The following is a 57,929-nucleotide window of genomic DNA, read 5'->3' as shown; positions in this document are numbered from 1 at the left end:
TTAAAAGTTGATTGATGAGTGATTAAGCGTTTAATTTGAATATTAACACGCGATGCATGTGTGAAACTTGCCAATAATTTTATCAAGATAAAGTAAGCGAAAAAAACTATTCAACTTAATAGTGGCATAACAAAAAATAGTTGTATTTGAAACTTTGGGAGAAGAAATATAGGTTTTTGTATAACTAGAAAAACAAAATTATGTCATCTGAACTCGTAGTATATGAATACAAAAACAGAGCATAGTGCGATTTGAGAGAAATACGAATAGGAATGTGAAAATTTTGATTAGCTTTTGTTAGCAAAATGCCATTCATATTTTTTATATATTGATTGCGATAATGAACTCGAGATGGTCCGTATGTTATAGAGGGATTTTGAGTAACTTTTGAAATTTAGGAAAGGCTATGTAACAAAATAATTGGTAAAATGATTTGAGAGGAAATGGCCCTTCTAAAAGTAGATTTTGTTTGTTTCAATTTTGATTTTTTGTTAGGTTATGGTTGTCCTAAAACAGACATGCATTTAGTGCTGCCTATATGCAGCGCTAAATTTACTAAGGTCAAAATCGGGATGGAAAAGTTCCTCTACTCACAACGTGGAACCCTTTCTTGTTTCTGTTAATAGTACCGTAGATTGGACATAAGCAATTCCTTAAACTACTTCGCCTGAACTTTGGGACGTTAAATTCGAGGGTATTCCCCGAGATGAGGGGAAGAAAAATAATCTCTCAACTTATAGGCATCTAATAGGAGAAATTAAACCCTAATCGGTTTCAAACCGGCAACTGCTGGATAAGTAGGTATAGTAGCCTCTCAAGCCTTGAATCATAGACGGAAGCTTCAACATTTTTGTTGGGTTCACCTGTGCTTCACACAATGTCATTTAACCGACTTGTCGGCCTAGTACCCCGATTAAAATTGGGATAGAAAAGTTCCTCTACTTAAAACTTGGAACCCTTTTTTTGTTTCTGTTGATAGTACTATAGATTACAAATTCTACTGAGAGTAAACTTGAAAATCGCACCTACCATTCTGTAGATAGAGCCTTGCATTGTCTGATATACGTCAACAAAATGACTTGCATGTATCCACGTTTCAATGAAGTTGACTATTACATTGTACATCAGCATGCAAACTTTATTTTTATTACGGAAACTATCATATCCTCAAATATCTTATGAGAAGATTTGATCCTAGCTTGGAGTACTGAAGATTGTTTATACTCCTGAGCAATTCATACCAAGCATGGCATGTCATCCTCCTGGTGATTATCAGAAACAAGTTTTGTGATCATGGAGTGAATACAATGCGTTGCGATCCCAAATGGACCAAATCAGTAAAAAAAACTGCAACCTAACATATTTCCGAATATAAATCTTTAATAGATCTTATATATATATACACATAATGATTTAAAACAGTTTTCTCCCGAATATAAAATTTTCACTATTCGATCGTCCATAAAAAATATTTAGCAATAAAAATATTTTTATTAGTTAATTATTTTGAGCAATGCGAGCAATTATTTTTTAAATATGTTTTGTTTTTTTGTCGAAATAAAAGGATGTTTAAAATTTCAGAATTCTTCTCGTGGGAAATGGGTCTCCTCGTCTACAACGTGGAAATTTATGTGGGGACGATTCGTGCGAGATGAAGTTGATGGGACGTAGGTTTCGAGATGTTGTGTCGATTGACGTTTATGGCTCGAGAGGTTTTGGGCTAATCGCCGCGCCACTTCTGGCCCCCCCACTTCTCCCCCGATGGGAATAAGAACCAAGTTCTAGCAAATCCGCCCGAAGATAAGCAAATAAACAAAACGGTATTGCTGTTGCTAGTGCCGGCCCCACTCCCAGACACTGCTAAAAGAAAACGAAAGAACAAGTTTAGGAGATCACCTTTTTATATTCCTCTAGAAAATTTTGAATTATAATCTCAAGATCTTCGATAAACATTTGAGGATCTGAAGAGATACATGTGTGACTTTTTTATGGTCGGACCCTATTTTTCAAAAGAGAATTTGGAATGGACCTGAATTTAGTCTCAAATAAGGGATCAAGCTCGCCGATCGACTTGTGCATACAACTCGTATACTTATTTTAAAGGCTAGAGCAGGAGCAATATTGTCTGAATTTTTTGCTTTGACTTGATATGAGTAAGCGACGGATCAAAGCTAGTTCTCCGAGAAAGAGCTATGCGATTTAAACTCGAAAAACGAGTCATAGTCCACTAACGACAAAATAATCATTATAGCGATGTATGTGAAAATGCAGTTGAGTAAATAACTTGAAGGTAACAAATTTGTAATGTTCTAGTTGTCGGAACAAGCAAGCAATTTGCACGTGCGCACCGGCCTACCGGTGTGGACCCTTATCCGAAGTTAAGTCGATACTTCAAGTCTTTTTTTTTTTTTTTTTTTGAAAAAATAGCCCCTCTTCATAATTTGGTTTGAAAATTTCCCCTTTTTCAGCAATAGTAAAATTAATCGAAAGACTTCTCGTCAGTTGAGGCTCGTGCTACTAAATTACTAATCACGTGGGGGAAACGACATACCTAATTATGTTGAAATACAGTTTTCCTCCGTGGAGGACGGCAATCACATGAAAAATGAATTTTTTTAAGTATGATAAGTCGGCCATCACGATGACAAATTTGCTTAGGATATTAACTTAGTATAGCGATGCTTACTTGTTTTATACGAAGACTTGTTTGCCACGTGAAAAAAAGGGAAAATTGCCAAAAAAACCTTAAACCTTTCTCATTTTTGTCAATATAGTCTTAAACCTTTTTAAATTTGCTAATTCAGTTTTATTGATCGAAAATTGCTGACGTGGACGTCGGCTGTCCGACGTGGCACCGCCGACGCCGATGTGGATAATTTTAAATAATTATAAATAATTTTTTTTTATTTTTAATCTTTTTTCTTTCTCGGTTAGGAAGCCGGTGGCCCCCGGGCCCTTGGGTAAAGGCCAGTGGGGCCATCAGCCTCTGAATCCCGAAAGAAAAAAAAAGGAAAAAAATAAAAAACAATTCTAATTTTTTTTATATACATTTTTAACATATTATTAAAAATTGTCAACGTCAGCACTGGCAACATCACAAGACGACCAACGTTCATATAAGCGATTTTCAGCTAATAGAACCGAATTGGCAAAAGATAAAAATGCTTAGGATCGAATCAGCAAACTCAAAAAATTTAGAACTGAGTTGGCAAAAAATGCGAACGGTCTACGACTTTTTTGGGACATTTTCCTAGGAAAAATCATTTCTTGTTGTTACATGGATGTACCGTTTATATCAATCACAAGAGATAATAGGGAAAACTCTGTCCACCTCGACAGATCGTGAATTCGTTGAATAAAAAGTTCTTACATATTTCGTGCTTGGAGAGAAATAAAAGTGGAAATTTGGATATCACGGGGAATAAAATTCCTCAAAATACGTGGAATTGGATTACCTAGATATAATTCGTTCGCATCGATATTCAACCTCCATATGTTTATAAGAGGTTATTAGTGCATCATAAATCATAAAACTTACAGAAAAGTGAAATGGAGCTTAAAATCTTAAAAAAAAATCCAATCAAATCATAAAAGTTATCAAATTGATATAATCAAGTCATTCTATTAACTTATTTCAAATTGGCAAACAAAATAGTGATACGACTTTTTCTTATACTTTCTCGAGACACATTACCTTTTATGACGTGCTAATAGGAAATGTTGACGTGATTGGATTTTCGCTACTTATCCCTTTTATTGACACAAAAATCAAAACCCAAGTCCACCTCCGGTAGTCACCACTAGTCGCCCGCCGTCTCTGTCCCTGATTCACCGCTGGGAATCATTGAGAAGTTCTTTCCAATAAGGTTAAGGAATTTTGTCATCCAAACAACGGAAGGGAATCTTCTCCGAGTTACTTAAAATGGGCAGGATTCCTTGTTCGTGACATCAAACGAATGTTTCCCTTGGTAATGGACCATCCGTTTTAAGCTTTCCATCCAAATCCATTGATATCGAGAGAGAGAGAGAGAGAGTGAAGAGAATGGAAGCAACTTTATTTTCATCTTTTTTAGAGATCCTTTTTTATATACCCTAGTAAAGTGGATACGATTCGTGTGATCGTGCCTCGTACGAATTGTGATACAATGTCACAAAATCAATTATGGATCGCACCTCGTGAAATTTTATATTAGCATCAAGAAATTGACCACAGTAAACGGGCAATTTCGTTGATGCTACCTTGGGTTTCATTTTAGGAATTAGTGTAATTACTAAATTCAGATCATTCGCAGAGATTCGGCTTTACTTCGATCGCAATTAATTACGAGAAAATTGCTTGAATCACACTTTGCTTAATAGACAGCCAACCAATATACTCTCTCTCTCTCTCTCTCCAACCTAGCTGCCAAATCTGCAGAGAGACGCAGAGCCAGAGGGAGAGAGAGATAGCATCTCGACGAGTTCGCGACGAGTGGATCTTGGCAAAATGTATGGCAAATCCATCGGTCTCTCTCTCGGTCTGGGCTTCCTCCTCCTCCTGATCACGTACGCTATCATCATCGGCTCCGTCGACGTCCGATCCTATTTCTTCCCTCTGCTGCAATCTCCTCCGGGCGCGGCCTCGCTCCGGGCGAAGGCGGACTCGCCCCCCCTCCGGGTCTACATGTACGATCTCCCCCGGAGGTTCCACGTGGGCATGTTACACCGCCACAGCACCGACGAATCGCCGGTGACCGCGGGGAACTTCCCCCCGTGGCCGCGCAACACCGGATTGAAGAAGCAGCACAGCGTGGAGTACTGGATGATGGCCTCGCTCGTCTACGACGGCGGCGGCGGGAGCGGCGGGAGGGAGGCGGTTAGAGTCTTGGATCCGGAATCGGCTGACGTTTTCTTTGTGCCGTTCTTCTCTTCGTTGAGCTTCAACACGCACGGCCATAACATGACGGATCCGGAGACCGAGATTGATCGCAAGCTGCAGGTAATTGAGTAGGTTTTATATCTTTCCTGCAGAAATAAATCATATCTGCTTTCTTGTCGTTCGTTGATATTCTGCTCCCAAGAATTAATCTAAGAACCGACAATATGTTTTGGAGAGGGAGAGAGCGTCGGTCTACTATGGCTCGCGGTCATCTGTCTCTTGGATTAGCAGTATTTTTTAGGCACATTGTGTCGATGTTACTCTCTTTGAACTTATCAAGTGCTTATTTATCGCACTGTGTTGGCATCTACTACGGTGCTTATGTTGTATTGCATCCTCTTGCTCTCTGCCTGTTTCTTTTTTAGCACTTGTCAACACCTAAAACTAGTATTCGTGAAGTTGGGATATCCAATTGCTTTCACTTTCCACAAAAGAAAGAACTGGCCCTTATTCGACAAAAGAAAGAACTGGCCCTTATTTTGGAAATGTTTGCTGTGAGATAATTTCTCATGAAAGCATTTCAAGATGAGATATTAACCTGTTAAAAGTTGGATGCTTTGAGAAAGCTTTTGAGAAAGCTTTTGAAGTGTATATGTATGGCAGGCTCTGATCTAGTGAACCGGGGAACTTCTGTTTCTTTGCCCCCATTAACATTATCTCCTTGCACGTGACTTCTGGCTATCACCTATAGGATAGTCAGATTCGGGGATGAACTGTAAATATAGGGACCCTTCAGGTTCCAACGAGGAAATCTTTTGAATCCTGACAAGATGTTGAGGTCCATATGAATTTTCCTTTTTCAAGTGTTCACTTGTTTAGTTTAAACAATTCAATTTGTTGTCAAGTTACTTTTTGGTATTAGAACGGAGTGTTTAGTGGTGGTTTTATTTAGAGGCTGGAGTGATTTTGGAGTCAATCCTATTGTTTTGACACTCTCTTTGACATGGAGGATGAATTCCAGTCCGTTGGTTTCCTTTGATTATATTATGATTGGTTTCAAGACATCTTCATCGAGCCTTTACTACCATAGTGAGACAAATCAGTTATTTTTTTTCAAGCCTCTGTTAAACCGTCATGTGGGATCGTCCTTTATAGCTTATTAATTTACGTCACACTATAAGTCCTCTATAAATGGGACTTAATGATCCCTTCAAAAGGTAATTTCTGATGTGCTTTTTCTTTGTGAACAGCTGTATCCTTGTTACAGTTGAATATGGGTTCTTCTGATTTCAGATTGACCTTATGGAGTTCTTGCGGCAATCCAAATATTGGCAGAGATCTGGAGGCAGAGACCATGTAATTCCTATGACACACCCAAATGCTTTCAGATTTCTTCGGGAACAGGTGAACGCATCTATTCTTATTGTTGCAGATTTTGGTCGCTTCTCTAAAACCATGTCAAATTTGAACAAAGATGTGGTGGCTCCATATGTACATGTTGTGGAGTCATTTCTAGATGATGATACTGTTGACCCGTACGGGTTGCGCCCCCTGCTTCTATTCTTCCGTGGGAGGACAGTCAGGAAAGATGTAAGCCAGCCTGGCCCTGCTGTGTGATTTATCTTTGAAAATTGAAATCTGAGTAGTATTTGACACCATATTTTTCAATCACTATGCCTATTACCATGCAGGAGGGGATTGTTCGTGCTAAATTGGCAAAAATATTAGCCGGTTATGATGACGTTCATTACGAGCGCAGTATTGCAACTGTTGAAAGCATTAAAATGGTAGGTAGAGTTGCCATTTTCTCAATTATTCAGCCTATATTGTTAGTAAGATCTCATATATAGCATATGGAGTGATTTGGACGTTCATATACAGTTACAGCAAAACTTTTAACTGGTTGTGATGACGGTCATATGGATCACTTTATTTTCGTGGTTCTTTAGAGCCATTTTTAAGAATCTCGTGTCTGGGGTCAAGGATTATGCACATTTGCTAAATAAGTTTCAGGGAAAAATACTAGTAACAATCCAGTTTGCATTGCATTGAGTGTGCAACTTTTTACCTTTATTTCTTTGATAATAAAGTTCCAAGAGTATGCTCTTGCTTTTTTATGTTTAGTTGATTCCTTTTATACCCTTGCAAGCTCAATACCTGCCCAGGGATTTGATTGTTGTAAAAGTGAAGTAGAATTTCATATAAATCGTGTCCACCAATGCCTTCAAAGTTTATAGCAATAGAAGGCTTTTAAAATGCTACAAATGAATTTCTTTAGCCTTTTTTGTTGTAGAAATTCCTGGTACGTTTGCTTATGGTTGCTCAGTGTTAGATTCTGAAGTTGAGATTAGCAGGACTAAAAGTCCTGTTTGAACAATCTTTCGAAATGGAAGACCTGCGGAGAACTTATAAGTAAATGCAAGCGTGATTGAAGAATCTAATTTGTGATACTTGTTTTGGTCATTGAGTGGCGCTGCTTGGCAGCAGGGAAGAAAGAAAATTAATGTAAAGTAGCACGTTACCTGGTTAGTTGTTTTTAACTTTATCTAGAAGTATAGAAGTCTGAAAAGTCCTGTCAGAAGTATACCTTATTTCATATCAAACATAAGAATTTAGTATGAGATATGCTTACCAATTAGTGGATTACAGATGTCTCCTTGAGAATATAATTTCTAATTGTATTGTCATGTAAATTTTTAAAGCATAGAAAGCTAAGGTGATTCATGTTGTCTGATTCTGTTTTGAGTGTCATCTATGACCCAAAGGTGGGAGTATATGAATTATAACAATGTGCTAGTTTGCATTTGGCTGCAGCTCTGAATTGCCTGGTTGTAATATGTGCTAGCTTGCATTTGGCTGCAGCTCTGAATTGCCTGGTTGTAATTGATGCTTTGACTACAATTACAAAGTACTCAGACCAGCGGAAAGCTCTTTATTTGTACAGTGGAGATCCACTGACATCTGCTAGCAGCAATGATGCTCATAATGGACAATGCTTATTCTTTAACTTTTCTCTCGTTTTTATCCAGTCCACTCAAGGAATGCGTTCGTCGAAGTTCTGTCTGCATCCAGCTGGAGATACTCCATCATCATGCCGGCTTTTTGATGCCATTGTCAGCCACTGTGTTCCTGTCATCGTTAGTGATCAGATTGAGCTCCCATATGAGGATGAAATTGACTATTCCCAGTTCTCGATTTTCTTCTCAGTTGAGGAGGCACTTACACCGGGTTACATGGTTGCTCAACTGCGTCTGTTCCCAAAAGAGAGATGGATAGAAATGTGGAAGCAGCTTAGAACAATTTCCCATCACTATGAATTCCATTACCCCCCGCAGAAGGAAGATGCTGTGGACATGCTATGGAGAGAGATCAAGCACAAACTTCCCCGGGTCAAACTTGCTGTACATAGAAACCGGAGGTTAAAAATTCCAGACTGGTGGGGGCAAAGGAGATGACGGGGAGGAGCTTGCTGTTAAGATACTGTACATCTACGTTCTCTATCATTGTAGCAGCGCCCTTACAAGAATCTACAAGATGCAGAGATTTTGCCAACCACAATCAGCGGCCTTTTATACTGATCAGTGATCTGTTAATTGGATCTTGTTTTGTTCCCTTTACTTCCCAATCTCATAGTCTTTCACTGAGATTTTTGTAGCAACTTCTGCTTGTTGATGTCTAGCAAATACTGTGGAGTCTATGCATGTACAGTGTCTCTCGGGATTGGCCTTTTATGTTTTTAGCTCTATGCATCTTTAGCTGCAGAGGATGTGCAAGTGTAATTGGGATTTGTATCATTCTGCAGAAGAAACAATTGCCCATTCTTTTGTTCATTGCAAATACGTCAAGTTGTTGCACCTGTGTGTGATCAACTGAAGGACTCTGGTATTGTACCCGAGATTTCCCAGATTGAACTCGAGTGATCTGTAATCTCCAGCATCAGCCATGAGTCGTGTGGGTTATGTTTCTAGAGCCAATGTTTCCCTGTCTTGGTACCGCAATTTGCTAGGGCTCTGTACTTCATAACCTGAGACCCTATCGAATGCGGTGATCAGAGATCGTCTCAACTGCGAAAAATTTGCGTTGACTCATCATCAGCACACAATCCTTGGGCAGCACATTCACCCTTTGAACTCGGAGTAGATGTTTTACGGGAACAAAGAGAGGTGTGCCATATGCCCTGTTTTCTTTTTCGATTAGGAGTCTCACTCCTGAATCAGCGAAATAATTGGAACCCAAGGAGACCCATGAAGTTAACTCAAACCTGATAGGGCACACAAAACACAAGCCCAAACTCTAAAACCTCCGAACGATCTACCCCATAAATATACTATCCATGTCCAAATTTTGGGATGTGGGCCCGTATTCCACTGGATCCACATTGCCGCCAGGGTCAAGTCAAAGAGGAAGATGCGCCAATCAACGTACTCATCGTACTCGAAATTTTTTTGTTGTTGGGATTTTGTCGTACTTTTCATTAAAGCCCCTACAAGAATAGAATAGAATAGCCCTGTGGCCGGTCAAAGCACAGTGCTCACCGCTCTGTCCTTTTGTGTTTGGATGCAGCGTGAGATGGGTGAGAGTCACGATTCTTGCTGGCTTGTTTTGTCTCCACTTTTAATTTGTTTTGGAGCATGAGATATGATGTAATTCAGCCGCAGCATCGGTACCTTTCAGTCAGCCAGTTTCTGCAATTAAAAAGCCATGTGGCGGTCAAATCAAATCTAATGCTGAAAGGCGGAGGGTGGTCCGATGGGTAACGATAAACGACAGGACGGTGATGGGATTCAGCTTACAAAAGCTCTTGCTTTGTCTTGTCGCTGGAGATTTTTTATAGCAAAAATCCGAGGAACCACCGATTTCGCACCTCCGTCACGCTCTTTCTCGGGCCGCCTGAGGACCACCTTCTGTTCGTCGTTGCCGGGACCAGGCACATGGGAAAACGCTCTGCTTTTAGTCCCGATTTTGCAATTCGACGAGTTCAGTTGTTGCGTGTTTCGAGCGATGAACCGACGGTGGCAGGCGAATTGACGCAAGTGGAAACAGGTTTGCTTATTGACAGTTCCGCTTGGGTGGATGAGAATCGCGAAGCAAGATGTTCGAACAGATATTCAGATGAATTGGTGCTCGGGAGTCAGGATTCAGGAGAATAATGACGGAGAAAGTGGAGAATAATGCAGAAAATAGAAATGGAGAATTTCCGTATATTTCGATATATGTAGAAAAGATTTTACATTGAGAGTCTATTTATAGATTACATTAAATGACTATCTAAGGAATTAAATGAGATATGCATAATTGAAATAAGTATACAACTCTAATATCATTTATATCTCTAGAAGATATCTAAAATATCTTTATCATCCTCCTCCGATCCAACACGCTATCTAAAATATATTTAACATCTTCCCCCAATCCAACACGCCGCGTGGCATTAGGTTAGGTAAACCCGCTAGCTTGCGGAACGGTAACGGAGCGACACGACTTGTATTGTCAAAAGACCAGATGAATTTATTTTGCTTCAACGATGCACGGGTGCATGCCGAAAACCGATAAAACGGAAAAATGAAATTAGAAATTTTTGGATAGCCATCTATACCTAGTTGAAAATAATGCAGAAGAGAAAAATAGAAAGTTTTCGTATATTTCGATATACATAAAAGATTATATTGAGAGCCCGTAAATAAATAGGCCATATTAGATGACTATTTAAGGAATCAAATGAGATATGAATATTCAAAATAGATATAGAAAACATGCTATATATCTCTAGAGGATATCTAAAATATCTTTAGCAGAGAAGATGAGAGGTGAAGCTAAATCAATCAAAATGGGTTATAAATTTATTTCTTAGCCTATACATGATAAGCTAAGTTATTAAATGAGTTAGTTATATTTAAGAAACGAATTATAAATGGGTGTAAACATAATATTGGTGTTGAATGGGCCGTAAATGTGTTTACAACTTACTTGGATACAACTCATCTTTAAAACTTTCTCTTCATTCTCTCTAGCTCTTACTTGATCTAGCGCGCTCGCTCACTCACTCACTCCGCACTCTCACCTCAATTCGAATAGGGTACGAGTTGAGTTAGGCTCTAATTACTAAATTTGTGTTGTAATAAAATGGATAAAATGAGTATATACGGATCGGATAATTTTTTATCTGACCCTAATTCAAGTCGATCCGATTCAACGGGCGAAACTAGTTCTAAAGCGCTGTTGATGCAATTTGAACATAAAGGAATAGAGATTGGCTTGCACTGTGATTTCTGATGAGCTTGTCCATCAGATTCTGTCATTTCATTGGACGGCGGAGATCCCACGATCGCGTCACTTCGCCCCGCACAATTGCCGTCGCCATGCACGTCCAAGACACGTAATATTATTCAATTAGGACTAACCCAATAAGATTAAGGGGGTACTAGTCGTATCATCTCGCTGTCCCTGTCTGTTCGTCACTCTCAGTCACGCTAATCTCGCTCGTTTCTCCCTCTCTCTCTCTCTCTCCCTCTGAGCATCTTCGTCATCTACATGTAGACCGTCTCGACTCGACCGTGCAAGAAGGAAAAGGAACAACGTCCAGGCATCTGATCGGGAAAAGAAGTCGTATCTCAAGAAGCTTGGGTGCGTTTCTAGTTCTGGATCGATGAGCCTCGTCAACACTCAGCAAAATTACTCCGCTGTTCGCACCCTCTCGGTCTCAGCTCCTTCCTCCTCCTCCTCCTCCTCAATCTCCAGATGTTCTGAAGGTCTTGCTCCTTCAGGTTCTCTCTCTCTCTCTCCCTCTCTCCATGCACACAATGCGAATGCGATGCTTCTTTTTGATTCCGCGACAGATTTTCGACGGTTTTTTATTCTCTCGATGCAGACTCTCGCTTCTTTGCGCGCTGAGTGTTTTCGTTTTTCTTTTCTTTTTTCAAATGGCCATGTTCGCTGCTCTGTTTTCTGGAAAGAATGGCTATGAAGGTCGGTGACATCCGTTTATTTAAGCACGAGGCCTGGGGCCAAGTCATCGTTTTTATCACTGCCAATGAAGGTCGTGTCCGTTTCGGTGATTAATTGCTTTCAGTTTGAGTCTCGTTTTGATTAATCAATCGACCCCCTGCTCCTTCCTTTGCTGTTTCTGAATCCAAGCATCTGGGTATGTCAACAGGATAGTTTTTGAAAGGCACCCTGTTTCTTCTATATCCGATCAATATTTTAGTTTTTATTTTTATTTTTTTCAAAACGAGCTTGAAAGGTAGAAAGAAACACGTTTCATAGAGGATGGAAAGTATAATCACCCCACAAATCTCGCGTGTTAGGTGAACTTACCCGGGTTCCTTGAGGTCATAATCAGACATCTGCTAATTAGTGATTTGTAGTTGATTGATTCCGCAAAAGCACAAACAGAGAGAAGGAGAGAGGTGCCGGATTTGGTGGGAATTGGGTCGCTGACTTGCTCCGTGGGAAAGAAAAGGACTTGGTTCATTAATTAAAAATTCAATGCTTGATCATACTCGCAACTGTGGACGAACAGGTCTTACCAGAAACAATTTGCTTCTCTTAGGGTCCCATCTCATGCAAGGCCGGGTCCTCCATTTGGGGTGGTTCTTTCACTGCTCGCCAAATATGGGCACACAGACATATATTTCACTTCATATTACTTTTGTCGATACGTATGGGTTGGAGTTATCTCTATCAAGGAATTCCTTTGTGGGTCCTAAAAACTATCATTTAATGTCTTAGTTGTTTCTTGGCAGATTCAATTTCAGTTGGTTTCCTATGCAGTCTTGTCTGTTCAAGTAGGTTCGCATTTGAGAGACGATAGATGTGAGAATGCAGTGATGAATCCAATGGGGGGCTGGCGAGGGCCGATGGGTGCCCCTTGCCAGTGGCTGCTTGGTGCTAGATGTAATCTTTAGTAGTTATGTGCTGTGGTTTCACGAAATTTCATGTAGGATTGTTAATACTCCCTAACAAAAGTGGGAGATGTGTTCCTTAAAAGAATGATGGGCTACTGAAGTCAATAGCCTGTGCAATGTGATCTCAATGATCAACTGCTCACATGGAAACATCATGATTCCCAGGCGGCTATCTTGCTGTCCGACATTCCTAATTCATTTTGCACAATCCTCCGTTTTTGGTGCATTTATGTGGGTCTGGATCAAGATAGTACAATAGGGGTAAACTGCGAATCCAATGGCATCGAAATTGTGGCAAAGCTATGACATCACCAATAAAGCCAATTTCCATTGAAAAGAAAACATGGCTCTCAACATTGTAAGCATACATAGGCTAAGGAGTTTTAGATTAGCTCCCATGCAATTGATTTTCTGCTGTGAGCAGATTTCCCTTAATTTCCTTTTTCTCTTAGATTCATGGCAGATCTTTTAATGCATTAAACATGAGCAGAGTTGGCAGGAACAATCAGAACATCTTTCAAGGTCTGGGGGCCGCCTCCAATTTCTGGTGGTAACTTCAGTGAAAGAATTTCTTTGAGCTGTTGAGAGTGTCTGCTTACTAGTTGTTTTTCTTGTCATAATGAGTGCAATTAGTAGTTCCACAATGCTTTCATTGCATATTGAGCGGCCTATATAGGGATCAGAATGCTTAGATTGATTAGCTTTTTTGTAGATAATGCAACTTGTGGAGCACCTGCCTGGATTGGGAAAGGCCTCACATGTGTTTGCTTTAAGCGAAAGGGGACATACGAACGCATTTGTTTTCACTTGACACCCATACAGGCAAGTAGCTGCTGCTAAAGAGAGACCAGCCTGAAGGCGGTTTTCTTCTGTTAACTCCAATACTGATGCTTTACGCATATTTGCAATTTTCCCCCTCACTGGCAGGTTAGGGTAGTTGTAATTTCCTCCATTTCTTTGTCATTTGTCTCAAGACTACTATACTGTAGGCGGTTTTCTTCTGCAACTGCTTTCCCAAGATAAAATCTCGTTCTTTGATCTATGTTTGACCAGCCCTATTCTCAAAATCTAATGTTTGGGAAGAATATCATCCTTTGTTTATTTTTTAACCTATTTTCTGGAAGTTTTGAAGATAAATGTGCTTGTCACACAACATAAAAAGAAAAAAAAAAGTCATTTTGCTCCATGTATTAGATCAGTAGGCCTCCTTGCACCTTCATGGAAAAAGAGGGAACCTGCCTCTGTACTTGTTGGTCATGTATATGCTTTAACTTCACTGGCCCTTAATATTCTCTTGAAAGTGCTGTGGTTCTTTACATTTGTTCTTGTCCTTGGGAGTCCTCCCTCATTCTAACTCGTGTATGTATTATATGCTATCTTAAAGGAATTTGATGTAGAACCATTTAGACTTATTATCTCTTGTTGACTGGTAGGAGGAAAGGCTTAAAAGATTGAAGTGTCGTATGAAAGTATTCTTTGATGCTTCTAGGCGAGATCACCAGGTACATAATGTTGCCAGAATGAAATCTAAAGTCGCTGTTAAATGAAAGCGTACAAGTTTGATATATGCCAAGTTCATTAAGAGAATACCTCTCCCATTCTTTTTAAGTTATTAATTTAGTTACTTTCACAAGAAAAGGATGCTTTGAGAGCTCTCTGGTCTGCTACATATCCCAATGAGGAACTACAAGGCTTAATATCTGATCAATGGAAAAAAATGGGGTGGCAAGGGAAGGATCCATCCACCGATTTCAGGTTTCTAGTCCATGCTGTTCCATATCTTGTTATTGATGTTCTTCAACATCTTCTTTATCTTGTTTCCTACTAATCAATGCCATTTTTCTGATTATCAGGGGGGCTGGATTCATTTCTTTAGAGAACCTGCTCTTCTTTGCAAAGACATTTTCGGTGAGATTTCTTTCCTGTCTTCTTTGTGAAGTCATATTCAATCTGCACAAGGATATCTTATCTACCTGTAATGGCTGCATATCTTTTTCCTTAGTGGCGGAGACTAGTGTGAAATAATTATACCCTGGTTATGATGAATTAGTTTTTGAGGACTGAACTTTCCAACACTTGGACGTTACACTTAACCTGCCGGTTGTATATTACATTTAATGAAGCTTTACTATATTACATTTTGTACGTTGCAGATATCTTTCCAGCATCTGCTGGAAAAGCAAGGAGGAAAGCGAGCAGCATGGGAGTACCCATTTGCTGTTGCTGGTGTCAATATTACATTCATGATCATGCAAATGCTTGATCTCGATGCATGTAAGGGTCAAACCAGTGATTCTGTAGATTTCTTCATTCAATCTGAAGCAAGTTTTGGAGTGTGATTAACCATCAGCCCTCGAAGCAAGTAATGCATTGTTAAAAGATTTTTGGGACCAAATTCCAAGCTGACTGCTACAATGTTGCATTACTTGTGAACTTTTTGGCATCTGGGTTCACTGATAAGACATGGACCGCTCATTTATTTGCAGCAAAACCCAGGACATTTATTAGAGGAGTGTTTCTGCAGATGTTGTCAGGTAATAGAACAGTAATTCATCTTTTTTCCAAAAATATGCGGAATATGATTCTATGGTTGGCATGATCAACAAATACAAGTGCATTGCTGAAAATTTGTGGTTGCGGAGTCCGTATCTTCTACTGAGGACTTTAATGTGGGTAGCATTTCTTATTCGACAATGCACAGCTTAGACATATACGTCATGTCCTTCATTATCTGGCTGTATAAGGTTATCTAAGGAGTGCCTTTCCCTTGATCCTATGGGGGCCCTTTTTATTCTGTAGTCTAGACTGGCTGTTGGTAATTGAGCTCAACTGACATTTAGTTCCTTTTTAATCTGTTTACAGAGGATCAGTGGGCATTTGATTTGCTATATTGCGTGGCTTTCATGATTATGGACAAACAATGGCTGGAAAGAAACGCGACATACATGGAGTTCAATGTGAGCAACTGTTTTCTTACTTTCTCGAAATTGAAAGATAGTTTCGTTGAGCTATACTGATCAAAACAAGCAGGATGTTCTGAAGTCTACTCGAGCCCAGCTAGAGAGAGAACTTCTCATGGAAGAAGTCTTGCGAATTGAAGATATGCCTTCGTATGGCCTTCTATGCTAGCCAATTTCAAGGACAGGCAGTAGTTCAGGGCGAGTTGAATTCCACGAGCCAAGTATTTTCACCCAAGAGAAACTTCTTATTGTGTGCTTATACTATTGAAACCATCTCTTTTATGATTTTGAATTTACTCGTGGAAGAAGGCTGAAGCGCATCTCGTTTTGCTGCTGCTTTTGTTTTTGCTTCTGGCAACAGTTCTGCTTCTGTTTCACTTGACGGAAAATGTACATCTCCCATCAGAGGAATGGAGATAAATTCTCTATCATGCTGTTTTGCATTACCACGAAAATGTTCCCATGATCATCGCAGAACTGTCATGTTCAATTCCATCTCCTTCGACCTGTAAATGTTATCTTTTATGTGGTTCACAGTTTCGCCGTTGCTATGTCAACCATCATTTTCATGATTGTCCTCAATTCTCTCCTGTAAAGATTGCTATGCACCATTTCGCCAAAACATAAGAACGACAGTGCTTCCTGGATAATTTCTTTCATGTTAAGAGAGCTGGGTGTGACTGTCTTACTTGTAAAGGAACTGAAAATGGTACTGATTAATCAGGAGTAGATGTACTTCTAGCACCCACTTCGCAATACCAATACAAGAAGAGCTTGAACCTATTGCTTCTCATGTTTGACCATCAAAGTCTCCGAAACTTGGGAATTTAAATTGCACTAGCTTGCTCGTCAATAAAGCAAGATCAACCTTTTTCTCTCTCTTTAGTCAAAGCTCAAACGGTTTACAAAGCAACCATTATTTAAATTCATCTAGAAAAAAGTCAACCCCCTCTTCTTCCCCAGGAACAACCCCACTCAAGAATGGCTCTTCATATGTTGCTCTTATTGAACTTCCTCGTGGCCATCTCAAGCTCAACTGCATCAGGTAAAGCATCCTCAACACCCAAGCTCCAACATTTGGAAACTGAAGTAACTACACTCTTCTAACGCGTCTTTCTCCAAAGATCTACTTCAGAACTCGGACTTCGAGTCTCCCCCGACCGGCATCACTGCCTCCAACGCCACCACTCCGGTCCTCTTGATGGAGTCCAATAACATACCCAGCCGGTCCTTTGGCGGCATCGTTTTTCACGTGACGTCCGGCCTCGACGTCTCTTTGCCCGATAACAGCCATGGGATTTTGCTTGGTCGAGGCGGTAAGATCAACCAGATGTTCAGAGGCGATGGAGAGACCACGGACTATGTTCTTACCTTCACTCTTGCTCCCGGGAATGAAGCGTGTCCGCACAATTTCACGGCGGTACGCTTCAGCGTCTAATAGGTCGAAGGTGTTCGAGCTCGAAGGATGCTATGGAATGCAAATGTGGGAGAGCCATGCCTTCTACTTGGGGATCTGATTCGGTGCTGGCGAGGCCGTTAACCTCGAGATAAAGAGCCTTCTCGTGGAGAGTGCTAATTTGAGCATGGTTTGCAGAGCAGTCGTGGACAACTTCTTCATCAAGAAAATCGGCGAGCCGTGTTTGGGCAAGGGCTGAGGAATTGTACTGGGTTTTGCCTGGGTGTTGGATTGTAGAGTGAACATCAAATGATCCTGACCTTGTGGTTTTACAAAAGCTCAGAGACCTGCAGAGTGAGATGTGTGACTGATGAGTCAACTGATAGTACGATTTGATGATTTTGATGCTAAGGTCATACTACAGAGATGGAGGGTCCAACCAACTGCTGCTGAATCATGTTTTGAATCAGAAAGAACAGGAAGGATTAGATCTTTTTCGGAGAATGATTGCGATTAATTCCGCCCTATGTTGCATTATGAGCATAGTTCATTTTTCTGTGATCAACCTTTTATTGCATGCAGAAAACAATATCATGCTGTCAAACAACGGATTCGAAGTTGGTCCCGCATTCCTCGGCAACTCGAATCAGGGAATTCTGCTCCAAGAAGAACCAGATCAAGAACGGTTAGAGTCCCTCCTCCAGCAGTGGCTCACTGGCTCGGGATAGGAACTGTCAAGTACATAGACTACAGACACTACGCCATGCCCGTAAAGGCGAAGCTGCCATCGAGATTGTCTCCGCCGCTCCCTCCGGCGTCACAGCCACGCTAGCCCTCACCGAGGGATCCATCTATAACTTGGGGTTCGCGATGGGCGATACCAAGTAGTTGTGTCTCGGCAATCTAGTAATGTACGTGCAAGCAGGATCATCGATATGGAACTTCACCACGAGGAGCGACGGAACTGGCTCGTCCACGAACTATTCCATCTCGTTCAGGGCGGAGTCGAGCCTGACTCCGATTAGTTTCATGAGCTTCAACGAGTCCCGAACGCGCGACAACGTTTCCTGCGGCCATGGGATCGACAATGTCAAACTCCATTCAGTTGGACTGGGGGGAAAACTGCACGATGAGATTGTTTCCTCTTGTTTGGCTGTTCTTGTGGTACTTATCAACGTCACATGGTGAAGATGTAAAACATTTCCGTATGCTTCCGCAAAACTAATCCTTTCATCCGTTCAACACAGAGACCAATGAAAACAGAGACTGTAGCTAATAAAAAAACTTGGCCGTAGCTGTCTAATTTGATCGACAAGTTCATGTATAGTCCCACTCGACCTGTACTCTTTTAATCCCTGTTCGACCTGCATATCTTTGTCAAATCGGTTACTTTATAAACCGTCGAAGTTTATGACCGTCGGAACACAAACGCGAGGTTGGCAGATCTCGAGGTCATGGACCTCTCCCGTGCTGTAAGAACAACCCCTTCTTTTTGGGCCTTAGAAGTAAGAAACTTTTGATGTGAGAAACAACGCGTGATAACTGACGAGTCCAACAATTTAAGCCGAGCTGTATCCGGAACCAAGGAGAAGACCAAGGACCGATACTGCAACATGAGCCTCGTTCATAGCTGTCTAAGCAAACAATAACAGCCTGTAATGGGCTAAAGACCGACACCGGCACCGGAACGGGAATGTGCCCCTTTGTCGATGCAAGAAAAAACAAGGGAAATGCGACAATTGTATGGAAGCAAGAAAAAAAAAAACAACACAATCGCAAAAAAATTTGGACCATTTCTCGATTTGTGCGTGTCATCCTTGCGCAGGGGCCATGCTAATCTTCTCTGTATCGTTCCAATTTTATCGGATGTCTCCGAAGAGACATTCTTCATATGGAAGATAGGTTGTATATAAACTGTTGAGTCTTGCAGGAGCAGTCGGTGTGGGACTGTAGTCCAGGATCTCCTCCCGCGCGGACCTCTTTTCGCAGCCCAATAGTACCTTTGGACCTTTGGTGGGCTTGCAGATTGCCCTTGACATACGTGCAACCTGTTTTCTTCATGGGTTCTTTTTTTTTTGGAACCCTAAAAGGCTTTGCTTCAAGACCAAAACCCAACGTTGGTTTTTTTTTTGGTCGAAAACGTTGGTTGACATTGTTCACTCTGATTCTTGGCAATGGCATAATTTTCTCGAATCCCCCGTATGCTGAATATTGAAATTCTAATTTCAAGATATCTTCTCGTCATTGTTATCGCAAGTGAAAAAAAAAAACCTGCACATTCGACCCAACAAACGAAAGAAGAACAGCATTACATTTGCAAATCGCGAATGAAAAAGTTCGTCATAATTGTCCCAATGAGCCTGTTGTCGAGCAAATTCTCTATTTTGCATTAAAGAAAAGTTCTTTGATTTGCAAAAATTCTCCGATCCTGTATTTTAATTACATGGGCTTGGGACTTGATACATTCATTGATGGTTCGGTAAGCAACACGAGGAAATTCTGGTGCTGATGCTGACATCAATATAGATTCTTATGGCCAACGGCATAAAAAAGGTGCAATCATTTTCATTTGGCATTATTAAGTATCTTAAGCTATAACATGTTGGATGACACTTGAGATGTGTTAATATTTAAACGACAATGACAATGGTTAGAGTACACAGAGCAAATTCATATCGTTCCATGTATGAAAACACGGAATACTATTTCGTGTTGGTAATTTCTTAAAAGCGTCGGTAAATCTAAAAACCGTAGGCAACTAAATTTTTTTACCAGCAAGCATCTTAACGTATTACTCCCGCGACATGTTTTTAAGTTGCCAAGAGTTTTGTGGGAGTAGCTATAGTTATTTGATTGTTTTGAATAACCAGCTATTTGTCAATATTTACTTACATAGCTTGCCATTGTATTAAAGTAACTAACTCGTATGGGAAATACCATCTACCCATCAATTTTTTCTATTGTATTCAAATAACCAATCATTTAAAGAACTTATCAATAGTTATGTGTTACAGATTACAATCACCTCCGTACTAATTCTCATGGCAGTCTACCAATATTAATTTGAGTGATTTACTGACTCTTGAAAAATTAAGTTACCGTTTAGCTTTAGGCTTTTTAACTCTATTCGATTGAGTTACCGACTTTATGTAATTGATTCGAAATCACCACCTACTTTAATAATTTACCAACATCTTGCGGATGTTATCATCATGTTAAAGCTAGCGGGAACCATCCGTAAAAGATTACCAGCTCGTATTTGAGTCCCTTTAGTTACCACATCTATTTAGGAGCTTACAACCTGTTAAGTTTCTAACTCTTATGAAAAATTACGCACTCATTTCAAAACAGCCGACTATTCCAATAATTGATTCACATTTATTTGTGGAGTTTAAATTAGCAAATTTTATGTGAAATTACTAACTTCATTTGGGTTAATTACAAACATTTATTTAACTGACCTGTAATTACCAACTCTTCTGATAATTTACGAACATGCTGCTGGCTCTTATACAAAGTTACTATATCTTACTCGGTGAGTTTAATGTGTTGGCAACTAACTCGCATAAAGTATTTTTTTTTTTTCATTGCTTTGAAAATATCATCACAGGAAAACAAAAAATCCGGATTGTACACGTAGAAAACACGTTGTTGTTTTGTAAGCTTTGTTTCTTTCACATAAATTGAATGATTTTAAAATTATTTTCTTAAAAAGAATAGCTTATGTCTCTTAAAATGATTAGTCGATTAAAAATATTTCAATTATCGATAAAAATATATGTCTAAACATCTTAGTGGACGTTGACAATATATTTTTATTTATTTATTTTCATAAGCGATATAAACAACCATTTTTAGGAAAATATTTCCAAAATATTTAATTATTTTGTGCTTGCATAATGTCAATGTTGAAAAGCACAAATCATATGTTGATTAGTCCCTATCTACGCACGGGGAATCTAATCTGCATTATGGAAGTGTTTAGGTGGAAAAGGAGCATAAGGATCTCATTGACCCTTCTCTTTTTCCTAAATGAACTTTATTTTCCTTTTTCTCCTCATAACTGTCTCTCAATAGTATTCAATATGTTGACAAGGTGCGATGAGTTATCGAAGATGACACATAACATCGTTGCCTGACGATATGGGTCACGCTATGACTTCACAACAAAATCATACCTAAGGAGATAGACATAACGTAGTAAAGAAATGTCCCAAAGGGAACCCTTGCGTTAGGTGGCTCCTGACCCAGGTACTCAAATACATATGAATCCCAATGCATACCAACTCAAGAATCTACAAACCCACGAGTGAAAAATCATGATTTTTCAGTCCATGAATGATAATTCTTAACAAGCAATGGAAGTTTTCTAGATGCGTTATGATCCCATGAGAATAAACTCGGTTATTTCCTTATTCGATTATCCGAGTTCCAAATTTCTTCTTTCAATTTTTATCACATCGAATGGAGTGTATTGCAAGACAACCAAAGCAGGAATCAGATCAGCTATACTGATAATCGAGGCTGAATTGACCCATCAACTTAAAAAAAAAAAAGGTATATATCAACGTGTCTTTTTGGGCATTGATCATAAAAAAACGAGAGATGCGTCTCAAGTATGAGAAAGTGATGTTTGCGCTTGGACGTCCTGCATACAGATGACCAGTCTCTTTATACAACAGCTCACCCTTCCATTATATTGACGTGGTTACTGGGATTAGATTAGACTTTCGAGCATCGGTTGCTTATTTCCGCCTCATTCTAGCATCCATCTCTAAAGTGGTCCCTTACTTGGAAGCTTCAAGCTGCATGCTGTCCTGAAATTATCTGCTCGCTTCCAGAAAAAGAATGTTTATTCAGCATTCTAACCCGGATTTAGGAAGGAAAAAAAAAAAACAATGGCTCGATTCTTGGTTGTGTTTTTAAGTTAGATTCGAACAGGAACATCAAAAGCTAATAGCTTATCTAACAAAACAGTAACATCGGATGGATGAAATTAGCCTGCCCTAATTCTAATTGACCATAGACAATTAGTCCATCCATAAGAACTATTAAAGCGTGTGCTTGATGCTGAGCTAATTTCCAGGTTTAAAGATTGCTTGGTGATGGAGTCGAATTCCCTATTCAAATCCAACTGACCGCATTAGAATACGATATGATGCTCTATCTTAAAACCCATGACTGAGAAGTTCCAACTTACGAATAAAAATGAGACGGGGACTCGCGTCCTACCCTTTGCAAAGTAGGCATTACAGGAGAGGCAAGAATAAAAGCCAAGAACCCCAAAAGAAAAGAGATCGGTCGCAGAACCAGTTGATTCTTGAACCCAAAGCCTCAACATCACCCACTTCTTCCAACCTTGTCTTTTAAGCAAAACTCACACCCAATAGATCCTAGCAATCATTCTGTCTTTGAGTATTTCACATGTGGATCACCAGCACAAAGTTCCCTCCACATTCTCTAAGTACCACTACCACCATTGTCATTGCTCACTACCTTCTAGTAGCCCAAGGTAAGTAAACTCAAAGTTGGGAGAAAACTATCCATATCCAAAGGAAAAGGTCGAATGGGCTCAATTCAAACACCTCTTGGTACACGAAGCTCCGCATTGCTTGAAACTTCATGCGGATATCTACTCCAAGAACTTCAGGTCTGAGATTATGCACATAAATTATGGGTGATGAGTTTAACTTCTTTACCACTTCTGTTGTAATAAAGTGCATGTACAATTGAGCAGATAATATGGGATGAAGTTGGAGAAGATCAGTTCACAAGGGAGAAGGTTCTGCTAGACTTGGAGCAGGAATGCCTCGAGGTTTACAGAAGAAAAGTCGACAGTGCAAATATTTCAAGGACTCGCTTGCATCAGCAATTGGCAGAAGCTGAAGCAGAAGTCACCCATCTCCTTTTATCCCTCGGAGAACGTTCTCTGCCTGGACGGGTACTTCTAACTAAAAAACTTCAACCATAGCAATAGAAATACTAAAGTGCAGCAGATTTTTTCTTAAGATGAACCATTACTAATCATTCACGAAATGTCGTATCTGAACCAAACTCTTTGTTTTCTATAATGATGAACTTTCAGGATTGGGCATCTAATGCCATGTTGGTTATTGGAAATGAGGACAAAAAATTTTCAATACACTCGGAAATGAATCGCAAAAAGAAGTTTACTGAATCTAAAAATAATCACAGCAAGAATATAGTATTTGCTAAGTTAAGAATTCTCCACCATGTTGTGCTGACGTATACTAGGCAAGATGTCTAATTGGAGAAGAGGTAACTTTCACGCGCTTTACTTGCTACAATGCTGTTTCTTTTTCCCCCTTTCCAAACAGCCAGAAAAGATGGCGGGCACACTAAAGGTGCAGCTAGATTCAATTACCCCAGCTTTGAGAGACATGCAGTTGAGGAAAGAAGCGCGTCTGAAACAGTTCAGAGCTGTGCAAGGTCAGATCCAGAAAATTTCTGCAGAAATAGCAGGTCAATCTGAGTATGAAGACTCGTCATCGAATGTAATCATCAATGAGAGTGACCTCTCACTGAAGAAACTCGAAGAGTATCAGAATGAACTTCAGAGGCTTCACAGTGAGAAGGTACCAGACAATCCATAATTAAACGACCTCTAGGCAAAATCGGAGCTAAAATCTATTTTTCCTTGCAGAACGACAGGCTACTGAGAGTGGACAATTATATAGACACCATCCGCAAACTCTCTGCAACTCTGGGAATGGATTTCTCCATGATCATCACAAAGGTTCATCCAACCTTGAACGAATTGTGTGGGATATCAAAGAACATAAGTGACACCATCTTAGAAAAACTTGACAGCACTGTGAAGTCTCTGGAGGAAGAAAAGCAACAGCGGTTTGAGAAGGTGTAGAGTGCTTGTGTTATCATGCTAGAATATTTCAAGTGAAATTTTCTGCTTGACTGCCCTCATATGGCAGATATATATAGTTGCAGTGAACAACTCTTGAGATAAATTTAACTTGTTCTCGCAGCTAAACCATCTTGCTAAAGCATTAACAAACTTGTGGAATCTTATGGACACACCTTATGAAGATCGTCAACTGTCTTCCCATGTTACGTATATGATATCAGTCACGCCAGCAGAAGTGTCAAGTCCTGGAAGCCTCACCCTAAACATAATCCAACAGGTTGTAATGTAATGTTAATCACTCGAGAACCCATGATCCATAATGTACTAACGGTTGATACTATTTGTAGGCTGAAGCTGAAGTCAAGAGGCTGGATCAGTTGAAAGCTAGCAAGATGAGAGAGTTGTTTCTGAAAAAGCAGAATGAGCTGGAAGGAATATGCAAGAGATCACACATGGAGGTTCCTTCGAGATCTGAGATAGATAATATACTAAACCTTATCAACTGTGGTAAGAGAAAGTTTATGACGATCTGATCACATCATCTTTGTTCATACTGTTTAAATACACAACTGCACCACAAACTGACTTTGAATGCCAAAAAGGAAACATTGATCATGCCGATCTCCTCATGAGCATGGACGAACAGATAGCAAGAGCAGGAGAAGAAGCTTCAAGTAGAAATATTATAATGGAGAAGGTGGAAAAATGGATTTCAGCTAGGGATGAAGAGCGATGGTTGGAAGAATACAATAGGGTCGGTTTCCGACAGAGAGTTGACTTTATATATTAAGGCAAACTATTTGTTACTTAATCTTTTCTGGATACCGTTCTTTTATCTTTCAGGATGAGAATCGATATTCAGTCAGTAGAGGAGCTTACAAGAACCTAAAGCGCGCTGAACGTGCCCGAGTTACAGTTAACAAGATTCCAGGTAATAGCATATTTTGATAGTTCTACTTAAAAAATAAGCCGTTAAACATAGAATAATGACTAAACACATAGAAACTCCTCTTACGTTTCTTTGACATGGTAAATAACTAATTTTAACGTCAGCAACGGTGTGAGGTTGAGATAGTGTAATTAAAACAAGCGTCGAACAAACACAAATAATTCAGAGTGGTGATACTTGTACCATACTTTCAGCTCATGAATACTGTAATAGCAATCTATAAGTCAGGAGCGACACACACATATTAAGTAATAAAAGAAAAGATCACACCAGAATAGAGTAGCCAGATATTTAGAATGAGCTTCTCAAGATCATTGTGAAAGGATGTGTGTAAAAATAGTCCACTTCAGTTATTTACCCAGTGATTTCATGCAGCTCTGCTGGACATGCTGATTACTACAACTCAAAGTTGGGAAGAAGAAAGGAAGAAAGTTTTCTTGTATGATGAGGTAACATATAATTCTGCACTTCTGTGACATTATTGAGTTATAGACCTTTTCCACTCTCTCAAAGCATAATCACATTCACAGTCTCAAGCAATATTGCATTACAACTGCACAAGATAGGATTTCTTAAAAGCCAGTATGGTGCAGATGGCATTTGACCAAAACCATCAGTAAAAGAGATTCTCATGTAACTGTAAGTCATACAGAGGCAAGCTTCATAATCTAAAAGACTAAGAATTATATGCATTGTTAGAGCACAATTATGAAACCACCATTCCATAGTCTATCAAATTGATAATAATCAGCAAAAAGAGTCTTCACAGAAATGAAAACTCCTGATTGTCTAGGTACCCCTTCTGGCAATGTTGGAAGAGTATAACACATTAAGACGGGAAAAGGAAGTCGAGAAGCAAAAGCAAAAGGTTTGTATCAATTTACTCTGCCATTATGTGCTAGTTTTCTATAAATTCATAGATAGTTGAACTTTTAATTACTTTCAGAAAGGCTCCTTAGATCTGCTAATGAGATGCTATATACTTATACATCACGATCCTTCATTCATCAGTAGCCTTCAAACTAATACTGACCCTGTATACGTACAGTTTCTCTTGCTGGAAAAGAAAAAGGTACAGCGTTTACAGACCAAGGTGATAGTTGAACAAGAAAATTCAATTGGATCCAGGCCAAGCACTAGCAGTAGGCGAGTGTCAAATATAAGCTTGATTGGGAGTTTTGGCCATGCCAGCCCAGTGCACAGAAGGTTCTCATCAAGTATCCAAAAACTAGAACCAAACAGTATCAGTTCATTGAATCAAGGAATATCCTTCATAAAAGAACGGAAAGAAAGACCAGGTCAAAAGATGCTATCACATCCTCGCCTTTCTTCACATTTTAGAGATGAAACAGCTTCAGTAGTGTCTACTTGTTCAGGTCCTTTATCCCCATGAATGTTCACAGTCGGGGATTTTCAGGTTGAGTTCAGATAAAACATGTTTAGAACGGGTCGAATGTCCATGTGCGCATGACTTTAGTAGGAAGTGCAAAAGATGTTGAGTTGATGTTGAGTTTGTTTGATTTTCTTTTGTCCATAGTGTCTGTTTAAGATATTTGTGTATTTAATTGGACGCACTCCTTGTATGGCTTCACCCAAAGCCTCGACAGATGACATCCTTTTCGCTTCCTTTTCCCATTTTAACATGCACAAAAATTACACAAACTAATTCTACAAGAATGACAGACACAAGGTTCAGGGTGCACTTAACTCTAGTCCATCTTTGCCTACAAAAGGGCCTAAGAAACTAAACGGCATAGACAATATACATCACTGAGAGACCAGCGGCTAAAAGAATTGCATGCATCATCTCTGACCCTGTGATGCCTACTGCAACAAACACCCAACAAAGAGGCAATGGAATATAACTTCAGAAATGAGAAGCATCCATGTTTAACCATTTTGAACCAATTCAAGACGATTGAGGAGGGTTAGACTCGATGAAAACTCCAAAGTCACAGCAAAACCTGGAAACAGATTTAGGCATGCACGTCTGTGATTCGTATGAGTTCTCCACTACTTCTGGTCACATGCTGAACAGGAAAAGCAACTCTTTAAACCTAAATAATAAATCTATCTCGATGATAAGTGCCATTCCATCTTTTGGAGTCCCCCATCACAGATCAAGAGATTCAGCAAAAAGGAAAACGGTCAACTCAAAAATGTGAATGGGGTTATCAGCAAATAAGGGAACGTAGGCATGGCCAAAAGTTACCCCTAGAAAACCCCAAAAATTCAGGGCCATGGTCCCTTCACATAATTAACCGAAACAGAATATCCAATATACGCATGTAACTTACTCGTTGGATTGATGACAATCTGAACTAGGAAAAATTAATCTTCCTGTAGGAGGAAAAAATCGACAAAACCTACTTCCTCCAATTTAGCCATGGCAGCATCCAGAATCATCAATTCAACGCAGTGCTTTAAGAACAAAATTACCCTTATTAAGAAACTTCACTCACGGGCTTGCCAAAGAAATCATCGATCCTCCGCGTCCCGGCCGGAACCGGCTTCTCAGCGACCGGCCGAGACCGGACCTTATTGGCTGGTTCGCCATTAGCAGACTGAGCCGGTGCAGGAAGGGAGTCGAGCAAAAAATCGCTGGTCGGTCGGTGCCTCTTGATGGCGATCCTCATCTGGTCCAGCTTCACGGTCTTTCGCTTCTTCTCGGCAGCGACTTGAGCAGATCTCCCGGCGAGGAACTCCAGGAATAGTTGTGTGGAGCAGGTGACCAGAAGTAGCGCTTCCGAGTTCACCTTGTTGATGTCTCTGTCGAGCTTCATGATCTTCTTGACTCGGCCGGTCGGGAAATCAGGCCGGATCGTTGAAGTCGTGTCTTCTTCGGCCATGGTCGAGCTCGAAATGTGGAAGAAGAGAGAGGGGGGAGGGGGGATGAGCGAGGGATTAAAAAGTGGCGGGAAGGGATCAATTGGGTTTCCGTTTCCCTCGTTCGCGGTTTTAGTGGGCTTTTCCTTTGGGCCCCGCTCAATTTAGTTGGAACAATTTTAAATCAATAAAAAAGAATTCGATCCTCCGAGTAAAGATAGAGATTTTCAAATTTGATTTCAATTAATGTTACTTGAACTGAAATTAAGGTTTTGTAATATTCTCTTACTTGCTATTGTCAAATTATGCACTTGACGTGCCAAAATACTCATCGTCTCTTTAGTTAATTTCCACAGCTTGATTGACCAAAAAAAAAAAAAAATTCACTTTCACAGCTTCACACTGAATTGTTCAGACTAAATTGTTAAAATCTTGTCTTCAGTAAATTGCCTCCTCTAGATACCATTCTTTTACTTCTTTTTATCCTTCACTCTCTTTCCTCTCTCGGCCGAATCAACCTTTTCCGTCCGTCTCGTATAAAGTTTACCCCGCTTGGTTGCTACTTATGTCTACAAATTTTTTGACTTGTTGAAACTTTGCTAAGAGTACCAACTGCTCTTTGACAAAGATGTGCTTTTAATGTAAGGTTTTAGGCAAGATGAATGATATCCTATTCATCCAGAACTTGCTCTTGCAGCCATGATGACAGCATAACATCAGCACCTTAAAAAGCATGCTTCCATGTCCAGATTCGAAGTCCAAGAGAGTTCACAGGTCCAAAAGCATTGTTGCACCGCGACACCTGACGGGAGTGCAAGGGCAAAACCGGATATTAGACCTCGACAAACCCTTCTGATGCCGATGTGCCTATTCACATTCAATGTCCTAACCCAAGTGCCGTACCAAATTGCTGCTTGGGATCTGCGTGGCGTATCGTCGGGCCTCCAAACTCCCCACCACAGAAGGTTTTGCTCGGTGAGTCGGACTTGGCTTAATGCTGAAGCAGAGAACTACTGTGTGCGGTAACAATGTGCATGCACATGTCCGATAACATCCTTGAGTTGTACATTAATTACCAAACTGCAGGACTCGCTGATGAATCAGCAAGAAGTTGATTCAAGAAGAGATCTGATGCGCTGCAACAGCTCCGACTTGACAGAATCAGGAACAGAAGCTGCATAAAGACACGAGAATGCATGACTTTAAAGATGCGGGACTGATGTATTTGAAGATTTATTCAAGTCTCAAGGCTCTTGAAGGGCAACATTCTCCATTTCACATCCCAAGAGCAAACACATATTTCTCCACTGGATGGACTCAGCGATCAAGAAATAAGACGCACAGAAGCAAACCAAGATGGGAACTTTACGCTGTGGCTTGATGAAGTTGACAACAAACTTAATGCACGTCACACAAACTGATGAATGCGCCACCAACAATTCAGCAATTTCCTTCGTCCTGTGATCGCGTTAAGCTCTTGCAAGATCATATACAGAAGTACTTTCCACCAGATTTTCTCCTCTAACCAAAATTTTCAGGATAAAACTAAAGCAGTACTCAGTTTTCCTGATGAAAGAACCGAAAACTTTTTTCTAATTGCATACGACAAACTCAGACAGAACTTATAAGGCCATCAGTGAACTTTGAAACATAAAACTTAGCAAACATAAGAGTAATGAACTAAAGGGAAAATTGAACCACCCCTGCCCTTTGGAGTAATGACATGTACAAGATCACATACAGTTACATTAGTCCTTCCTCGTTTCCTCACAAATGTTCTGTAAGAATGCAAGAAAACCGCATTAGCAACTAGTAAAGCTTCAAAAGTCTATCCCAAATAGGACTGCACATAATTTTAAGAGACCACCGCAACTCATAAGAGTAAGAACTATAAAAGTACGATAACATGCATGTGCAGTGTATAGTACTTCACAGGGCTGTCACTTCCCACAGCAAGCAATGCTAATCAAAATTAATGATCCCAGATTCCCAGTGCGTTCAGAGGCAATAAGGGACGAAATCATAAATAATGTGAACACTTGCAAATGGTAAAAGAAAAGAAATCAACTCGTATGAGAAAGAATCTCTACCCCATGTCGAGGTTGAAGAAAAACCTCTATTTGAGCGAACAGATCAATGAGATGATTGACCCAATTGATTGTGTAAGTTGAATTGTACATAATATCAGCAAAAACTTATGCTCCCAACAAAATTTAGTGCATGTGTGCAATTTCTGGTGATGTTCACTGTTCAGCTAACAGATAATCTAGTTATAAACCTCGAATGCAGCCATTTATGACCACATCATGCGAGGAACTAGATCGGATTCTAGAGTTCCCCGAGACCCAAATACGCTTGGTGGGCCTTTTTTTTTATTTATTAGTCTCTTTCGTTAATTGATCCAAATATCAGTTAGTCCGCCGGGAGTTAGATCACTTCTTAGCCAACCGAGTGAATGAGAAAGAGTGGAATTTCTAGCTATGATTCAAAAGATAAAGAACGCCATGTTCCATCAATAGCACCTAACCTATGCTGATTTTGGCGGACCGTGCTCCACCCCCGTGAACTCATGCGGTTCCGACATGCCCAAAGGCCATAGGCGAATCTGTTCACGGTCTGTAGAACCAACATCATTCGAAGGTGGGTGGCCCGACATAATTGCTTTGAAGTTGTCAGATATTTCCTAGCAAATATATTTATCTAACTCGAACCCCAAAAAGAACTGGAGCATCAGTCCTCGTATCAAACATACATAATCAATGAACAGCGATCGATCAGAGAGGATGTACTCCGAATGCCAATGCTACCTCCAAAGACCTCTCATCTCATCTATCCAACCAGATTCAATGAGCCTCTCCCTCAAAAGCTCCTTCAGTTGCTCCTCCTCCCCACTCTCAATTAACTGCAAATGCATACTACTCGCCATAATAACATAATTCCTCGTCTTGATTCAACCAGGACAAACGAAAAAATCAAAGTCTTCACTGAAATCGAAACCGGTAGAGAGAGAGAGAGAGACAGACCAACCTTGATGTTTATGGTTTCCTGAAGCGTGGGCTGATGATCGCCACCATCCTATGGTTCTGGCATCAGTGGACGATTGACGGAACCTCTCCCGTTGGGCACCAGAATAAACATCAAAGATAGCATCAGCAAGGACAGCTTGAGAGCTCGCTGAAGCTTCCGAACGAGAAACTCACATTCCGAACAAGAATCTCAGAGTGCTCTGGAAGCAAAAATGCCTGTGACCAGAGATCCTCTCATGTCGAAGCTCCTAGAGAGGACTGGCTAGGCGAATCGATGGCGAGAGGGCGGTTTTTATAGGAGGGATCACAATTTGAACCAAGCTCTCTCTGATGGCGGCGATCGATGATTAATGATGGTTTACGTCGGTGGAGGCGAGTGCAGGTACATGCAAAGCTCAATTTTGCGGGAAAATTTGAGTTTGTGGCGAGCGATCAATCGAACGATTTGTAGGGGCCAACCGAAAATGCATCGAGGGAAAACGAAGCTAGAGGCCCGATTCAAGGATAATTAAGTGGGCCGACGAGCAGGCCCATTCTGATTCACTATGATTAACGAAGTAAGGCTACGTCATGTCCACCATATTCGAACAGGGGTAGAGTACGATGGGATCCAAAATCTTTCAAAATGCTGCGCCATGTCCAGTTCGTCTGGCCTCCACCCCCACCTGCGACGCTCTCCGCAATGCCTCGAGTCTGCTGTCCTTGTCTAAGCAACCCCCGTGAGACTGTCGCAAACTCTGTTTACATTACAAAAATAGAAAGGTAGAGCTCGACGGGATCGATCCGGGTCGCCAATTGGTTGAATAAGCTCGAGAGACTATGCAAGCATGGGTTATTCACGGTTTTTTTTTTTTTTGGTGAAAGTACTCATTTCCCCTCGTTTTGCTGATTCACAAGTATTCAAAGTGATGATCACCCAAATATTTGTAGTTGCCAGAATCATACATGGAGTGAAATGTTGCCTCGTCAGAGTCATTTTCTTCCCACTTAGATTGAAGAAGAAGAAGCGAAGCACAAACAAGCACATAGCAGCAGCAACAAGAGCAGTGAAGCACCGACTAGACCGACTCTATTCCATTTTTCACCCTCAGCTGTTGGAACACAATAGGCCGTGATTGATGGTGATGACGATTGTGCGGTGGTCGGCAGTGACGACAATCGGCAGTCATGGTGGTGGTCCTTGCATGATAGCTAGCAATGCAATTTTGCACGCGGCATTCCATCATTCTATCGTTAAAATATAACATGGTTTGCTTGTTCTTCTTATTTTGTCAAGTTATTTTTTGAACATTTTATCCGATTTGGATTTATCCTATCCCTATCCCATATTTCTTATCCAACATTTTATCCAATTAAGTTCAGTCCAAAGGATGCCGTAAAACATCGAATAGGACGATTTGCTCTCCTATCCGAACTCAAATGCGAACTACCAAACGTAATCTTTAAGTACAATAATGGCCTAACATACGAATGGTAAACTTCTGTTAGTCTGACTTTTTGCGACTTCCCACAATTACCTAACACAGAATTGATGGTAGGTTAATAACTAGACAATGGATATTCTTACTTAAAAAAAAAAATAGACTATGAATACAATTTGACATGTTTGCCGTCATCGATTTTGATGGACAATTACCCACTTTTAGTGTAACCACCAACATCTTCCACAACTTTAGGCACTCTATCTCTCTTTATACGTAACCTAACAGCTTTGCTAAAAAAACTGGAAAAATAATCCCAAAAGCCCTAAATCTATTTTTCATTGGTTAACTCAATTATAAACATTTTAATTTGACCATTTTAATCCTAAACTTTCTGACAATTCGTCAATTCAATCACTCGGGGTCAATTTTGGTTGGAAATCGACAATAAGAACGTTGACCATCCTACATGGCACAATCAGCGCCGACGTGGCGTGGACAATTTTTGTTATTCCTTTAAAATTTTTCCGATCTGTTTTTGTAATTATTAGTTTCCTTTGTTTTTTTATTGTACTTCTTCCTCAAAGGGTTGGCGGATTCGCCAGGGTTCAGCATGGCTAGCACTGCAAGGACTTCGTGGCCATTGCTCATGGCTAGCGACCCCCCTGCCCCTCATGGAAAAAAGCCGTAAATTTTTTTAAAAAATATAAAACAAAAGCTAAAAATCATGAAAAAAATTAAAACAAGTGACGTCCACGTCATTAAATTTGACCAAAATTACTCGAAAGGACAAAACGAAAGTCGAAATTGAAAGGTTTAGAATTGAATTGGCGGTTGCATAATATATTTAGGAACCTTTAAGACAATTATCTTTCGGAAAGTTGGGATTTTATAAAGTTAAAATTCGAGCCAATGGCTTTGAACATAAAGGTGAAATTTCGCCTCATCTTTTAGTAAAATGTAAAACGGAAATGCAAGCTTTAAATATAGACTTTCTTTAAATGAGATCTGAATTGTCAACTTCTATATAAACTACATTCTAAAAAGGATAAGAGCGCGACCTTGATTGTCCTTAAGATATCTTTTGTGTACAATAGATTAAGGTGGGCCATCGTTGAATCTCAATTGTTTTGGCCGAAGAATTAATGCGCAAGACAATTGAAACATTTACATTCAATTTTAGAAATATTTGTTAAAAGGCGGTTTTGATAATCACGAAACGATCCCACAACGGTTACGTGGTAAATTCGTAATTAGACAACAAAACCCAAGAAACTACGATGGCTTCCATTTTGATTACTTTTCGATCGGTTGCATGCACGACTCATGCAGTCCTCATTTACTTTTGCTCAATTAACCACGGTAAACTTGACCTGACCACGGTTAAGCAATCCCCCCCAGTCGCGTATATAGTCCTGTCCAAACGCCTTCCTCTCCCGCCACTCGCTCTTTTCTGCTCCGAAATCTTTCAGAACCATCGTCTCACGCGTCTCTCTCTCTCGCCCGCGCGCTCGATTTCTTCGTTTCTCTGTCGAAGCTCGAGAGCCATGGTGAGTTAGTCTGAATCTGATGAACGATTTTGGCTAGCGTTTTCAGTTGTTTCTTCACTCGACACGAGCTCGGTCCTCACGTTTCCCTGCTCGATCGTTTGGTGTAGGTTGTCGCGCAGAAGCTGAAAGAGGCGGAGATCACCGAGCAGGACTCGCTTCTTCTAGTAACTAGCTAGCTCTTCGACTTGAATCGCGATCAGAGTTTTCCTGCGTTATTACTGACGGTCGCGATTGAGAGACACTCTTGTCTTTTGACTAGCTCCTATTCGGTTTCAATCGCGACCTAACTTTTTGTGCACGGCGACTGATGGCCACGACGGAGAGATACTCTTTGTTTTCTCTAATCATAGCTTTAGATCTTCATTTTAACTTCGGATCTTGCCACTATGAAGATAAACAATGTGGATATCGCCGCTGTTTATTTGAATGTTATAGAGATCGCAGTTGAATGTGCTTTAGAAAATTGTCATCTGCCAATCCGGCCATTATTTGTAACGAGCTGGCGCAATTTGTTTCAGTTAAACCACAGGAACATCGTGTAAGAATCCAAAATAACGATACTCTCACTTTCCTTAAGATTGTATGGTTTGTATGTTCACTCTGTGTCTGTTGTTTCCTATACCTGTTCTGAATCCAGACGATGATATTCTGAATATCAGGAGTTATTTTACGGTTTGTGCATTATTTTCTCTGAATTGTTGCTCGCTTTTCAATCCTCGCTTTTGTGATTGTTATAGCTTCATATCTATTAGCGTCGGAAGGAGAAAAAGGATATTGCATCAGCTAACTTTAGACCACTGCTATTTTTGAGAGTTTTGGAGAATAAGTTAGTGTAAATCTAAGTACATGATCCTATATAGTGACTGTTGCCATCTCTCGTCGTGAAATAGACAAGGAACCTGCTCCGCATTGCTATCTTTAATATCAGCTACATCAGAGGCCTTTTTCCTGAGAAGTATTTCAGCGATAAGTCTGTTCCTGCCTTAGGTGAGTTTGTTTTGGTCTGATTTCATCCTAGTTACTACCTACTGGTGTGTCTTTTCAATAGGCGGTCTGTTTTACAGAGATGAAGATTAAGAAGCTAATGCCAATGGATGCTGAGTCCCGCCGAATGATTGATTGGATGGAAAAAGGTATGATGATCTTGTTCCTTCCTCAATTAGTTTAAGAAGTTCTGACCTCTGTTTGTTTTCTTTTCTAAATATCATTTTGTTATGTGAATGATTATGCCACAGGTGTATACGATGCACTGCAAAAGAAGTATCTGAAGACACTTCTCTTTTGTGTTTGTGAATCAGTTCAAGGGCCTATGATAGAGCAATACGCATGTAATCTTCCAAATGATCCATTATTTGTTTCTAAGATATCAAATTTGGTCGATCTCATTTACTCTTCTTTGATGCCTTGGATAATATAATTCAACGTGCAGAACCAGAATGTATATTTTCTTTTCACGTGGAAACGAGTCATATTGTGGCTTGAGTTGTAAGGACAACTTCAGAGTTTTTGTTTGAGGCCCTAGGGTGTTTTTTCGTGCAGTTTCATTCAGTTATTCGAGTTCAGATAATCAAGAGGTCTCTATGAATATCAGTCGCACGGGGAACAAAAAGGGAAGTACTTTCAGGTGCAATTCGGGGGCAGAGATTACTCCCAATCAGATGAGGTAACTCGTTCAGAAGTCATATAACATTTGTCAAACCTCATAGCATCAAACAAAATAGAGGGCTTAATTTGCAATGGAACTCGTTAATTTTCAGGAGTTCTGCTTGTAAGATGGTCCGTACCCTTGTTCAGTTGATGAGAACTCTGGACAGGATGCCTGAAGAGGTAAACCATGACTCTGGAGGCTAAGAATCCATTGTCTTGTTTTGCTCACCTCTTCTTAGAACTACAAATGATAGAAATGGAAAATGTTGTATTTCAGCGTACGATATTGATGAAGCTCCTCTACTATGATGATGTAACGGTATGCCTCTTTTGCTGCTTTCAAGTTTTGAGTTCCTCTTTTAGTAGCCAAAGAATGCTTAATGTTTCTATATTGCTAAAAAATTATCTTCAAGTTCAACATTATTAAAAGGTCAAAAACAAATAAAGAGGCTGTGTGCTCGTGCTAATACTGCAGTGTCAATGAGCAGCTCTTGCACTTTTCAGTCTAAAGTCTCTTCATGTTCATGTATGCACAGATGCACTTGAAACTTTATTCTGGTGTTTGGAGCTTGCGATTAGTCAGACAAATATTGGAAACTAGAAACTTATGATAGCACGATATCATTTTGCAGCCTGCAGATTACGAGCCTCCATTCTTTAGATGCTGCAGTGAAGAAGAAGCCCATAATCAATGGATGAAGAATCCTCTGAAAATGGAGGTTGGCCATGTGAATAGCAAGCATCTCATACTAGCTCTTAAGGTAAGAGATCAAGACAGAACCTGAATGATCATGATTTTTCTCACTGTATGTTTGATGGACAGTCTGTCAACTATGATATTTCAGGTAAAGAGTGTGCTTGATCCTTGTGGGGATGAGAATGATGACAGTCAAGATGATGAAGTGAGCTTGGGAGGTGATTCTATGCAAAGGGATGATTATTCTGAATCTGACAGTGAGGTTGAGAGGCCACACTTTACCGAAGTCTCTGCATTTAAAACTTTCAAAGTATTCTAGTGCTGTAGAATGATCATATTTGTCTTATGTTCTTTCAGGTTAACCATTCAGCCGATGACCAGTACATTGTTGCGCCAATTGGTACTTGCACAAACTTCCGCTTCATGTTATTTAAAGTACTTTATAGGCTACCCTTCTATGTTTCAAGCATCTCTCTTTGAAAGTAACAAATAGTTGGACTTTACAGAGAAACAGCAAGTTGATGATAATGGCTTTGTCAATGAAGGTACCATCATTACAAAGCAAATACCGCTTAATTTCCCTGATGCACAATAGTGCATTTTCTTTTTCAGTACACCTGACTATTATTACTAGAGTCAATTGAAAATGAAATGGTGTAGAGTTTGACTACATTTTTCAGCTATAGGAAGTTATGGACATTTAAAAGACTACAGATGGTTAATTAATACTGCATAATACAGATGACACTCAGGATCCTGTGGAAGATGAACAGCAATTGGCCCGGGTCAAGGACTGGATTAATTCTCATCACCTTGGCACTCTCAGACTAACAGATATCCTTTCAAGTTTCCCAGACATCTCATTGGTAAGGACTTTTGCTATATTTGATTTTTTTTTTTACAGCTGCAGAAGAGATTTATCAACAAGAGGCCTAATTTCTCAGGTTACTTCTATATGGATAACATTTGGGTATATTATTGATATTGCAGGTCTTGATTGAAGGTAATGGAGGCTTTCATCCCCATAAATTTTAAGAGACAGGTCCATATGATTTTTCTTATTTATGGATTCACCCATCTTGATTATATTCAGAGATTATGGACAAACTTGAGAAGGAAGGTGTTATATCAAAAACTGCAAAGGACGCCTACATTGTAAACAAGCTTAAGGTTGTAAGATGAATGTGTTAGTTCGCTAAATTTCCCTTCTATTACCTTCACTTCTTTTTCCCATTGTCAACTATATCTATCGGAGGTCATCAACTTCTTTTAAATACTTCATCCTTTTGCCTTTTTCATTTTTGGCAAATCTTTTTCTCTGTCGTTAAACTCTTCAGACATCGGACTTTGATTTTCCTGAGGTGAAACTGGAAGGGGATGGTCAGGTAGTTCCAGCTGGTGACAAAGCTCCCTTGGTTGATGAGCACATGTACATGAAGGTTCTTGTGCTTATCCTTCACTGTATTTCTTTGAGTAAAGCTGTTGAAAATCTGAGCGCTGTTTTGTGCTCTATTTGGCTTGCATACCTTCTCATCTTTCTGACTCAATCGTCTTCTGTACTTCCATAGTTGTATGCTTGATCCTGTTCCTTTCTGGCTTCATTAGAAGGATGACTTGATATATGAATCTCCAAGCAAACGATGGATGTGTTTTCATGCACTGAGGAACTTACACTAGACAGAACAAGATCATGACGTTGTTGGTCATATTTCAAAACATCCTTTCGGTGTGTAGGGACGTAAAATGATTTTGGAGATTATTCTAGTTACCCTTACCTAAGTACCAACATTTTCATATTTTTTTCCTCTAGGAAACTAGATAATGAATTTCCTTTCACTCAAATGATCAACAGAAAATGAGCTTCTGTGGGTTGCGTTGGGGCAAAATTCATGGAACCTCAACTATTCTATTCCTTCAAAATGTATACCCATCCTTCAAAACTAATACCAAAAGTAGGTTTTCAAGAGAGAAAATTTGATGCTAAACTTCACTTCTGTCCTGCACATTGTTGATTGTCAAGTGGCCTATGAATTTTCTTTCATTAGGCTTCTGGTTGCAGAAGTATTTGAGAGATCACTGCAGATGAGTATGTGTCAACTTGCATGTCATAAATACAGGCTTTGTGTCACGCTCTCCCGATGAAGTATGTAACGGTTACGAAGCTTCAGGATAAGCTCAATGGAGAAGCGAATCAGGCTACCATCCGGAAACTCATTGATAGGATGGTCCGTGAGGGCATGGTTGAAGCCAAAGGCAGTCGCAGGCTAGGTATGCTGCAATATGCTAATTTTTTGGGTATACTGTTATTTTTCTCGGTGAAATTCTCAATCTTATCAACCCACGATCCTCCAATGACATAGGCAAGCGCGTTATCCATTCTGATCTGACTGAGAAGAAGCTAAATGAAGCCAAGAAAGCCTTGGAGAATGACGCAATGGCAAGACTGTCTTTAGTTTTGCTGTGCCTGACTTCCATCTTTCTCATGCTTGCGTGATATTGTTCAATGCTTATCAAGCTCTTTCAAATTCAACAGGATGTGGATACTCATGAGCAGTCCAGTAGCCTCCACCCTCAGGAACTCATGACTAAGGGTAATACAATATCCTCACAGAAGAGTGATTTGGCCTTCAACGATACTCTCTTTTCTTTTTTCTCATTTCACAAAGCAAGGTCTTGATACAACAGGGAACCGCCACCCAGACATGTCCACCTGTGGCATCCTACACTCCATTGGATCAGATCTCACGCGCATGAAGGTCAGATCTAACTTGAATTTGAATGGTTCCATCCAGAGTGAGCAGACTGTTTCTGGGATGAAGGGGAACGAGAACACTCCCACAAGCAGGGCCAAGGTGAATGGTGATCAATCTTTTCATTTCTGCTTCTTACTCACATTTAACTATTATATGTTTGTACACATAACAGTAAGGTTATGATTCTCTCTCTCTCTCTCTCTCTGTGCCAGTCGGTGGCCTCTCGAGAGAGCTTTATTCCAGGAAATCAAAACAGCAGAACCAATGGACCTACGACAAATGCTGACGACATGGACACTGTTGCATACAATGGATCCACTCAGGACAAGCAATCAAGAAAAACGAGCACAGTATAAAATCATGACCCATTTATATTCAAATGATGCAGTTCTCTTGCTGCTTTCAGAGCGCAAACATGGTCAATGCCTAGTATTTTCCTAATTATAAAGGCAATTCATTTTTTCCTTCTGCAGGTTAAGGACCCGATCCTTCAGTCCTCAAAGCGCCAGAAGTCACAAGCCCTCTGAGGACCTTCGTCATTGTGATGCTATTATCTGGGAACTCTCCAGTCCATTCAAAACCTCATTCACTACTGCCCCTTAAGATTTTGTATGCTTCTGGACTCGGTCATTTTTATTGTCCAACAAAACAGCAAAAATAGCACCTGCATTCGGCCCATTGGCATAAATTGAAGAACGTGAAATCTTTGATGATGGAATTGACAATTTTATTCTTCTATGGCAAATTGGCATGTGCAAGAAGGTGAAGTCTTTAATAGATGTGAAATTGACAATTGAATAGTATTCTTCTACAGCAAACTGGCATGTGCCAGATATATTTTCAGCGTGAAGCCGTTCTAAAGACCTGCCTAGGCCTAGCATGTTGACTCCTTTACCGCTTTAATAATCCTAAAAGCTGATGCTTTAAATACTAGCCTCAACATATTGCGGAATCAATGTTTTTTGATTGAAAAAACTGTTGAAATACAGAACGACAGCAACAGATCCCGGAGCATATTGAAAATCTTGTCGGTTCTAAGGACTTCAATTGCCCTACATAAATTAGTGTACGCCTAACAAAATTTCAACAGTAAGGAATACGCAAACTCTCAACAAGGATTCGCATCGCCAAGAACCTTATCAAACAGACCGAACAGAGAGAACTCTCAGAAGTGCTTCACTGATAATACTCACCACAAGAGAGGCTATTTCTAGTTCTAAGCTTCATTAGGGCGCATGCTGCTGACTGGTGACACAGGGCCAACAGCTATCAGTGTGTGTGCATGAAAGCACACCCGCATGCGCATAGTCATATGGTATGTCTATGCATGTCTTTTCAACTAGATAAAAACCAGAGGTCGGGGACATAAACAGCAGACATTCACACTGATGTATGTTTTGGTGCGCCACAAACCTAATGTGTGGATGGCCAACCAGGCATAGCAAAGAGATGACACTGGCCAAGGTCAGAAGTAGGCAGTGGCTATATGTATTCACATAGATGCATAAACACCCTAGCCTTAGGGGAGAAAAAACATAAGAGAAAAGCGCCGTTAAAAAGGTACTTCATACTAACCAAAGACAAGGGGTAGTTCATAGCAAGCGCAAGTAAAAAGCATCCCCGACATTTCTTCCAACATATTGAAATTCTCGTACGACAAAGTAATTTCGGTAAGTGCTGATGAATAAGCATGAACCAATGTACCAAATGGCAGTGCACAATCATGAAAGCCGAGTTTGGCAACAGACATTAAGTTCAGAACCTTAAAAAGAAATAACAGTGAGATAATTACTGCTGACACTAGCAAGAAAGTACGAACATCCGAAAGAAGAGCCAGAGGTATGGTCCACGAGGTCCAATCTTGAAGATTTTTATCTGAAACCATCCAAAACCTCTTATAAATACAATTTTCTACATGTATATCACACAAACTCGAACAAGTAAAGCGTGAGCATGCTTCACACTCTTCTCAATAAGGAGAGTCCGAACCATTCGCTTGACAACTTCTCAGTCACCTGCACCAGGACAACTATGTCAGGAACATCCATGGAAAAAATAATGCCAAAAGGTGCAACTATCACCACTCAATACTTTTCTATTGGCCTCCATCTGAACTACTAAACCTCCTATAGGAGTTCAGGGGAATAAAGCTAAAAGAAAGAAGTATGGCTTCAAGAATGCGAATTTTGCTTAAGAAGACTCGCGAGACAGTTCACGAGCTCATAGAATTCGTGTGGAATCTGGTAAAAGTGGAACCTAACAATCAACAAGGAACATGAAGAATACTTTATCGCCATAAATGCAGATCGGTAATATAAAAAGAGCTGGGAACAACAATTAGCTTTAGGTAGAGCTTTGCACTACCCAAATTAAAAAGCGTAAGAATAAATTAGTCTCTATACATTGGACTTAAAAATTTCTGGACGCTTGTCCAATTTTCAAAACATGGTAAGATAACTACATTCGACTCAGTTATTTTCATGTCCAAACTTTTTTAGGTGAGGGTAAATATCCCTTCCACATTGTTATCACAAGCCCCGCTTATTAAAATTAAGTCAGAAATTTTTTGTTTTGTATTTATAATTTAAGTTGTTAAAGTAGCGGCGCAAAGTCTTGCCTCAGTTGATCTAGTGTGGTGGACAGACTCAAAGGCACGATCGTTAACAAGACCATTTTCGTTATTTTTGGTGTTCACGTATAGAAACTTACTTGGGCTCAGGCCGTATAGAAAGTTAATTGGGCTCAGGCCCAAACGGGAAGCCCAAGTTGTATCTATCCTTCTACTTTGGGCTCAGGCCCAAGTCGAAAGTTTCCGTCTTGTGTTCTTTTCAAAAAGACGACCAGCCTTCAATTTGCCGGGAAGGGCGAAGATTACGGCGGTTGGCGTCGTCTGACTTGAGTTTCAATCCGCGAGCTGGTAAGTTCTCTTCCCGTGAGTTCTGCTATCAAATGTCTGCGGATCGATTCCGATTCTGATTTGGGTCTCTTCTGCGAAACGCCTACGCTGGGGTTCTTTCTCTTGTTACGATTGGAATTACTTCGACCAATTAGATTACATTTCGCGGTGAACGAATAGGAAGAGTACACAAATCGAATCTCGTTTTGGCAATGCAATTGCGAATTCGTTCAGCATGTTGCCCGATCTTACTCGTCGATACTCGGTCGATTGTGGTGTCAATCGGTCTCAACGGGTCAATCCGGTGCTTTGGTTGGCTTTTCACGCAGACTTCTCAACTCAGTTGCACTTGAAGATAGGGTTAATTGATTTTTCAGTTTAAATTGCTATGATCGGAGAAAAGAAAATGAAGTTCATTATGAAGTTCTTCGTGGGTGGTTCCTGGTTCCCAATTTGTTGAACCGGCCCTTTGTTGGTGGTCACAACTAGTAAACTTATCCACTTTAGCTTTCTGGTCATTCTTCGTGCTGCAATCATTGTTCTTGCCATTTTCTGAAATGCTTTAGTACGAATGCTTTCAGAAAATCTTCCCAGAAGACGACAATTCATGTCAGTGTTCCAAAGATATTGGCATGTTAAAGAACAGTTTTGAGGAAATTGTTAGTTAGCGAGACAACACTCCATGTTCTGTGTTATTGCATTAACCTCTCTCTCTCTTTCTCTGTCTGTCTGTCTCTCTCACGTGCCACACATGCTCAGACACATATGATCATGCAAAGCACCCAAATATGAGATTAAAATTGTTGGGATTGCTTTGAACTTGATGATTGTTGATTGCGATGTCACTCCTATGGTCTTTTCATTCAGTACATGGTGGAAAGAATGTGGAATGAGTTCAGTTTTTCGTACATAGGGGTCTGATATATGGAAGTTCCTGGGAACTTTGTGTTAGTCAATCTAGAGGTGACACAGAAGGAAGTTGAAAGGATGAATCCACTGATCTTTTACTTTTGCATTTGATGCAGGTGTCAGTATGCCCAAAGTGAAGACCAACCGCGTCAAATACCCAGAAGGATGGGAACTGATAGAACCTACACTTCGTGAATTACAAGCAAAGATGAGAGAAGGTTTGTTGTTCTTTATTTCTCTTGGTCTCCCTTTTATTACTTGTAAGAGAAGGTTGGTGATTTTAAGTCATGACAGAGAATTGATATTTCTTTTGCAATTTAAGTTATTTGATGTTGTGATCTTCATTTCTTCTCTCTTTGATGGTAGTCTTATATGGCTTCTTGTCAAGTTGATCTTTATGCTGATTTATGTGTTATGGCAGCTGAAAATGACCCTCATGATGGAAAGAGAAAATGTGAGGCTCTGTGGCCTATTTTCAAGATTGCTCATCAAAAAAACTGATACATATATGATCTGTATTATCGGAGGAGAGAAATCTCAAAAGAATTGTACGAGTTCTGCTTGGACCAAGGTTATGCAGATAAAAACCTGATTACTAAGTGGAAGAAGGTTGGTCTGCTTCATCCCATGCTCGTGTGGCTGATGTTTTCTGCTTGTGATTGTTTGGTTTGAATTGTGTAGCCATTTGTTGAACATTCTCTTTTTTCAAGTCTTTTGTGGCATGCATTTGGTGATTGTTGAGGACCTGATTGATACGTTCATAAACTGATGACATCTTTGGCTTCTGTATCTGCAAATGATAAATACGTAACTATAGGCGATGAGTTTGTGATGTGCCTGGAGATGATGTGATTGGGAAAACATTGTCATGAAAGAAAGAGGTGAATGCGAGATAGAGGGAAATTTCAACTAAATATCAGAACCTTTTTCTTCTAGTCTTTCTTTCCTTTCTTGCTCTCTGTGGCAAATTTGATTTCTGCTTATTTGGGGAAAATGTGTCAATTGTATCCCACGGTGAAGGAAGCATTCTGTATTTAAACATTGTCCCATCTCATAAAGTGTTTTTTTAAACAGAAAAATATGGCATCCTCTTCTCTCTCTTGGAGTTTCTGTAATTGAGTGTATCCGACATGATGTGCATTATTCTGACATCAATTACTCAACTTTCCATGTTTTTTAATTTCATATTCTTTATTTGCTGTGCAGCCTGGTTATGAGCGGCTCTGCTGCTTACGGTGCATCCAGCCTCGGGACCACAATTTCGCTACCACATGCGTGTGTCGAGTGCCCATGCATTTGAGGAAGGAGAAGGTGATAGAGTGCATCCATTGCGGTTGCAGGGGTTGCGCGAGTGGAGATTGATTACTCAACTCTAATGTGCGCGGTAAATATGTAATTTGCTTCTGCATGCTCTTGGGGGACAGGGTAGGAGTCATTAGGCTTTCCAGAGTTTAATGTTTATCTCCGTGAAACTCTCCGGTGAATGGAGTGTTGTATGCTTAGCATTTGACAGGGAAGACTGATCGACCGGCCCGAGATACACTCAATTGACTTTGTCCTGCTCATGTACTCCCTCCTTCCAATCAGCAGAATGTCAAAATCTTCTTGGAAGTGCCTATTATTAAAAAAAAAAAAATGAAATCCGTTTTGTAATCTTGCTCGCAATTGGTTCATTTTGTTCATTTCTTCTGGTTAAGAGGCGCAATTAACTTGTCGGGAAGGGCATAATGTGGGAATTCAGCCGAGATTTTGTCCAGGTCAGGAGTGCCTACCTATGAAAATGTTAGCATTTGTTTGGGGCTTGTATTTTCCTTCATCTTTGGTTGAAAGGTGTTCTTTTCTTTAAATTACTCCTGATCGATGGGCTACAGATTATGGATACCACGTGTGTGCAAATTTAACAATATATGAATGCAGATGATGTTTATGTTTATCTGCCACCAATCGAGAAATTGATTGGAAAGTTTCATTCATCCCTTTCTGTCCTTTAGCCAAGCATGGAGGATTTAGTTCGTTAATGGTAAACACATGGCCTCATTCCTGGTTTGGTTGGTTTGTGTTGATTCCTTAGCATTGGGCCAGATATGCCTGCTCTGCACTGTCTAGCATCAATCCAAATTTGAATCCCAGCAGCGTGCTCTGCTTTTGCAAGTGCTTTATGCTACAAGCGGGGGAAATTCACTTGTTTTGCTGGTGCTGACATTTGTTGGTTGGGACCTCTTAGGACACAGGATTAATTCGATCGGGTCTCTGTAGTTTGTTGTCCTCTTTTCGCCATGCCAAGAGCCCTTTTGGTTCCTCGAGAAAACCATAGTCATCGGGACTTAGAGCCCATGTCCCGTGAATCCGCAGCCGAGATTGTGATATAGTTCCGCTGTCTTTACTTTTGAACCTCCAGACAGGAGAAAGCACGTCCCCAGTTCCCTTAAATAGTGATGCTAGTCAAAAGGGTATTACAACAAAGAAGGGCATTTCTTGGTCAGTCTTGTCATCTCTTATGGAAAAACAATAACTCAGACGTCCTTACCCAAAATGAAGTCCACGGCACAGGAAACTTCCATGAGAAGGAAGTCCTGAATCAGAGACGAAACTGATCGAGATGAAAGGGCAAGATAAACTCTGGAACACCCTTTTTCTCCGCACTTGAAGCGTTATTCTGGTGTTTCGAGGTTGATATTAGTCAGACAAATATTGGAAACGAGAAAATTATGATAGCATGATATCATTTTGCAGCCTGCAGATTACGAGCCTCCATTCTTTAGATGCCGCAGTGAAGAAGCCCTTAATCAATGGATGAAGAATCCTTTGAAAATGGAGTTCGGCCATGTGAATAGCAAGCGTCTCATACCCGCTCTTAAGGTAAGAGACCAAGACTACCAGAACCTCAATGCTCGTGATTTTTCTCACTGTATGCTTGATGAACAGTCTGGCAACTATGATGTTTTAGGTCAAGAGTGTGCTTGATCCTTGTTGGGATGAGAATGATGACAGACAAGATGATAAAGTGAGCTTGGGAGGTGATTCTATGCGAAGGGATGATTATTCTGAATCTGACAGCGAGGTGAAGAGACCACACCTTACCGAAATCTCTGTTTCCAGCATTTAAAGCTTTTAGAGTATTCTAGTGCTGTAGAATGATCATATTTATCTTTTGTCCTTACAGGTTAACCATTCAGCTGATGACCAGCACATTGTTGCGCTAATTGGTACTTGCACAAACTTCCCCTTCATGTTGTGGAAGCCCTTTATACATTACCCTTATATGTTTCGAGCATCTGTCTCTCCGAAAGTGACAAATAGTTGGACTTCACAGAGATGCAGCAAATTGATAATAATGGCCTTGTCAATGAAGGTACCAACATTACAAAGCAAATAACGCTTAATTTCCTGGATGCACGAGAGTGATTCTTCTTTTTTAGTAAACCAGACTATTAATAGAGTCAATTCAAAACAAAATGGTGGAAAGTTGGACTGCACAGCGGGATCTAACACTTTTCAGCTATAGGAAGTTATGGACATTTAAAGGACTGCAGATAGTTAATTAATATTGCATAATACAGATGACACTCAGGATCATGTGGAAGATGAACAGAAATTGGCCCGGGTCAAGGACTGGATTAATTCTCATCACTCTCAGACTAACAGATATCCTTTCAAGTTTCCCAGACAACTCAACTGCATGACAACCAGAGGTCCAGAACATAAACAGCAAACGGTCACACAGATGTATACTTTGGTACACCATAAAGCTAATGTATGGATGGCCAACCAGGCATAGCAAAGAGATGACTCTGGCCAGGGTCAGAAGTGGGTAGTGGCTATACGCATTCACATAAACACACTCAAAGCCTTGGGGGAGAAAAAGATAAGAGGGAAGCGCCGTTAAAAAGGTACTTCATAGTGGCCAAAACATGGGGTAGTTCATCACAAGGGCAAGTAAAAAGCATCCCCAGCATTACTTTCAAAATGTTGATGAACACGCATGAATCAATGTACCAAATGCCAGTGCGCAATTATGAAAGCCGAGGTACTGATTGAAAACGCAACAAACATTAAGTTCAGATCCTTAAAAAGAAATGACAGTGAGATAATTACGGCTTACATAAGCAAAATGTACGAACATCTGAAAGAAGAGCCAGAGGTATGGTCCACGAGGTCCAATCTTGAAGACATTATTTAAAACCATCCAAAACCTCTGATAATTACAATTGTCCACATGTATATCAGCCAAACCCAAACAAGTAAAGCGTCAGCATGCTACATACTCTTCTCGATAGGGAGAGTCTGAACCATACGGTTGACAACTTCTCAGTCACCTGCACCAGTACAACTATTTCAGCAACATTCAATAGATAAAAGAACGCCAAAAGGTGCAATTATCACCACTCAAGCCTCTATCTGAACTTTACTAAACCTCCTATAGGAGTTCAGGGGAATAAAGCCAAACGAAAGAAGTACGGCGTCAAAAATGAGAACTTTGCTAAAGAAAGACTTGCGAGACCACTCATAAGCTCATAGAATTCGTCTGGAATCTGGTAAAAGTGGAACCCAACAATCAAGAAAGAACATAAAGAATAACTTTTAGCCATAAATGCAGATCGGCAATATAAAAAGAGCTTGGGACAACAATAACAATAATCTTTAGGTAGAGAGCTTCACGCTAGCTACCATAGAATTGCAGAAGGCACAATTCATCATTGCATGAGAAAACAAGCCTCGTGAAGTTCATCTGGAATAAAATCTACTGTTCTTTTATCATTAGTTACTTTGTTTAATTTTTCTAAGTGGTTAAAGCAGATATTTTAGATTAAGAGAGAGAGGGCAGACGATATTCCAAATGTTTAGTTCAGGGGACGAAACAAAGAAACTTTACCATGAACCTCATGTAGTTAGTAAAAATTGCACCAAGAACCTAGCAAGCGCATGGTGGGGGTCGGCATTGCTTCTGACATAGAACGTCAGGCATAACATAGCATATCAGAACTTCAATAGACATGAAGCTTCATTTTACGATTGAAGCCAGTGTGCCCCACGCATAACATAGAATATCAGAACTTCAATAGACATGAAGTTTCATTTTATGATTGAAGCCAGTGTGTCCCATAGCTGGATCTATAGACAAAACGCCATCTCAAAATTACTGTGCACATGAAAATTTCCTATCCAGCAAGGGCTGGCTATCACAACAACAACCAGGGCAGACTAAAAAAATATCCTCCAAATAGCCTAAAGCAACGAGCTGTATTTAACTTCAAAACACTCCAGGACCTTCAAAAAGCAACGAAACTGCAACATCAATTTTACAGTACTCTGAAAAGCAAACCTGTGATTCATTCACTTGGGTGGCTCATAGTTCTGCTGGAGGAGATCATCATACGGATCCCTACGCCCCGGCACCTGGCTGATCTGAGCATCCCAAGCGAGCTGCACATTGTGCCGCTCGAACGTCCAAAACCCGTAAGGACGAAGCGGGTAGCTCCACATCTCCTTGGTTTTTTTGCACCTGTCTTTCACCGCGTACAAGTGCTCTCTGAACTTCCTGTCTCTCTCCTTTGGGTCCTCCATCAACCTCAGAACCAAGTTCTCCGCGAACTCCATAATGAACTTCATTTTCTTTTCTCTGATCACAGGAATTCAAACTGACAAATCAATTAACCCAATCTTCAAGTGCAACTGAGTTCAATCAGAGAAGTCTGCTCGAAAAGCCAACCAAAGCACCGGATTGACTCGTTGAACAACTAGTGAGTGATCGATTGACACCACAATCGAACGAGTACCAACGACTAAGATCGGGCAACATGCTGAGCGAATTCGCAATTACGTTGCCGAAACGAGATTCGGTTTGTATACTCTTTCTATTCCTTCATCGCGAAATGCAATCTAATTGGTCGAAGTAATTCCGATCATAACAAAAGAAAGAACCCTAGCCTAGGCGTTTCACAGAAGAGACCCAGATCAGAACCGAAATCGATCCGAACGAAAGAATTACAGAAATTTGATAGCAGAACTCGCGGGAAGAGAACTTACCAGCTCAAGGATTGAAACTCCCACAGACGACGCCAACCGCTGTAACCTTCGCCCTTCCCAGCAAATTGAAGGCTGTTCATCTTTTCGGAGAGAACACAAGATGGTGACTTTCTACTTGGGCCTGAGCCCAAAGTAGAAGGAAGGACACAGCTTGGGCTTCTTACTTGGGCCTGAGCCCAATTAACTTTCTATACGGCCTGAGCCTAATTAAGTTTCTATACATGAACACCAAAAATAACGAAAATAGTCTTGTTAACGATGCCGCCAGTTTGAAACACTCGGTCAACCGTACTTAAAAATAATTTCCAATCCACCCATTATGCATATCCCGAAGATGATATAATGGAAACAATGAACTTTCCCTAATTTGGAAACGTGACGTTCTTTTAGGCTTGTGATTGGCTGAGTCGGTATCGTTGCGAGCATGAAAACGATTTCCATGTGCGCAGGTCAAAGTGGGAGTTCTTTCGACGCGGACTGGAGAAGAATTTCAATATATCGATACGGTCAAGCCTCACGTCCAAAGTTGTAGTCGAGCGAAGACCGAGAAGAACTTTCTCAAGACACAATCAATCCACCCCTCCGGGGCAATCTTAATAAAAGGATGAACGAACTGAAGACATTTCGTTGCTTGAGGTGGTGGGCAACGAACAACTTCCAATGAATGCAGCACAACCACTATGGTTTTACGTTCTTATTGACCGAACGTACCAAAACCGAAGCCAATCTCATATTCTTATTCGCGAATCGTGCAGGAGTCGGCCCTTTTCAAACCAGCTGGCCCCTTTCCCAAGCACCGCACCGTTTCCCATCTCCGTTTTCCACCAACCCAACATTGTTAAAACCTCTTTTTGTTTCTTTTCGAAATCGAGATTCCCGAGAAATCTCTTTGCACTTCTAATTTCTCGATTGTCGTCTTCTACCCCCCTTCTATTTCAAAGCTGAGATTGATTGGATTCCAACTTGGCGTGGGCAGGTCCCAAATATTCCAGATCTTTTTTTCCAGACAAATGCGTGGGTTTGACGTGGGAATATGAGTAGTTGTTGTTGCGATCCTTGTACGTGTAGATCAGACCTAAGATACTCGAACAAGAAATCTTCGGCCCATTTAAGAAAAAGACGGTCGTGATTTAATGGTGTTTCTTTCTCTTTCGCACTAGTCTCAGAAATAGAGGAGGAGTACGAGCTCCTGGTGGTGGGTGGGTGGGACGCGTTATGTCCCATCAACCCCTCCAGAGCCGAGGAAGAATAATAATTCGGACCGAGGGATTGATTCCTCTCCGATCGATTCGGTGCCGAGTCGTGATAACGTGCCCCTCATTTTTCAATTTTTTTTTGTGGGGGGGAGGGGGGGGTCTTTCGTTTCGTCTCGGGTCGTCCAATGCTTGGAAATAACAATTGAAATCGGAATCATTCGAAGGTGTGTGTCTTTACGCGGTTGGACAACCGGGGGGGTTTGGTTTCTTGATGGGTACCCAAAAGGAAACCTCCTTCGTTGTACCAGTCCCTCTGTAGCCTGTACTACGGCCTGCGATATTTTTGTATCCCTCCTTTTGGACTGTACTGACAATTCGATTGGGCTCCTCGAGTTTGACTTGAAAGTAAAAACCAGCAATGACGGCAAATTCAATTTGAAGAAGATGCTGCTCTAGTTCTTTTACCTAGCTTTTCGATCGCCTAGTCTAGATTAAAGCTGGTGGTGACGAGCTTTGGCTTTGACGTGGACCAATTCATCTCGAATCACTTCCACTTGGAGGGCTCCTACTCGTCGATCACGAGTGTCGAAAGCGCAAGCTCCAGCAAAAAAAAAAAAGAGCACAGGAAATGTCCCTACCGGTTTAAAAAAAGAGAGGGAGAAAGAGGTGCAATTACGAGATGTCCCTTTTCCACTCATATGTTGTTTGTGTATCGACCCTTGCCCTAAAAGATACTACTTTCCTCCCACTTGCACCACATGCCAATCTTCTCCCACTACCCCTGCCTTCTACTCATCCACAACCAACAGAGCTTTCCCATCATCTCGACAAAAACAAGCAAATAATGAAATTCACTTCTCCCCACTTGTTGAAAAACCTTCTAGAGTCAGCACACCATCAATCTACTTGCCAAAGCGAAATTTTCTTTTGAAGGACCGCCGCACAGAACACGGTCCTTTGCCTTCTCTCTCTCCCAAGGGTCAAAATCCAGAACAGGGGAAAACCACACTTTCAAAATTTTCACCAGAGCCCCCCTCCTACACCTCTCTACACGCCTCAGTCACACCACACCTAAAAAGCGGCTCAAAAGAGTAATAAAGCAATAAAGCAGGGAACTTGGGGGGAGGGAAACAACATGATGCCATTATTGTGTTCCGCCTAGGATTCTCAATTCTGCCAACCACGCACAGAGCTATCGGCCTCCTCTTCTCTGCAAGAACAGAAGCTACTGCCATTGTCATCCTTTTCACTTTCACCCGTTGCACAAAAGAAAAAAGCCTTCACCAAGAGGGACGCTAGGACACATTCTCAGGCAATCAACGAGGAGAAGACAATGGTGGGTTTTGGCCACACTCATGTCGTTCACGCCCATCTTGCTGCCACCTCTGACCTACTCTGTTCCCCCACCCACACCCGGTATAACGTACAAAACTGCACAATCGACAGATTTAGTCAAACGGAACTTTTTCTTTTTGGGGGGGCGGGGAAAAAAGAAAGGGGAAAATGGATGGCGAGAGGCAGTTTGCAGAGACCCCCCTGCTCACGGTGCCAGATGCAGAACACTGCAGACCCACCACCATCGCACGTCTGATTATTAAAACATAACCGAAGTATGAACAAGTAGTTGAGATATTTTCATTTCTGATTTTGACCCAAGAAATTTCTCTATAAAACATAAAAAGAGAAAAGGGATTAAAAAAAGAAGAGGGGGGTAGGAAAAAAACCGGTTACTCTTTTGATGCCACCGAACCGAAATATATGCTGTACAAGAAGAAGACTGAAAAGTTGCTCGTTCCTCGCGTAACAAAAATTCATGCAGCTTCCTTTCTTTTTTCCCCACCAAAATTGCGCCCCCATTTTCTCAGTTTTCCGTTACCCCCAAAAGAAAAGGAAAAAAAAAAACGAAAGGCGAAAATCTAACCCCCATAATCCCCGAAAAAGGGAGAATTTTTAGGGGGATCACCGACCGCCGTCAACTCACGGCCATGACATCATCGTTACCCGCACCAACTCCGTCATTATCTCCGTCGCCGTCGTTGATCCAGCGCTCCTGTGGGGCGCACTCCGATTTGTGTCGCAGCTTCCAGTCCAGTGCCTGGCAGGCGCGCGAGCAGTAGTTCACGACCCCGCACACCGAGCACCTCCGGAACTCGTGCCTCCTCGTCTCCGCCCTCCCGCACCCGGCGTGCGAGCAGAGCCTCAGGCCGCCATCTCCGGCGGAGCCGCCGCCGCCGGCGCTGCGAGCCGCGAACCACTCCGACAGGAACCTGTTCGCCGGGTGCACCTCCGGCGCCGGTACGTTGCACCCGAAGTCGCTGAGCAATGAGCAGCCCGCGACGGCCGCGCGGGGCGCGTCGGCGTCGTGTTGTGGGTGGTTCCACGGGAGCAAGGAGCGCGTGGGAAGAGCCGAGGAGAGCACGGCGGCTAGCTCCCGCGCGTTCGCCTGGACGAGGAACCGGCGACCCTCGGCGATGTTCTGGCGGACGCCGTAGCCGTCCTGGAGGCAGTGGCCGAGCTCGCGGAGCGCGTCGACGTGGCCCAAGAAGGCGGCGCGCGCGCAGAGAGCGACGCCGGCTCGGAGGTCCTTATCGTTCTTGGAGCCGCCGCTGCCGTTGAACTGGATTACGGCGAGAGAGTAGAGCGCCGGCGCGTGGCAGTTAATCGCGGCCTTTGCCATGAGAGAAGCTCCGCTCCCTCGGCTCAGTAAGCAGTAGAACCGAATCTGTTTGAAAAGAGAAACAAGAAAGCTCAGATTACCATTTCCTCGAAATGCTCATTCCCGAATTTTCTTTTGATAAAACAGAAAGATGTATATATTCTCAATTAAATCATCTTATCTTTTATTTATTTATTTATAATTTTGGGTTTTGTGAGGCTTTTGAGACTTGCTTACCATGCCGAGAATGTAACAGGCCTCCATGTTTCCGGAATCGGCGCATAGCTTCAAAAAGCGGTGAGCCGAGTCGCACCAGTTCTTAGCCCCGATGGCAAGGCACTTGGACGAAGCTTTCGACAAAACAAGCGAATGGAAGGCTAATGAATTAAATCTTCTGCACCTGTTTCCCATCGGGGAAAAAAAAAAAAAATGACGTCATTCTTCCGGCAATCAAACGATGTTTTCAAGAAACAAAGAAACGAAAGCCGTCCACGGAGAAATGAGAGATTGGCTTACGTGAGCGAGGCGCGAATGAGATCCGAAGGGGACGAAGCAGACGCGCCGAGCTTGGAGAAGATACAGATCAAGAGGTCATCGGGCAACGCGTCGAAGGAATCGCAGCCTCCGCTGGACAGACTCTGCCGTTTCCGGGGACACGCTGCCTGGTCCCCGGCGACGCCCCGTGTCCTCTTAATCGTCGCCGTCGCCGTCGCCGTCGCGGTGTCCCCAGAACATGCATCGGGTGGGGAATACCAAGCTCCTCTTCTCGTTCTCATGCCTCTCTCTCTCTTTCTCTTTCTCTCTGTTTCTGAGTTTTGCGTTATCTTTCTGTGGGGAGCCGAGGAGAGAGTGGAGAGACGAGAGGGACCATATATATTAGGAGAGGAGGCAAGCAGCACCAACACCAACACCAAGAAAAACAAATGCGTCGCTAATTTGCAGTTGTTAATTTTCTTTTTGGTTTTCTTTCTCAAATAGCAAAAATCGGAGTCGTGCTGAATTAACGATCTTGCCACTGGTCAACGCAAATAATGGTCGCTCAATATTACGGAGCTGCCCTCCACTCTTGCTGTTGCTCCCCGTTTGACCCAGATCCGCCTTCCCATGTGGCCCGTTCGTCGTCGTTAGCTAATCCTTCGTCCGCCCATGTCGTTGAAATATTTTATAATAATTACAGCTGATTTTCTTCTAATTAGCCAATTAAGTTACCTCATTTCATTGAACAACTTGAAAATCGATTTTGCTTAAGTTTCCCTCACATGACAATCTCGTATTTAATGGGGTAGGTGGAACATGCAAAACTTTACCGATTTGGATGAGTTTTGGCCCAGCCGATTTTCTCTGTTGATGGACAAGTGAAGATATATACCACTTTCTATTAATGGAAAAATAAATAAATCATAATTCAAATTGGGGCTTAAAGTGGTCATAACTGTTTCAAATAAGGGAATGACATCGCCGGCCTGCCAAATATTCCGACCGATTAAAGATATTTTTTATTCAAAATAATTTTAACCTAAGTTTTCGTTAAACTAGATTAAAAATTAAAAAAAAATTAAAAGAAAAATAAACCATACACGCGGGAGGGCTGGCCGCCGCCCCATCACCGATGAGGCGGTGGTGATGGTCGGTGGTGCCTCGTCGACGGAGTGACCCTCGGCTAGACCTACAACCCATCGCTCCATTGATAATGGGGCCGCAGCCACATGCGAAGGGCTTGGTTTGTTTTTTTGTGTATTATTTTTTGAGTTTTATTCAATTTTTTTTTAGTTTGAAAATAGAAAAAGGAATAAACAAATAAATAAAAGAATGAAAATGCCCTTGATCACCTAGTGAAGCCAGCCCTTTTTTTAGACTGATATGATCACTTCGAACTTTTATTTTAAATAAGATACACTTCAAATTTAAACCGTTATTTAAGGATAAGGACACCACATGCCCTTATTCAGAAATTGTCCCAATTGTCGTGAATGAAAATTGGCAAGAAATTTGCATCTACTATCATTTAATTAAATTGCCTTGGGAAATTGGGAGGTTGGAGAGGCGCTTAGGCCAAATTCCCAAAGAGAGGGGATAAGTTTTGGGGGGAGGATGACGTGGACCTCGAGAACCGATGTCGACCACACATGTCGCGTCGTCCGGGTCCCACTTGTCCGGCCAGCTTGTTCACGTGGAAAAGCAAAGACGACACCGTATCTCCCTCTTTCCTACGTGGGCCCCACACGGCGGGGCCCATTTCGGGAACAGCGCCGTACATGCCAACACGTCGACGGTCGGCCCCTCCTTAACCATCCGACGCTGCATCGTCAGATTTCTTTCAATTTTTCATTTCCGAAAGATTAATTTGAACATAACTTCACATCTACTGTTTTTGCTTTCTACTTTATACTCTCTCTTTTTAGATTCCTTTTTTTTTTTTTATGATGGTATCCTTCAGTTAATTTGATTTTTTTTTTCCTCATTTAACTAGTATTTTGCCTTTTGTCATTTTTTTAAAGTGCCATTTTTTTTTAAAGTTCTTCTAATTCGAATACTTATAAAGAAGGCCGTGAATTGGGGTGCATGAATCATCTGGGGGCAAAATGATTCTTCATGGAGGAGTTAGTATCCAACTTCTCCATCTTGATGCAACCATGGCAACAACCATCTTCACTTAAAAGTTATTTAATGGTTATTGTCCTTTTGTTTTAGTATTATAACATTAGTTAATAATTTCCAAGTAAAAAGAAGGAGAAGAAGAAGAAGCGATTCTTAATAAACGGGAGCTTATCTATTCGGATTTCTTTCGCGTGGCTTGAGGTTGAAGCAAGAATGATCTGGAATTACGATAATTCAAACCCTTTTTCTTTCGCAGGCTAAACCGGTCTAGCGGGGATGAAAACGAAATTCAACCGATCGTTTGAAAATTCAGCCGTACTTTACGATAGTGTGCGGACTATCGAACTCGAATAAAGGGTCGGAAAAAAGATGATTCGATCCTCTCGCTTTGGTTTTTCTTTCGATCCGAGAAGCTCGTGAATCTGGGGCTCGGCGACGACGGGATACTGTGCCCCTGTTCGAACGCCATTTCCGCGTCTGCGGTACGTATCGGGAGGATAAACTCTCCGCTTGGCCGGCACTCGATAGGCAAAGCATTCGACGGCTCGATTGGATTCTCGTCGACTGATGCGAATTTGACTTTTATATGCCAAAATTAGGCAGTTGTGTCGTGCCCCATAATTAAGACCGAGAGGAGTGAAAACTGAAACCCTAGATAGCTTCGAGATGGAGGCAAATTCCGCCGGGGTCCATCGTACACAAGTCTAAAAAAGTAGTACCGCCGAATCGCCGATGCTATCTTCCTTCGCATTCCTTTTCGTGGACCTTTTCTTCTTTTGAAAATATCTAGAAAGAATATTTTCCGCCTCGGCGAATATTTCCCTTCCAGTTTCCAATTTTTTTTTTTCAGAAACAAATGTCGTAATCATGTTTAAAAAAAAAAAAAAGCGAAAAACTTTTGGCGCACGATACATGATAAATGCAGCAATCCTTTTCCTCTTTTGATATGCTCTTTGGTTAGTTTCCCAACCTCCGTCCCGCTCTTCAACGTGATCGGTTTCGGACTCGGTTGGAAGATTCTGAAGAGCTTCCCACCGTCCGATCATATTCTACGTAAGAAGAAGAGGCCCAATGCTGAAAAAAAAAATATCTAATTTTAGTATTTATTTCAATTATATTAAAAAAAATTATCTCATAAATAACCTTTAATTTTTACTTTTGTCTCAATTCTATCAGCATGATACAAAAAAAAAAATCCAGCTTTAGCATTTGCCCTAATTATATTTTAAATTTCTTTTGTCTCATAAACAAACCCTAACTTTTACTTTTGCTTAATTCTATAACTGTTAACCTTCCGAATCACCATTAGTTAACCTTACATGGCATTTTCGCGTCGTTAATGAATTATATCTCAGCAAATCTGATATGAAAAAAACCCAAACTTCTCTTTTATTGTTTGCTTCCCCTACACATTGCCAGGAGATACAGAACCACTCGGGACGGCGCATTTCGAATTCTCCTCGGCACTCAACAACCCAAAGAACAGGTTAAACGTGGAGATCGATTATTGGGATGAACAATCTCAAATATCATTGTCCGTGAAATTCACTGTTTCCAAATTTCGAAGATTCATTAGTATGTTTGTTGAGAAAATTCGAGCCACGTAGGATTAATTAACGATGATTATGGACGAAAGGCTAATGGCGGTAGAATAGGGACAAAAGTATAATTTGAGGGTTTTCTATAAGATAAAAAAAAAGTTTTGGATGTAGTTGGGATAGATGTTAATGTTTGGGATTTTTTTGAATATTAGGCCGGTAGAATTGGGATAAAAATAAAACTTATGAATTTTTTATGAGATAAAAAATATTTGAATATAATTGGGATATATATTAAAGTTGGGACTTTTTTAGGTGTTAGGCCAAGAAGAAAAATAAAAAAATATCCTCTGCATCGCAACCCGTCCCTGGACTACAATGATTTAGAAGCATCTTAGTGGCTCGGTTTAGACTACAAGAACATAGTCCGCATAAGTTCCTAGTTGAAATCAACGAGAACATCTGATTATTGCATGGATTCAAAATCAGAGTATTTCACCTACGGGAGGAAAGTGTCAAAAAAGTCTTAAGCCTATTGCATTGGTGCCAATTCAATACTAAATATTTTATTGGTGCCAATTCAATTATGAACCTTTTGTATTTTTGCCATTTGAGTCCATCGGGCCAATTTTGATCGGAAATCGTTCATTTGAACACTGGTTGTCCTACGTGACATGATTGTCACTAATGTGGATCTTTTTTAATATTTATTTTATTTCATTTTATTTTATTTATAATTATTTGTTTTTTTTTCTTCTTTTTATTTTCTGTGCATTTTTTTTTTATTTAGGGCCGGCAACTCTCGATGGCCGATCCCTACCGGCCCCAAGAGAGGGCGTCGTTGCCCTCACCCAGCCCCCGAGAGGCCCTCACCTAGCTAGATTTGGCCAAGGCATCGCGGCCCTTGCCGGCCCTCGGTAAAAAAATAAAACAAAAGAACAGAAAAGAAAGAGAAAAAATATAAGAAATTTTAAAACATATAAAGAAAAGTGTTAAAATCTGCGCTGTCCGTGCCACGTGGGACGGTCGGCATCCATATTAGGGATTTTCTGTTAAAATTGATTAGATGGATTTAATTGACACAAATACAAAAATTTTAGGACTAAATTGACACCAATAAGAGATTTAAGGCTGATTTGGCATTGACCGAATTAATGAAGAGAGGGCTACCATGTCATATTCTGACGAAGCGATTATACGTTACGAATAGTTCGAAATCTGCAAATTCTGATTACTTTA

At 40.9% G+C, this 57,929-nt stretch overlaps 8 protein-coding genes, 2 long non-coding RNA genes, 1 other non-coding gene and 2 pseudogenes across 19 annotated transcripts; 7 read left to right on the top strand and 6 right to left on the bottom strand.

Moving 5' to 3' along the window:
• Positions 1-4,368: 4,368 nt before the first annotated feature.
• Positions 4,369-8,783, top strand: LOC115749427 (probable arabinosyltransferase ARAD1). Its single transcript, XM_030686240.2, has 4 exons — positions 4,369-4,978; positions 6,152-6,448; positions 6,550-6,645; positions 7,888-8,783. Exons 1-4 carry the CDS (start codon positions 4,487-4,489, stop codon positions 8,311-8,313), a joined length of 1,311 nt encoding a protein of 436 aa, XP_030542100.1. The 5' UTR covers positions 4,369-4,486; the 3' UTR covers positions 8,314-8,783.
• Positions 8,784-11,192: 2,409 nt separating this feature from the next.
• On the top strand, positions 11,193-16,004 carry LOC115749408 (ELMO domain-containing protein A). 5 transcript variants are annotated; one of them, XR_004016331.2, is made up of 9 exons: positions 11,193-11,622; positions 13,475-13,584; positions 14,196-14,264; positions 14,402-14,517; positions 14,616-14,670; positions 14,916-15,036; positions 15,211-15,296; positions 15,625-15,719; positions 15,793-16,004. XR_004016331.2 is itself a non-coding variant. In XM_030686217.2 (9 exons), the coding sequence occupies exons 1-9, from the start codon at positions 11,505-11,507 to the stop codon at positions 15,889-15,891; spliced, it is 831 nt and encodes a 276-aa protein (XP_030542077.1). In that variant the 5' UTR covers positions 11,207-11,504; the 3' UTR covers positions 15,892-16,004. The 5 variants fall into 5 exon arrangements, 4 of the variants coding, with proteins under 4 accessions (XP_030542077.1, XP_030542078.1, XP_030542079.1 ...); XM_030686217.2 differs by having other exon boundaries at positions 11,207-11,622; positions 15,249-15,296; XM_030686218.2 differs by lacking the exon at positions 11,193-11,622 and adding an exon at positions 11,696-11,894 and having other exon boundaries at positions 15,249-15,296.
• A 699-nt stretch (positions 16,005-16,703) lies between these two features.
• LOC115749330 lies at positions 16,704-17,846 on the top strand. Its single transcript, XM_030686086.1, has 4 exons — positions 16,704-16,767; positions 16,847-17,142; positions 17,416-17,503; positions 17,701-17,846. The coding sequence occupies exons 1-4, from the start codon at positions 16,704-16,706 to the stop codon at positions 17,844-17,846; spliced, it is 594 nt and encodes a 197-aa protein (XP_030541946.1).
• Positions 17,847-18,897: 1,051 nt separating this feature from the next.
• On the bottom strand, positions 18,898-19,000 carry LOC115749452. Its single transcript, XR_004016338.1, has one exon. It is a non-coding gene; the product is annotated as a U6 spliceosomal RNA (small nuclear RNA).
• A 2,697-nt stretch (positions 19,001-21,697) lies between these two features.
• LOC115749409 (nuclear transcription factor Y subunit gamma) lies at positions 21,698-27,872 on the bottom strand. Of its 3 annotated transcripts, none has more exons than XM_030686222.2 (2): positions 27,413-27,872; positions 21,698-21,952 (listed from the first exon to the last, which is right to left on the bottom strand). In XM_030686222.2, exons 1-2 carry the CDS (start codon positions 27,797-27,799, stop codon positions 21,893-21,895), a joined length of 447 nt encoding a protein of 148 aa, XP_030542082.2. In that variant the 5' UTR covers positions 27,800-27,872; the 3' UTR covers positions 21,698-21,892. The 3 variants fall into 3 exon arrangements, with proteins under 3 accessions (XP_030542082.2, XP_048136842.1, XP_048136841.1); XM_048280885.1 differs by having other exon boundaries at positions 21,698-21,945; XM_048280884.1 differs by having other exon boundaries at positions 21,699-21,935.
• LOC115749407 (65-kDa microtubule-associated protein 8) lies at positions 22,360-26,539 on the top strand. Its single transcript, XM_030686216.2, has 11 exons — positions 22,360-22,768; positions 22,856-23,059; positions 23,457-23,714; positions 23,783-23,995; positions 24,123-24,278; positions 24,349-24,508; positions 24,604-24,755; positions 24,845-24,932; positions 25,326-25,399; positions 25,744-25,818; positions 25,999-26,539. The coding sequence occupies exons 1-11, from the start codon at positions 22,685-22,687 to the stop codon at positions 26,341-26,343; spliced, it is 1,809 nt and encodes a 602-aa protein (XP_030542076.1). The 5' UTR covers positions 22,360-22,684; the 3' UTR covers positions 26,344-26,539.
• A 1,004-nt stretch (positions 27,873-28,876) lies between the features above and the next one.
• On the bottom strand, positions 28,877-33,701 carry LOC115749329 (annotated as a pseudogene).
• LOC115749385 (meiosis-specific protein ASY1) lies at positions 33,648-39,588 on the top strand. Of its 2 annotated transcripts, none has more exons than XM_030686183.2 (22): positions 33,648-33,773; positions 33,881-33,937; positions 34,664-34,760; positions 34,838-34,906; positions 35,009-35,101; positions 35,313-35,436; positions 35,531-35,600; positions 35,698-35,739; positions 36,053-36,181; positions 36,266-36,379; positions 36,475-36,517; positions 36,624-36,662; positions 36,859-36,983; positions 37,108-37,120; positions 37,211-37,287; positions 37,455-37,556; positions 38,235-38,385; positions 38,478-38,554; positions 38,651-38,708; positions 38,803-38,969; positions 39,077-39,220; positions 39,344-39,588. In XM_030686183.2, the coding sequence occupies exons 1-22, from the start codon at positions 33,771-33,773 to the stop codon at positions 39,395-39,397; spliced, it is 1,848 nt and encodes a 615-aa protein (XP_030542043.1). In that variant the 5' UTR covers positions 33,648-33,770; the 3' UTR covers positions 39,398-39,588. The 2 variants fall into 2 exon arrangements, with proteins under 2 accessions (XP_030542043.1, XP_030542042.1); XM_030686182.2 differs by having other exon boundaries at positions 37,211-37,290.
• LOC115749389 lies at positions 37,645-51,494 on the bottom strand. The gene is made up of 5 exons (XR_004016327.1): positions 51,443-51,494; positions 51,080-51,329; positions 50,754-50,762; positions 50,637-50,646; positions 37,645-37,655 (listed from the first exon to the last, which is right to left on the bottom strand). It is a non-coding gene; the product is annotated as an uncharacterized LOC115749389 (long non-coding RNA).
• LOC115749387 lies at positions 41,687-44,371 on the top strand (annotated as a pseudogene).
• Positions 46,322-51,372, top strand: LOC115749390. Its single transcript, XR_004016328.1, has 3 exons — positions 46,322-46,332; positions 46,400-46,401; positions 51,176-51,372. It is a non-coding gene; the product is annotated as an uncharacterized LOC115749390 (long non-coding RNA).
• Positions 46,689-48,846, bottom strand: LOC115749388. 2 transcript variants are annotated; one of them, XM_030686187.2, is made up of 3 exons: positions 48,703-48,846; positions 47,999-48,295; positions 46,689-46,991 (listed from the first exon to the last, which is right to left on the bottom strand). In XM_030686187.2, the coding sequence occupies exon 2, from the start codon at positions 48,283-48,285 to the stop codon at positions 48,010-48,012; it is 276 nt and encodes a 91-aa protein (XP_030542047.1). In that variant the 5' UTR covers positions 48,286-48,295; positions 48,703-48,846; the 3' UTR covers positions 46,689-46,991; positions 47,999-48,009. The 2 variants fall into 2 exon arrangements, with proteins under 2 accessions (XP_030542047.1, XP_048136530.1); XM_048280573.1 differs by having other exon boundaries at positions 48,699-48,794.
• Positions 51,495-51,613: 119 nt separating the features above from the next.
• LOC115749386 (F-box protein At1g67340) lies at positions 51,614-53,411 on the bottom strand. Its single transcript, XM_030686186.2, has 3 exons — positions 53,071-53,411; positions 52,792-52,954; positions 51,614-52,620 (listed from the first exon to the last, which is right to left on the bottom strand). Exons 1-3 carry the CDS (start codon positions 53,328-53,330, stop codon positions 51,871-51,873), a joined length of 1,173 nt encoding a protein of 390 aa, XP_030542046.1. The 5' UTR covers positions 53,331-53,411; the 3' UTR covers positions 51,614-51,870.
• Between the last annotated feature and the right edge of the window lie 4,518 nt (positions 53,412-57,929).

This window comes from Rhodamnia argentea, chromosome 6 (genome assembly GCF_020921035.1).
Source record: "Rhodamnia argentea isolate NSW1041297 chromosome 6, ASM2092103v1, whole genome shotgun sequence".
NCBI lineage: Eukaryota > Viridiplantae > Streptophyta > Magnoliopsida > Myrtales > Myrtaceae > Rhodamnia > Rhodamnia argentea.
Note: the sequence above shows the minus strand (reverse complement) of the source record. Positions and strands in the feature narration are given on the sequence as shown.

Coding starts and splice junctions, on each gene's coding strand:
- LOC115749427 (XM_030686240.2), top strand. CDS start 4,487: ATGTATGGCAAATCCATCGGTCTCTCTCTCGGTCTGGGCTTCCTCCTC. Junction 4,979..6,151: donor AGATTGATCGCAAGCTGCAG/GTAATTGAGTAG, acceptor TTCTGATTTCAG/ATTGACCTTATGGAGTTCTT. Junction 6,646..7,887: donor CTGTTGAAAGCATTAAAATG/GTAGGTAGAGTT, acceptor GTTTTTATCCAG/TCCACTCAAGGAATGCGTTC.
- LOC115749407 (XM_030686216.2), top strand. CDS start 22,685: ATGGGCTCAATTCAAACACCTCTTGGTACACGAAGCTCCGCATTGCTT. Junction 24,279..24,348: donor CCCTAAACATAATCCAACAG/GTTGTAATGTAA, acceptor TACTATTTGTAG/GCTGAAGCTGAAGTCAAGAG. Junction 25,819..25,998: donor TCGAGAAGCAAAAGCAAAAG/GTTTGTATCAAT, acceptor GTATACGTACAG/TTTCTCTTGCTGGAAAAGAA.
- LOC115749386 (XM_030686186.2), bottom strand. CDS start 53,330: ATGAGAACGAGAAGAGGAGCTTGGTATTCCCCACCCGATGCATGTTCT. Junction 52,955..53,070: donor CTCATTCGCGCCTCGCTCAC/GTAAGCCAATCT, acceptor GATGGGAAACAG/GTGCAGAAGATTTAATTCAT. Junction 52,621..52,791: donor CCTGTTACATTCTCGGCATG/GTAAGCAAGTCT, acceptor CTTTTCAAACAG/ATTCGGTTCTACTGCTTACT.
- LOC115749408 (XM_030686217.2), top strand. CDS start 11,505: ATGAGCCTCGTCAACACTCAGCAAAATTACTCCGCTGTTCGCACCCTC. Junction 13,585..14,195: donor TTCACTTGACACCCATACAG/GCAAGTAGCTGC, acceptor GTTGACTGGTAG/GAGGAAAGGCTTAAAAGATT. Junction 14,518..14,615: donor GATCCATCCACCGATTTCAG/GTTTCTAGTCCA, acceptor TCTGATTATCAG/GGGGGCTGGATTCATTTCTT.
- LOC115749330 (XM_030686086.1), top strand. CDS start 16,704: ATGGCTCTTCATATGTTGCTCTTATTGAACTTCCTCGTGGCCATCTCA. Junction 16,768..16,846: donor CTCAAGCTCAACTGCATCAG/GTAAAGCATCCT, acceptor CTTTCTCCAAAG/ATCTACTTCAGAACTCGGAC. Junction 17,143..17,415: donor GTCCGCACAATTTCACGGCG/GTACGCTTCAGC, acceptor GTTGGATTGTAG/AGTGAACATCAAATGATCCT.
- LOC115749388 (XM_030686187.2), bottom strand. CDS start 48,285: ATGAAGTTCATTATGGAGTTCGCGGAGAACTTGGTTCTGAGGTTGATG.
- LOC115749409 (XM_030686222.2), bottom strand. CDS start 27,799: ATGGCCGAAGAAGACACGACTTCAACGATCCGGCCTGATTTCCCGACC. Junction 21,953..27,412: donor ATGATTTCTTTGGCAAGCCC/GTGAGTGAAGTT, acceptor TTTTTCTGGAAG/CGAGCAGATAATTTCAGGAC.
- LOC115749385 (XM_030686182.2), top strand. Junction 35,102..35,312: donor TATGATAGAGCAATACGCAT/GTAATCTTCCAA, acceptor TTTTTCGTGCAG/TTTCATTCAGTTATTCGAGT. Junction 39,221..39,343: donor AATCAAGAAAAACGAGCACA/GTATAAAATCAT, acceptor TTCCTTCTGCAG/GTTAAGGACCCGATCCTTCA.